This window comes from Papio anubis, chromosome 7, assembly GCF_008728515.1.
Source record: "Papio anubis isolate 15944 chromosome 7, Panubis1.0, whole genome shotgun sequence".
In the NCBI taxonomy this organism is placed as follows: Eukaryota; Metazoa; Chordata; class Mammalia; order Primates; family Cercopithecidae; genus Papio; species Papio anubis.
In genome coordinates, this window is record NC_044982.1 from 58298767 (window position 1) to 58370855 (window position 72089).

The 72089-nt window shown below is 35.4% G+C and overlaps 1 pseudogene; it reads left to right on the forward strand.

Moving 5' to 3' along the window:
* The first annotated feature begins 27955 nt into the window (after nt 1-27955).
* On the forward strand, nt 27956-29501 carry LOC101023399 (annotated as a pseudogene).
* Nucleotides 29502-72089: the final 42588 nt, after the last annotated feature.

The window sequence follows — 72089 nt, forward strand, 5'->3', positions numbered from 1 at the left end:
GAAAGTCTAATCTCCAGGAAAAAGGACTTTGCCCAGAGAACAGTTCTGAGAAAATTACTTAATACCGCAGCTCTTTCCAGCCTTGCTATCTCACCTATGGAGGTGAGGGGATGAATGTGGGGAGGAAAAGGAAGCAGAGGAGGAAAAGTATAATCAGCAGGAATCAGGGATTCCAGGAACTATATTTGGAATGCTGCAGCCAAAGTAGGGAGTAAGAGACAGGGAATGCACAAGCCACACCACTGGAGAAACAATTGTGAAAAGTTATGTTGCAGTCTTGCCAATACACCACAATGTTTCAATTTTGTTATCTGAAGTAGGACCCCAGTTGTCTCATCACAGAGAAAATTAAAGAGCATGGACACAGGGGTGAGGATGGAGTGAAAATTTAATGGGTGAAAGAAGAAAGCTCTCTGCAGTGAAGACGACAAAAGGGATGCCATTCTACAGTTGCATACAAGGGTTTTTATAAACAGGTTACTAGAAAGGAATGTTTCATTCACATAAGGTATAAAAAACTGGTTAGGGTTAAGTGTTTCATTTGCGTAAGGTGCGAATTCCTGAGAGCTCCTCCCTGTCCTTTTAGTGTGCATGCAGATTCTTAGCCTAAGTTACTCCATGTTGCTTAATTTCCCTTATTGTGCATGTGTTAGGGGGTGCAGTTCTCCACTGTGGATGGATGGATGTGCCTGGTTCTGTGCAACTCCCCTTGTCTGTGACCCTTGTTAGTTATACAAAAGGCATTTTTTTATGGTGGACCTAGCCCCTTTATCTTTGCTTGCAGCTTGGTCTTTCAAGCTGTTCCTTTGTTAAAACAGGAATTCGACCAAGGACTTGTTGTAGCTCTCTGCCTAACTGGTTCCTTTTTCTCTCTTCACTTAGTTGCAGCCCTGAGACACAAGCCAATCAAAGATTGAGACTGCATCAGAAGATTCTAGAAAGCCCCTCTTCCCTCACACCTTATCAGCATACCACCAAGAACCACACCAATAGCTGAACAGAGAATGATAGGGCTGCAAGATGCAGACACTCTCTGAAGAGGAGCACTCAGGGAGGGTCAAGATAAGGAGGGCAGATGGAAAGAAATACATTAGATGAATTTGAAACCTCTGGTATCTGTAGCTGGAATAAATATTAAATACAGCCCAAATCCTCATCAAAATAATATAAATTCTCACACTAAAGACCTATGTATCTCAGTTTCCTATTACCTCATATAACATACCCAACTTTCAACTAAAAATTACAAAGCATGACACAGGCAAGAAAAAACACAGCCTGAAGAGACAAGGCAATCATCAAAGCCAACTCTCATAGGACACTAATTTTGAAATTATCAGATAGAAAATTCAAAACACATACGATTAATATATTAAGGGATCTGTATTTATAAGGGATCTCCAGAGAAAAAGAACAAACAGGATATACATATATATGTATGTATGGGGAGAGACAGAAAAATTAAGGAATCAACTCATGCAACTGTGGAGGTGCAAGACCAAAACATGCAGTAATAGACAGCAGGCTGGACATCTACAGAAGAGTCAAGAGCAAACTCCAAAGGCCGCCTGGTATCAGGATTCATTCTTGTTCAGGGGAAGTCAGTCTTTGTTCTGTTAAGGCCTTTAGCTGATTGAATGAGGCCTACCCACGTTATGAAGGATAATCTGCTTTACTTAAAGTCTACTGACTTAAATGTTAATCTCATCCTAAAAATACTTTCACAGAACATCCAGAAAAAGGTTTGACCAAATATCTGAGCCACATAGACCAGGCTGGCTGATATAAAATTAACCATCACATGTCCGGCCCTTGTCAATGTGCCACCCATACTCATCTCCTTACATCATACTTAAGCTACAAATAAAAAAAGAGCAAATTCATACTTTCACCTAACATGATATAGCTACCCTGCCTACAAAAAAAGTGCTTTAGGTCCCCAGAAAATGATGCAAAGTCCATAACAACATTTACTCTTTTCCTTTATAGCCTATAACTTAAAAGCAATGTAAAGTTATATAGCCTATAACTTAAACGCAATGTAAATATATGTACAATATTCAAATACATGATGTACAGTCAATACATTTTATGTTACATAAGAGGATAAAGGAGGGTAGAAAATAAAGATATTGCTGCACACATATGCAATGGCATCCTTTTAATTAAATTTAAAAAATTCATGTAAGTTACAGCTCTAGTTTCTGTAATTGGTTGTGTGATTGTTAGCCTTTATTTATAAACTATCTCCTTCCACTACCCATTCCATATTTCCCTTTGCCCTCAGTATTCATCACAGTTTATTACCTGGTGAGGTGACCCAAACTAGGCAAATTCATAAAGGGTTTGGACCACAAGTAGTCCTGTCTGAATTGCATTATAGTATTTCATTAAATTTAATCACAGGGTGCTATGGTTTGAATGTCTCCTCCGAAACTCATGTTGAAATGTAATCACCACTGCAACAGTATTAAGAGGTGAGAACTTTAAGAGGTGATTAGGACATGGGGGCTCCACCTTCATGTTTGGATTTAATGCTTTAATAAAAGGACTTTCAGGTGTGGTCTCTGTCATCCTCTCTTTGTCCTTCTACCATGTGATGCCTTCTGCCATGTGAGAACAGAGCAAGAAAGCCCTCATAGATACCAGTACCTTGGTATTGAACTTCCCAGCCTCTAGAACTGTGAGAAATAAATTTCTATCCTTTACAAATTACCCAGTCTGTGATGTTCTGTTATAGCAGCACAAAACCTACTAAAACACAGAGACTGGAAATACTAAGAGATCCTCTAAGGGGGTGAAGCCTAACTTCCTATTTCATATTGTAGATGACAGGTAGTGACTTCCTGTAAAAGCATGTAGTATGGAAAGAGGAGAAAAAAAGGAGTAATTTTACACAGAGGAAACCTTACAAACACTACATCCACCAGGCAATCAAGTTTAACATCAACAGTGATACAATGAGAAAGGTACCTTATCTCTATGGTTTTCCTCCCCAAAACCCATAATCCCATTGTAATCATGAGGAAAACATCTAACAAATCCCAAGTAAAGGATCTCCTACAAGATACTACCCAGTATTCTTAAAATAGTCAAGGTGATTAAAATCAAAGAAAGTCTAACTGTCACAAACTGTAGGAGGATAATGAAATGTAACAACAAAATGTAATAAACTATCCTGAATGAGATTCTGAACAGAAAATGCCACGTAGGTAAATATCAAGGAAATCTGAGTAAAATGTAGACTTTAGTTGATAATACTTTTTCAAAATTATATTACAAGATTTTTCATGAAAAACAGAGAAAACCCAAGTTACCAAAAGATGAATGAAACAGATAGCATAACTAAAGATATTATAAATATTTAAAACATTATAAGAGGAATTGTTTATGATTATATGCCAATATATTTGCCATTTTTGATGAAATTAACAAATTTTGAAATGGTACAATTTACCAAACCTGACCAAAAGACATAAAAACTCTGATTAGGACAAACTTAATTGAATAAATTGAATCAGTTAATAAAATACGTTCTTAAAAAAATTTTCAGGATCTTACCATCCCCACATGGAAAGGTAGAAGGGCAGCCATGGAATATAGTTGTGTCAGGAATTTGGTTAAATATTTTCACTGGAAAGCTTTTTATATATTAAGGAGTTAAACCAACAGACTAATGCATCATGAGTTGCCTATTCATGTCTTATTGTTTGTTGCAAAGTAGAGGTAATAAAAGACAATTTTAACAAACGTCTATTCAAACTATTACTAGTAAGTAAAATTAAGCAGCTACTTAAAAATAGAGTAAGAAGAAAAGGTGAGGTAATATTTACTTCCTCAACTCTTACTGAGACTCTAACAGGCAGACCCACATCCCAATTTAAATACTTAAAAAAAATTATAATGAATTGAGCTAATCATCAGCATTCCCATTTGGAGAGAGCTCTTATATCCAGGTCACATCATCAGTCTTTAATTGGCCTGTCCTTAACCAATATGCCTATATCTCGATCCTACCTTGTTCAGTGATCTTGGTCATTGGCTGTATCTTACAACTAATGTACCCATGTCCACAGGGACTCACATTACAGAACACATTTGTTTAGCTTGTTCCATCAGAAAAGCAGGGCTACTGGCAGGAGAGTTTTTCATGAAGGAAATCCATGTGCAAGGAAGGCACTAAAATTGATAAATCCTACAAAAATTTACAACACATAAAAGGAAATGAAAAGTCCACATAATCAATAAGCTCACAATCTAGTGAGGGAAAAGACACAAGCATATTCTGTAAGAAAAGACAACCACCTAAAGTTGCAAGTTGCCTTATAGCTATTCATCACTTACAGTTCCGAAGAACTTCTTTTCCTTGAATTCTAATGCATGCAGTTTAAATAACTTTCAGAGACATTTATTTAGCATAATAATAAGATTTAGCAGAAGCATTTTTTGATAGCTCTAATTTTTAAATACTACTGGGAAAACAGAAGAAAAGCAAAAATCTCAGTACAATTTAAGTAGATAAAAATACCTACTTGTACTTATTATGTGACAAATGTCATTTTAAGTGCTTGATAAATATTGACTCAGGTAACTTTTATAAAAACCTATTAAATATGTTATATTATTCATGCCCAATTTTATAGATGTGTATACCCGGGGACATAGAGATTAAGCAATTTGGCCAATTTCTTTTTTTTTGAAGCGGAGTCTCACTCAGTTGGCCAGGCTGGAGTGCAGTGGCACGATCTCGGCTCACTGCAAGCTCCGCTTCCTTGGTTCACACCATTCTCCTGCCTCAGCCTCCCAAGTAGTTGGGACTACAGGTGCCCGCCACCTCGCCTGGCTAGTTTTTGTATTTTTTAGTAGAGACGGGATTTCACTGTGTTAGCCAAGATGGTCTCGATCTCCTGACCTCGTGATCCGCCCGTCTCGGCCTCCCAAAGTGCTGGGATTACAGGCTTGAGCCACCGCGCCAGCCTCTTAAGCTATTTTAAGCTTCTATTCATGCAACAAACGAAATGTAAAATAATTCAAGGCTTTCCATTATACAAGAGCCTATTGTATACGTATTAGTTGATCTTGGGCTAGTCACATTAATAACAGCCTTTCTCATTACAAAGAGTAACTGAAAGGCATAAAAAGCGATAGTCTTACAGAAACCAAAGGGTGCTAGTGAGAGTATCCCCCTGCAGAATCAAAGCAAGCAAGCACAAACATCAGAATGAGGTAAACACAGAACCTGGCGATGTTCAACCAAGGGCTTCCTTGGCTTAGTAGGGTGTTACTGCGCTATCGTGAAGCTCAAAATTAAAAGCCTGAATTACATCAAAGAAGTCAAGATGCATGCTTCATCCTCTGTGTAAAGCAGGCAGCTGGCTAAATAATTCATTTCAGAAATATTTACATTCCAAACATTTGAGAAGCTCTGATTCCAGAATAGTTCTAAAGTGAGATCCTACTAAAGGGAAGGGCACTGAGTAGGTAGGACTGATAGAACATGGCTTTACCAGAGGATTCTAAACACTCTACCCTTTGGGGAAATGCCAGGACCGTTCATAAACCTTTATCCTTTAGAAGTACCATAATAAGATTATAAAATAAACATTTTAAACGTTGTATTTTGCCCTTATTAATTGTTGTCTAAACACACATTCTTTTCTATAATTCAAGACAACACAGGATACTTAATAGGTATCTATACTAACGTTCATGAACAAAGCTTGAAAATACTGAAAGGTCAGTAGATATCGTTATATAAAACAACCCAAGACAAGTTGAATGGCAAGTCCACTATAAATGACTTTGTTATAAATACAAAGACAAAAAAAAAAAAACAAAAAAAAAAAAACAGAGAAGATGTATGTAATAAAAAATAATAGCTGAAATCATTCATTTTGTGCTCATCTTTATTAAAACTATTTCAAAAAGTTTCAGATATTTTAATTAAAAACAGTTCTACAAGGATGAAAGTTTATGCCATGTTACCAAATGAAATTTAGCAAGAAAAATATTTTGTTTTGTTTTTGATACAGGGTCTTACTCTGTTGCCCAGGCTGAAGGGCAGTGGCACGAACATGACTCACTGCAGCCTTGACCTCCTGGGTCCAGAACTTCCCCCACCTCAGCCTCCTGAGTAGTTGGGACCACAGTCTCACACCACCACACCCAGCTTGCTTTCTTTTCTTTTCTTTTCTTTTCTTTTCTTTCTTTCTTTCTTTCTTTCTTTCTTTCTTTCTTTCTTTCTTTCTTTCTTTCTTTCTTTCTCTCTCTCTCTCTCTCTCTCTTTCTTTCTTTCTTTCTTTCTTTCTTTCTTTTCAAAAGGTTCTTAAACAATTTCAACAAATTATTTCCTTCACTCTCTTCCACTCTGAGCCCTTCAGGGACAACTTGTTTTTAATCTTTCTAGCTGCATGATCATAAGCGATCGCAGCCTCTGAAGCTTACTTGTCATACCATCATACTCCTCTCATGAGTCTACAACCTAGAGCAATAGAGTGGATTGAATGTGCCCACCATGTTAAAACTTATTTTCTTGATTCCTAAAGGAACAGAATTTCCTTCTGGATTTATTATTTTATCTATTTTTAACTAACCACCTTATAATCTAGTGTTACAAAGGACACTCAAACCATGTTTGATGATTTATGCTAATTCTTCAAGGGTTTTTTGGTTTGCTTTTATTTGAGTTTTACAGTTGCTTGCTTGTTTGTTTGTTTGTTTTTTTTATTTCTTGTTTTTTAAACCTGTATAGTGAATTTGTAGAAGATTTTATGTTAAACCATTACCAGCATTAAAACATTTATATTTACTTTGTACACAGTTTTGGTAGAGATTTTATATTCATCCAGTGTTTGGTTAAAAGAGTAACACTAGAAAATAGTCTCATCTATTCTGTGAAAATTAAAATCTTTAGGTGGCATAGGCTGAGACGGATGCTTTTCAAATTTTATTCAAAGATAAGGAGACTAGAAAGAAGGAAGGAAAAAATTCTAGTGATTATTGGTTGAGATATTGGTTAACAAAAGGACTGAAAGACTTACAACCTAATTTTAATTTATTACATTATAGTCTTCATAGTGTTCTTAGGTACAAGTACTATATTTAGAAAAGCAGATTCTTCTTTGAAGGTATCATGGGCCAGCACTAATACACAGATATGTGGATAGCAAGAACCACAAAGTTTCAGACGTGAAAGGTTCTCTTAGAGAATATCCTAGTCCACACCTGATTTTACAGACAACAAAACTATAGTACAAATAACCTAGGTAATTTATAGAAAGTTACACATTATTTAGTGACATAATCAAAATGCTAGTTTCCTGAATTACTTCTGTCCTGCCCTTACATTACTCAGGGACAAGAAAGAGGGAAACAGGAGAAAAAGAAATCATTTAATTAAATGAAGCTAATTCTTCTTTCACAGATCTGTGCTGCTCTTGCAGAGTGATGGACATAGGGTAATCGGTATAAGAAGGCTTAAGAAGAAGTCAAGGGCTTTGTCATTTTTTTTTAAACAGCTATCGCTTTTTTCCAGTTTAACAGGTTTATTTTCTCTTCTGATGGGAAGCAAAGGTATAATATTCAGTTCTAGGAAAAAATCTTGCCCTCTTATGCTATTCTGTTATGTAACCCTCATCCCAATATAACCAAATGATTTTTTGTTTTGCACAATCTGTTGTTCATTGCTTGTCCGTCTCTCTCCTAGCGATCTATGTTCCCTGCACGTAGCCTGGATACACTTAGTTGGTCATATGGGGGCCATGGCTATTGAACCCCTAAAGGCTCACTGAAAAGTTACTGGCATCAGGTAGATTAAAAGGAGAGAGGGCAATCATATTTATTTAGTGTATATACACAGGAGTTTCAGAATAAAACTAGATACTCCCTTTCATTGATTCCAGGTCTTTAGACGAAGTCTTTCAACAAGTTCCCATCAGAAAATCTTTGAATTCATCTATATCCTGGAAGCCTCCACTTTGAGTTGTCCCACCTTTCCAGGTCAAACCAATGTACATCTTACATGTATTGATTGATGTCTTATGTCTCCCTAAAATGTATAACCAAGCTGTAGCCTGACCTCCTTGGTCCGTGTTGTCAGCACCTCCCGAGACTGTGCCATGGACATGTTCTTAACTTTAGCAAAATAAACTTCTAAATTGATTGAGACTTATCTCAGATACTTTTTGGTTTACAATACCATCCTGAGACCACAGTAAAGAATGCAGACTCAGAGCATGGCTCCAAACAGGTTATGTTGATAAATCAGGTTTATTGGCAAAATGGGTTATCACAGAAAGTAAGGGAGAAGCTTGACTATCAATGGTGGCCCTGTTATGTAGATGAAGCTTCCCTCAGAGAGAATAGATGGTAAATGTTTATTTTCAGACTTTTAAAGATGTCAGACTCTCAATCTCTCTGGATCCCAGAAAGAAATAGAAAGGAGAAGTGTGGCTATCTTAATGGAGATTCTCTAAAGATACAAATTTTCCCCACAAAGACAGATTTGCAAGGCCGCTTCAGTTTGCTGACTCTGCAGCGGCCATTTCAAAATATGTCAAAGAAACATATTTTGCAGTAAAATATTCTGATTTATTTCAGCCTCATATATTTTGAATTAACTAATTCATTTTTCCTTTAAGTTCCTTATTTTTTCCTGTAAGTTTTTCCATTTTCTTACTTAACTGCTCTTCCATCTTGTCCTAGGGCTTTATAAAGCTTTTCCATCTATCAGACACCTCTCTAACTGCAAAATTACCTCTTTTTTTTTCATCTAAAACCTTTGTCTCTTTGTGCATGATCTCAGAAGTTAGGAAATAGTTTAAATAGGTTCACACTTAAGCATAGGTTACTATTGAAGTAAAATTATTTTTAGGCTCATCACTGGGAACTTCCTCTGCCTTTTTAGATAAAAGTCACTATATTGGCACCCACTCTCATGCTTTCTTACAGAGAAAGAAATAGATTGTTCTTATCCTGCCAAATCTTGACCCCCACACCATCTTGTTTCCTTTGAAAACTCACTCCAAAGAACTTTCCACCCAGGTACTAGTCCCTTAGCTTAAGATGTTTCATCTTAGTTTGTACACACACACATATTCGCTGTCCAAGACCACCTTAAGGTTTCCCTCAGTCCAACTAAACTTGAGACATATCTCTTTCTGACTATTGGATCCCTACTTCTATTTTTGTAGAGCATTTGACTTAGAAAACTTGCCATTGTAAATCTTTCCTTTCTCCTTTGAGATGTAAATCCTATGTCACACAGAAATGTCTTTTTCAAGGATCTGGGAACCATTTCTTTGAAGTGTAAAAATCAAAAAAGATAATAACAGGGCCTCTATTTCCCAGTGTCTGGGGGAAAGTAGGAGCCTAATTTAAGGGCCAATTAGCAAATGTAGATGCCTTCATCTCATTGACCAACCTCCCCCTAATGCCTTCTGGTGTTTTTCCATTAGCTTACCCAAGTGTTTAAAAACTCTCCTGTCTTTTCTTTCAGTGTCTTTCTGTTCAATCTCTCTCCCTTATTGCAATAACCTTGACCCGTTATTGCAAGAGCCTTGAATAAAGTCTTCTTTGCCTATATAACTCTTTAGATGCAGTTTTTCTTTGACAACACACATACACACACACACACACACACACACACACACACACACACACAGGTTTTTACTATCTTAAATGGTCTTCTACTTGCTATTCCATTGTTATAGCTGTAATTAGTAGTTAATATTCATGGTCCAACAGTCTGTCTTTCCAGTTATTCCTTATTCCACTTCAGTATAGCATCTGTCAACTGCCTGCAATGAATAACAGACAAAAATTTTCTGGTTCTTAATCTTACCTAAAATGATCATCAGACTCAAAATTTAACACTGCTGACAACCTCCTTATGAAATGTTCTCAGCTCTTAATTTTTTTTTGTTTTTATGTCATTTTCACAGGGTATTGGACCCTCACATCAGACATGTTGGTAGTTCAGTCTTCAAACATTATTTTTTTTCATAGTCCCTAAATTATCTCTGGGTGATTTCATTTACATCCAGTTGTCATCTACCATATCCCTGTTGTTGATTCTTAAATCTGCCAGTCAACTGGATTTTTCCTCTGAGTCCCAAACACTTATATCACACTCTTCACTGGATACTTATATTTGAGTCTCAGAGGCAATTTAATTCTAGCATGTCTAAAGCTTTACTCATTATTGCCATTTCCCCATATTTTCCAACCTATAACTGGTCTTCTTATAACAATTCAGAATGCAGGCTGCCAACATATAGTCAGTTGCCCACAGAAGGCATCAGTCATCCTTGATGTCTGTTTTATCTTCACATCTTGGGACCGATCAGTCATCCAGTCTTACCTAAATTCCTAGCATCTCCAGAATATGAGTGTGTCTCCCATCTTCAGTCAAGTCATTTGTTCCAGCCTTACTGTTTTCTACTTGGATTGTTTAATATCTGCCTCACTGATCTTCCTGCCTCTTTTCTTTCTCTGTCTCAAACCATCCTCCAAACAGCACCCAGAATGACCTTTTTAAAACAGGAATTCATCTTTCATTTCCCATACCCTACAGAATAAAATACAATTTCATTATCATGACATACTGAGCCCTCAGATCAATCATTCCTCTTTACTAGGTGTAAGATCTTAGACAAGCCATTGACCATCTCCATTTCCCAATTTCCTCATCTGTAAAATAAAAATAATAGTATTGTCTTCTTTACAGTATTATTATTGAAATAGCTTAGTACAGAACCAGTAACATTGTTGTTGTCATTAATGTAACTGGAATGAAGTTTGTCTAAGAAATTATAATTTAAACTTAGTTAAAACATGTAGTGGATGAGAAAATAGCATCTTGAGACTCTCTGTGCCAGTTTTTACCAAGATTGTGAATAAAATTATTCTCAAGATTGTGAATTGAGATATATTTATGATTTCTTTCTTTTTTTTTTATTCTTAAACAGGCTTTTGGAATTCATAGCTCTACTCCACCTGGTGGCATATTAGGCATATTGTAGATGTGCTTTGCAAGGACTGGGAAGCAGAAAGGAGTAGGAAGAGACTTAAATATACTGTTCCTTTATAGTTTTCTCCTCTTTGAATGTGTTCTATTACATTTGTACAGATGGCTGACATTTAGATAATCAAGATGTATTAGGCTGTTGCTTTACAAAGTATGGCCCAAAAAACAAAATCACTGACATCACCTGGGAGATTATTAGAAGTAACTAATTTAAGGTCCCACTTCAAACCTACTGAAATATAATCTGTATTTTAAAAGATTCCAGATATGATTTATACTCACATTAAAATTTGACAAATTCTGCTCTACAGAAATTTCAGCCTTCCTATATTGTATTTTCAGGTAAAGTGAAAATGACAACCTCAACCTCTTTATTAAATATAATCATATTTAGTATTTTGAATTTAAGAGACACTTCCTACAACAGAGACATAAGCTGTCAAACAAATGTAAAGATACTAAGCTTTTGGTAACATGTTTGATTCTCACTATGAACAGTCTGGTCTCATCACTTCTACACAGTTACCAAGGCCTGGGCAAGAACATGTTCCAGAGGCTAATCTCTTTTGTGATGACATATGGAATTATATTTTATATAATGTTTAATTTGCTAGTTTAGACTTTAGAATACACCTCAAATCTTCTATTTGATAATTTGGCCCATGTGATACAAGATGGTTCTGGAATATATTAGCAATCACTTCCTTCTTCAACTTTGAAAATTATACAAGAATTTTTTTTACAAACAATATATGTCTTTGACGTTTAGTCATCTTATAAATTTGAAAGTCTTTAGAAAGTTCAAGAACAATTTCCAAATATCAAACTGTATGCATACTCTTGAAGTAGTATTCCAAGTGTATGAAAGATGTTTAAAAAACAACAACAAAAAGAAGAAAAAAATGCAGTGAATCCTAAACAACAAAAATCTAAAATTGTCACTGAAGAATCTTAGGATTTAAGTTAAATGGTATCAATGCCATACATTCATTTAATTTAATTTCTGTGCAATATAATCTCTTTCCAATTTGTGAAATTGAATAGATCTTTCTAAAACAAACAAACTAAACATTTTCATTTGTTGTCTCTCTGGCTAGCATTGTATTTCCACCATCTCTTTCATAGTAAAAATTTTATAAGCCTGTCTCCAACCCTTTAAGCCCACTCATTTCTTAAGCAGATTCAGTCACGTATTGGGCATCCCTAGTTAACGAAGCATGACCAAAGTCATCAGTATTCTATTTGCTAAAGCTAATATTCTTCTTTGCTTTTTTCTTCCTTGACCATTCACCATTTTCTGATACTATTTCTCTTCTATTTTTATTGAAATTCTGTTCTCCCTAATCTTCTAAGAGATTGGACTCTCCTTATACCTATTCTTTTTGTGTATTTTTTCATAACTATTATTATCCATGATACTTCTATTCACTTCCTGTCTTGACCTTCCAGTTCTGTAATTAATTCTGTTTTGGGTTTGCCATTTTCATGCACACAATCTCTTTTACCAATGTTACGATTTCAACTATACTTTTTAAACATAGAATTTGACAGCTTTGTCTCCAATACATGGCCCCATAGCAAACCATAGCTACATTTTCTGGCTAACTACTTGAACACACACTTTCCTAGAACTGTTCTGTTAAAAGCTTTATTTCCAATTTTATCCTTGCCACTGGAAAACAACATCATGCACCACATTAGAAACTTTACAACTTTATAATCCATATTCATTTAACTTCTCAGAGTTATTTCTTCATGGAAGAGTCTTCATTTGCAGATGAAGAAATTTAAGTTCAGAGTTATTAATCAATATCCTTAGAAAACCATCTAAATTGTGACAGACCATTTAAATCAAAGTTCATATTAGGGAATTATCGGAGACTTTCAAAATAGTACAAGCTGAGCTGTAGCTTGAAATATGAAGACGAGTTAGACAATAAAATAATGAAGAAAAAAGAAAACAGTTCTAGGAAGAGGATTAATTCAATATATAGGTGTAAAAGTCCAGTTTATGGTACAACAAAAAATGGGGTATAGTTCGGTATTCATATAGTATAAGCAAGCACAAGAAGTGAACCATCGGGTGCTGACGAGTTGATGGGTGCAGCACGCCAACATGGCACAGGTATACATATGTAACAAACCTGCACGTTATCCACATGTACTCTAGAACTTAAAGTATAATTTAAAAAATAAATAAATAAATAAATAAAAGAGGAAAAAGTCTACAAAAACAAAACAAAACAAAACAAAAAAAGAAGTGAACCATCAAAATGTGGACAGGAATTTTATCATAAAGGATATTTTATGTCACGACACAAATTGTATTTTGAAAAAGAATGTACTCTATTGAGAGATTTTAAAATTCAGAGTTGTAGGGTAGTATTTTATAATAATATAAACACACGCACATACACAAACACATTCTGGTATCTAGATAGAAGACTGAGTTACATGACTATGAAAGGTTACTAGAGGAAACAAGACTGGAGGCAGGTTACAAGTTCTACCGATATTTATAATAAATAAGTAAAACAATGAAGGTCTAAACTAGGAGGAGAGACACATGGAGAGAAGATAAACTTACAGCTTACATAAAAGTAATAAAATTAGGGAGAAGAACATGTGGAGCTGGCAGAAGTAAAAAAATATTCCTCTGCTTTTGTTTTGATATACTCTAATTTCAGCAGTGAGAAAATAGTAAAAGAAGAAGTTGAGAGCAGGGGTGATTGGACAAAGATTTAGAGTTACTGAGTTGAGATATAGGGATATCATGTTGTATTGCATTTAAGTTTTATTGTGCTTTGCAGATTACTTTTTAAAATATAAATTAGAGGCTTGTGGCAACCTTGCATCAAACAAGTCTAACTGGCATCATTTTTCCAACAGCAGGTGCTCATATTGTGTCTCTGTATCACATTTAGGAAATTTTTGCAATATTTAAACTCTTTCACCATCATTATATTTGCTATTGTGATCTATGATTAGTGTTATTCTATGTGAATATTGTAATTGTTTTGGGGTGCCATGAACTGCACCCTCGTAAGACTGTGAACCTAACTGATAAATGTTTTGTGTGTTCTGACTGTTCCACCAACCAGTCATTCTCCTGTCTTTCTCCCTCTCTACAAGCCTCTCTATTCTCCGAGACAGAGCAGTTTCAAAATTAAGCCAATTAATAACCCTGCAATGCCCCTGAAGTGTGTGCTAGCAATGATTAAGCTTAGTGATAAAGGCATGTTGAAAGCCAAGATAGGACAAAGCTAGGCCTCTTGTACCCAACAGTTAGCTAAGTTGTGAATGCAAAGGAAAAGTTATTGGAGAAAAGTTATTAACTCTCTTTAATACTTTGAAAGCTGGGAGGTGAGAAAGGTATAAAAGAAAAGTCAAAAGTTATGGTTGGTTCATGAGGTTTAAGAAAGGAAGCCAACTCCATAACATAAAAGCTCAAGTTGTAGCAGCAAGTGCTGATGTAGAAGCTGCAGCAAGTCTTCCGGAAGATCTGGCTAAAATCAGTGATGAAGGTAGCTACACTAAACAACAAATTCTCAATGTAAGCAAAACAGCCTTCTATTGGAAGAAGATGCCATCTAGGACTTTCATAGCTAAAAGAGAAGTCAATGTCTTAGTTCAAACTTCAAAGGATAGGCTGATTCTCTTGTTAGGGGCCATTGCAGCTGGTGACTTGAAGTGAAAGCCAATGCTTATTTACCATTCTGAAAATCCTAGAGCCTTTGAGAACTATACGAAATCTTCTCTGCCTGCATTCTAAAAATGGAACAACAAATTCTAGATGATAGCACATCTGTTAACAGCATGGTTTACAGGATAGTTTAAGCCCATTGTTGAGACCTACTGCTCAGAATAAAAGATTCACTTCAAAATATTGCTGCTCATTGGCAATGCTCCTGGTCACCCATGAGCTCTGATGGAGATGTACAAGGAGAATAATGTTGTTTTCATGCTTGATAGTATAACTTCGATTCAGCAGCCCATGGATCATGGAATAATTTGACTTTCAAATCTTATTATTAAGAAATACATTTCCTAAGGCTATAGCTGCTATAGATAGTGATTCCTTTGATGAATCTGAGCAAAGTTGATTGAAAACCTTCTGAAAATGATTCACTATTCTAGATTCCATTAGGAACATTCTTGATTCATTAGAGGTCAAAATATCAACATTAATGGAAGTTTGGAAGAAGTTGATTCCAACTCTCCTGGATGACTATCAGAGATTCAATGTTTCAGTGGAGAATGTAACTGCAGATGTTGTAGAAATCACAAAATAACTAGGATTTCTGAAATCTCATGATAAAACTTGTAATGAATGAGGAGTGACTTTTATGGATTAGCAAAGAAAGATGTTTCTTGACACTCTCCTGGTGAAGATAATGTGAACATTGTTGAAATTACAACCGAGGATTTAGAATATTATGTAAACTTCACTAATAAAGCAGCAGCAGGTTTTGAGAGGACTGACTCAAAACTTGAAGAAATTTTTACTGTGGATAAAATGCTGTCAGAAAGCATCTCATGCTATAGAGAAATCTTTTGTGGAGGGAAGAGTCAACTGATGTGCCAAATTTCACTCTTTCTTATTTTAATAAATTGCTACAGCCACCCCGACTTTCGTTAAGGTATGTATATTATATTTTATTTTAGACAAAATGCTATTACACACTGAAGAGACTATAGTATATTGTAAAAACTTTTATATACACTGGAAAAAATACATCACTCACTTTATTGAGACATTTACTTTAATGCTGTCTGGAAACAAATTTCTGATATCTCTGAGGTTTGTTGGTCACAGAGGAAAATGCTAACTCAGAAGTGATAAATCTGTAACTCTGATACTAAGAAGCACAATCTAGTTTGGAGATACAGGTTTTAAAATCATTTGCATACAACTGGTATTGCATTGAAAACTCTGTCAGTCTCACCAAATTATTCTGCCATACAACAAAACTTCTGTTCTCCAACTGCACCATATTCTCTTAGGATTTCTACTAGTGTATATGCTGTGCTGTGAAACCTCCAACTTAGTTCTTCCACATCAAAACTGCTGTGAATCTTTTATTTCATTTATCTTTCCATATAAACTTGGATATTTCTTTTTTTAAAAAAGTACTACAGGAATTTTATTGGTATTGCCTTAAATCTATAGATAAATTTGTGGATGATTGACCTGTAAACAATATTGAGTCTTTCAAACTGTAAACATGGTATGTATTGCCATTCTTTTTCTTGCTTGATTGAATTGGATAGGATCTCTAGTATGATGATGTATAGCAGTAATGAAAATGGATGTCACTACCTAGTTTCTGATTTTAGAGAAAGCATTCTGCCCTTTACCAATAAGTATGTTGTAATCAGGGCTTTATTTATTCTTCTCCTTGTTTTTCTCCATTTTCTTCTTCCTTTTCCTCCTTCTCTTTAAAATTCTCTTCTTGTCCTTCTTGATAGATTACTTTTATCTAGATGAACAAAACCTGTATACTTAGCATTGAATGAAATCCAACTCCTGACCTCAAGTGATCTGCCTGCCTTGGCCTCCCAAAGTTCTGGGATTACAGGCTTGAGTCACTGTGCCCAGCCCCAAAATATTTTATTTCTAATGGAAATTTAGTATTGGGAGAAATGTACTTGGAGCTCAATACTAAAGAAATTATTAGCTATTTTTTCTAAAGCCACCGTCTACAACAATTTCACCAGGGTCAGGTATTTGGAAGCAGTCGCAAGACTTCTCAGGGGGTACTAATGATAGGCTTGAATCAAGGTAATAAATATAGTATAGCAGGAGAAAGAAAGCACAGGCAGGCATCAGGAGCTGAGAGACGTCCCGGCACAGCTCCACAGGATTCTTTCTCGGTTACACAGGACGTACTTTGTCTCTGGAGTATAAACCACTAAGATGAGTGTGAGAAATTTTGGTTTCTCAAGAGCTTGAGCAAGATTTTTCAGTGAGGTCTTTTATGCCCCATTGATTATGCAGCAAAGTGGGACTTCGTAACTGGTTAAATCAGGTCTCTGTCATCAATTTACAAGTTAACTCTAAACAAGCTGGCCCTGGGGACGATCTTAGGGTTTTAAACTTGAGGCTATAAATAGCATTTTGTAAATTATTTGATAGCTCATTCTATCCTTATCCTAGACAAAATTCAATACCATGGCATTCTTGATGATAAGCACAGAACTGTCCCTATTAAGCTCTAGGATAATTCTATCTTATATACCATCAAAATGTACTTTCTATTACGTGTGCTTTTATTTAAACTGAGCAAATGCAATCAATGGCTTAATGCTCTATTTGTCTAAGGCATTAATAAGGAAAGTGATATCCTGAGAGACACTAATGAGGAAGATATTCCATTTAGTCAGCAACCTGAAACTTCAAATGGCATCTAGAACTTAATGAAAAAAGATAGGTGTTTAGCTAAAAGATCTCCATGACTTAATTCAATAAATAGTCACATCAAAAGAATTAATACCTGATATTATGGGCAATAGAAATTCACCTATGTAATTAGCTTTTATGGCTTCCTTAACACAATATGAAAATATACTCATGCATTGCTTAAACATGGGGATACATTCTGAGAAATGTGTCATTAGGTGATTTCATCATTGCGTGAACATCGCAAAGTGTACTTACACATAGATATAGCCTATTACACACCTATGCCATCTGGCATAGCCTAGTGATCCTAGGCTGCAGACCTGTACAGCATGTTACTGTGCTGAATATGGTAGACAATTGTGACATAATGGTAAGTGTTAATGTAGCTAAATATATCCAAACATAAATAAGATACAGTTAAAATATAGTGTAAAAGATGAAAATGGTACACCTGTGTAGGACACTTACCATGAATGGAGCTTACAGGACTAGAAGTTGCTCTGGAGTCTGAGTGGTGAGTGAATGTGATGACCTAGGACATTACTTTATACTACTGGAGACTTTATAAACATTGTACAATTAGGCTACACTCCATTTATCTAAAATAAAAATTAACTTTAGCTTACTATGACATTTTACTTTACAAACTTTTAATTTTTTAAACTTTCTGACTCTTTAATAATGACATCTAGCTTAAAACATAAACATAGCGTCCAGTTGTATCAACATTTTTTTATTTATATCCTATTTAATAAAATTTTTCTATTTTTACATTTTTACTTTTCTTAATTTTTACAATTTTGTTAAAAACAGAGACAATAACACATCAGCCTCGGCCTACACATGGTCAAAATTATCAATATCACTGTCTTTAACCTCCTCATCTTATCCCACTGGAAGGTCTTCAGAGGCAATAACATGCATGAAGCTGTCATCTCATGATAATAATGCCTTCTTCTGGAATGCCTCCAGAAAGACCTGCCTGATGCTGTTTCACAGTTAACTCTTTTTTATATATCTATAAGGAGTACACGCTAATGATAAAAGTATAAATAGTAAATATATAAACTAGTAATTTAGTATTGCATTATTATCATCAAGTATTATGTACTGTACATAATAATATGTGCGATACTTTTATATGACTGGCAGTGAAGTAGGTTTGTTTACAACAGCATTACCACAAACACAAGTAACACATTGCACTGTGACATTAAGATGGCTACATCAGTAGGTGATAGGAATTTTTCAGCTCCATTATAATCTTATGGGACCAAGTTCATAAGTGGAATCTGCCATTGACCAAAACATGTTACAGAGCACATGACCAAGTGTAATATTATAAGAGTTGCATTTATCATAGAACAGAAAGAAAAAGGTAAAGGAATTAGATGAACATATTGTAAACTAAAACTAAAAATAAAATCCTAACCCCCTCCCCACCGACTGGATGGACCCTCTCTTGGGCATAAACATCTTTAAAACTGAGTTCCTGCCTATGACAGGACAGGAGGCCCTTCCTTTTCCAGTTTAGACACAACAACTGACCAGCATTCATGTTCAAACAGAGGCCATAACAATGACAGAAGATACTTTTTGTGGCAGTAAGATGCCAAATTATATACAAGACCTGAGACCATGTCCAGGCAAGGGTTAATTCACACACTCCTAGACATAAATAAACTATTTTAACTGCTACGAGGCTTTTCCTTTTCTGTAGTAACCAAATAAGCACTGACCTCAAGATAAGCAATATTAAAACAATTACAGCTTAAGCAACTCATAGGTGTTAACTGAACCCCTGTTCCACCAGTCATAACTACAGCTATAATTGCACAAGAGAGTGATTTCAGTAACTTTCTCCTGATAAGAAGACCTCCAACCACGGACTACTTCTGGCCAGTTTACAGAGGCTGCATACTTATGTGCCTTCATGTCCTGAAAATACCTTCTTGGGCCTATTTGTAATATATCTGAATGTTAAGTCTCCACCCCAAGGTAAACATGGGTCGTATGTTACATGCATGTTTGTTCAATATGCATGTGTCAGGACCACCTTCATGAATATTCATAGCCTCTTCTATAACCTGTTGAATATGTATGTTGAACAAACTTTTTCAATATAAAACTCTTATCCTAACCGCTCCTCCTTTGAAGTGCCTTTCTCTGGTCTTTGCTGGAGGCTATACTCCCCACCTGCAGGATGGCTGCCTTGCAGGCTGTAACCCTTTATGGAAAATAAAGCCTCCTCTCCTTTCTCAATTTATTTTTTGAGTTAACAATACATATCTAAAGCAGCTCAAATCCTGGATTATTTCACTGAAATCTGAATAGGGATGTTTGTGACAAAGCCTGCATTTTGCATTTTTAATTCAGTAATGGATGCAGTATGTGTGCATTGACATAATTGCAAAACAGATATTTAGAGGTAAGAAAACAGTTTTCAAAGGTACAACTAATGCTTCCTTCCTTGCATTGTGGAGAGAATGAGACAGTTCTAAATACTGTTTATCTGAATTTGATATTTAGATAGGTAGAAGAATGAATTTTTAGGCAATTATTACTATTACTATTATTGATGCAAAGTCTTGCTCTGTCGTCCAGGTTGTAGTGCAGTGGTGCGATCTCAGCTCAGTGCAACCTCTGCCTCCCAGGTTCAAGGAATTCTCCTGACTCAGACTCCCAAGTAGCTGGGATTACAGGCACCCACCACCACATCCTGCTAATTTTTGTATTTTTAGTAGAGATGGGGTTTCACTATGTTGGCCAAGCTGGTCTTGAACTCCTGACCTCAGGTGATCTGCCCACCTCAGCCTCCCAAAGTGCTGGGATTACAGGTGTGAGCCACCGAGCCCAGCCTCTTTTTTTTTTTTTTTAACTATGATACATTACCATTCCAGTTAATTCACTCTAAGCTTTTTCATGAACAACCCATTTGTTTGAGGGGTGTTTTATATATAATGGCATAGATTACGTTATGATTTGTGTATTTGAATCCTACTTTATCAGAGGATTATCTTTATTGACTGATTTCTTAATAGACTTTTTTTTTTTAACAGCCTTTTTAGGTTCACAGCAAATTGCACACAAAGTACAGAGAGTTCCATGTATCTCCTCCCACATATGCACTGCCTTCTCCATTACTAATATCCCACAACACAGTGGCACATTTGTTACAACTGGTGAACTTATATTGACATATTATCACCCAAACTTTTATGTTAGAGTTCACTCTTAGTGTTTATAACATGTTTCTACCATATTTCCACCATTATAGTATCACACTGAATAGTTTGACTGCCAAAAATCCTCTGTGTTCCACGTCTTTATCCCTCTCCTGCCTCTAGCCCCTGGCAACCAATGATTCCTTTTTTTTTTTTTTTTTTTTTTTTTTTTGAGATGGCATCTCGCTTTGTTGCCCAGACTGGAGTGCAGTGGCACGATCTCGCTCACTGCAAGCTCCGCCTCCCAGGTTCATACCATTCTCTTGCTTCAGTCTCCCTAGTAGCTGGGACTACAGGCAACTGCCACCATGCTGGGCTCATTTTTTTGTATTTTTAGTAGAGACCGGGTTTCACCATGTTAGCCAGGATGGTCTCGATCTCCTGACCTCGTAATCCGCCCGCCTCGGCCTCCCAAAGTGCTGGGATTACAGGCGTGAGCCACCGTGCCTGGCCCAATGATCCTTTTACCATCTTCCTAGTTTTGCCTTTTCCAGAATATCATAGTTTTAATCATACAGTATGTAGCATTTTCAAATTGCCTTCTAATACAGTTTAGATACCTGTCCCCTCCAAATCCCATGTTAAAATGTGATCCCTAATGTTAAAGGGATCCTGGTGGGAGGTGTTTGGGTCATGGGGTCAGATCCCTCGTGAATGGCTTGCTGCCCTCCCTGCAGTAGTGAGTTCATGGGAGATCTCGTTATTTAAGAGGCTGGCATCTCTCTTGTCCTCGTTTCTTGCTCCATCTCTTGCCATCCAACACACTTACTCCCATTTCACCTGTCACCACAAGTAAAAGCTTCCCGAAATCCTGAGCAGAGGCAGATGCTGGCGCCATGCTTCTTGTACAGTCTGCGGAACTGCTAGTCAAATAAACTTTTCTTCATAAATTACCCAGTTTCAGGTATTCCTTTTAGCCATGTACAATGGACTAATATGCTTTCTTTCACTTGGTAATACACATTTAAGTTTAATCCATCTTTTCATTGCTTGATAGCCATTTGTTTTTAATGCTGAATAATATTCCATTGTTTTGATGTACCCTAATTTATTTATCTATTCACCTACTGAAAGGCATTTAGGTCCTAACATGTTTTAGCAATTATGAATAAAGCCTCTATAAATATCTTTGTGTGTTTTTTCGTGTGTGGACGTACGTTTTCAACTTATTTAAGTAAATAGGAAGAAATTCAATTGCTGGATGATATGATAAGATACTTAGTTCCGGAAGAAACTGCCAAACTTTCTTCCAAAGTGGCTGTGCCTATTTAAATTTCCATTAGTAATGAATGAGAGTGCATGGTTCTTCACATCCCTGCCAACATTTTGTGTTGTCAGTGTTCCGAATATTGGCCATTGTAATAGGTGTGTGATGATACCTCATATTGTTTTATCTTGCATTTTCCTAGTAACGTACAATGTGGAGCATCAAACCATATGCTTATTTGTCATCTGTATATCTTCTTTGATGAGGTGTCTGTTCAGATCTTTTTGCCCATTTTTAATTGAGTTGTTAGGTTTCTTAGTATTGAGTTTTAAGGGTTCTGTCTATTTTTTATAACAGTCTTTTATCAGATATCTTTTGCAAATATTTCCTGTGGAAATTACATTTTGTTTCACAAAGTTTATTTTTCCATGCCTATCTTATTTTTGACCCCCATGATTTCTTTTTAGCTTCAAAAAAAGCAATTTTTACATAAAAGGACACAATAAAATGTACTTTTGTGAGGATGTATTATATATCAACTGTTTGACATATTTGCTTTAGGTTCCGTGACATTCTTACAAAAAATACATTTGTAAAATTACACATTTCCTAAATTAATATTCTAATACATTATTTGGCAATAAATGATATAGCATCTTTTGACTGTCATGACAGATTTCACGTATACACCTACTGAAGATCATTTTGGCAAATTTAGTTACTTTTTTAGGATAAAACTGTAATTTCATTACTCTTCTACTGCTTGAAAGCTATATTTAAATATAGTAATATAAACATGGTTTATTTAGTGACAAATTTAGAGATTGAATATTATCAAAAGTATATGCCTACTCTGACATACAACATATGCCCAATGTTAAAACTCAATGACATCATATTCTTTAGAATCTATAGTGTTCTTATCTCTAATAGTGTTTTGAAAATTGATATCCTTGTTAGCTTGAATCCTCCAAGAAGCTGACATCAAGACAGGATTAGCAAATTCTATGTTGAAATGGAATGATTTATAATTTCAATAATATTTAGTAGATGGAGTCTTAACAGTAATGCATTGACAACAATGTTATTTGAATTTATTTTGAAGTTAAGGCTTATATTCTTAGAGAACTTTGTTTCTTCCAGTGACCAATAAGCATTTATGTCATCCTCTCATAGTTATTGTACCCATGCAGATGCCAGCTCCTACAGAAGATAGTCACACTTTACTTCATAACAAACAGCAGGACTTCCTTCACAGAATGCAGACAATTTGTCATAAATACAAACCTGCCAAGACATCATCAAGAAATAATCTACACTGACTCTACTCCATCTCTTATGGATCAATGACCACTGTAGTAACACCCCTTCCTCTCATTTATATTCCAGTCTAGTGCAACCCTTTAAATGATTTGGTCTTTCTTGCTCTGTATCCAATTGCTACTTCCTCATCTCCTGGCTAAATCTTTCTTTATGTCTTTCAGAATTCCTACTGGAAATATTTTTTGAAGTTCTCTTTCCTCTCCATCTCTGAATTTTACTTCCACCTCTGAAATGCAAATGATGACCGTCTTATACCATTTACCTGTGTTGCTTCAAGTGCATTCTTTCACATCATATGTACATCAAGGTCTAGATCCCAAAGTCATTCTAATTACATTACTTATCTACCCCATACTTCACTGAGACTCCAGGTTATAAAATTATATTTGTCTTCTTATTTCTGATACATAGTTTCTTGCCATCTCTCATTATTTAAAAACTTCAATCACTCAGTCATAATCTTTTCTCTCTACCACAGTTTTTCTGTCATCATCCTAGATGTCTTCAAATTCCATACTGATGATGTGTCCAATTCTAACCTCTCATATCCTTGGACACTTTATTTTCAATGAAGTTATCCTTTCTTAAATCTTTCCAAATGTCAATATTCAAAACTTATCACTCACAAAATCAGTAAGTCAAACATCCCATTTTCTGAACAAAATCTCTAACCCTCCAAATTTTCTTACTCAGAAACCCACCTGTCATTTTCTCCTTTATCTCCTTCTGTAACAGCCTCTTCCTACTTACCTTAAATTTCACTTTTTGTCAATGTAACCACTTCTCTGAAAATTATTTTAAATCCTTTTCTCTTTGTCCTCAGAATTCCTGGAAAATTCAAAATGTCGAATGGATCAATTACCCATTTTCTTTTTGACTTAAAACAAATGATTAGAATTTCTCTGAGAAAACTAACATAAAAATGTAAATTAACACCATTGAAATTAATTATGTTTTTAAATTTTCTGTGTTTTATGTTTTTGACATCTAAAAGAACTTGCTATCAGTTGATAGACTACCACTCTCAGGTCTAGCCAATTCCAGATGGCAAATGGGTTGGCCAAGTAGGAGCATGTCTTTTATATGCAAACCAACCAATCCCAATCTTATAGTCCAAACCGCTTCCTTAACTCTCACCACCCAAGATTTCCCCTACCCTAAATCACTGCAGGACTAGGTTCCAGTAGAGATTACCCCTACTGCCCATGGAAATTATTCAAGCCAGCCAATCCTTAACAGTTTACTTTGCCACGCTTTATCTTTCCTGCAGAAACCCCAATAAAGGATTGGGTGTAGGCTTCTCCCTTGCTCCTGCTTCTGGCTGACCAAACCTGGAATTTCCTTTGCAGTCCTATATGGCATGGCATGTCCCCTTCTTTTGGGAAATGTGAGTAATAAAATCTTCTTTCAATGGCATTGACCTCTTCATGTTGGCACTCGGTTGTCTCCATTAAAATTCCCCAGATATACTTTTAACACATCATTATAGTCAGTATGTACAAAATATTAGTGTGGTAAGCAAATCTTTCTATTTCTATATGGAAATTCTAGGTAACTAAAATGTTATTGCCTAAGAAAAAGCCACACTTGAACTTTAGTTGCATTTATCCCTGTGTATTTATGTGTTGTAAAAATGTAAAGAAATTCACTGAAGAATTCAAACATATCCTCAATTCTACAAGGTAATCTGTCATTAGCTCACTCCCCCATCTCCCTGGAGCTATCACCAACTGTACTATGTTCACTCTCTAACCGTACACTATGAAGGTGACCTTGTAATGTGCTTCATTTAGAAAATAAAAGTAATCCATTTAAAACTTCTAAAATTTTGGCTTCAAATCAATACATTTGCCTTAATCTCTACTGATCATTATTATCTCCTCTAATAAAAATGAAAAAAAAATGCCAATCTCCAGTCTCATATGTTACCTTTCTTCTGAATCTTAGCCCCTTGTTTTCTTTCAACAAGGTTAAACCTTTATCTATCTCTTGCTATCCTGTATCTGTAATCCTCTTACTTTGTACTGGATAATTTCCATCAGCATTTAAATATCCAGACTTAAGAATTATAGGCTTCCCTGTATATGACATACCCTTGCAGCTACTATACTTGAAATCATCAATAACTTCCAATTTCCTAAATGTAATGCACACTTTTCAGTCTTCATTAATTCTGTATTTTTATTAGACCTCATTGATTTGGTCATTTTCTCCTTATTGAAAGCTGAGATTTAAATTGTTTTTCTCTCATCATTATGGCTGCTGCCTAATTAGTCTCTCTTTATGGCCTAAAGTTAAAAAGGTAAAAGTCCCCCAGATCTAAATTTAGGTGTTTTTCTTTGTTCATTGTTATATTCTAACCCTAGACACACTCAACACACACATTATCCCTATCTTGTCAATTACCACATACATCAGTCTTTCCAGGTTAATAACTGAACTATAATTTTCTCTGAGATCCAGTTCCTTATGTGTCTCCGTATAATCTCAGGAACAAAAAGTTCAATAAGTGAAAAAATCCTCTCCCCTAATCTACTACATATCACCAAGCCTTATCTTTCTTCACTGAAATTACTCTTCAGAACAGTTGTTGAGGCAAAAAAAGTTGAATCATACTTATTTTCCCTCACTTTCTTTGTCAACTTTTTACATGAAATAAATTAACTTTTTCAAAATTTTTGTTTACTGAAGCAGAATTTACATACCAAGATGTACATAGTTTAATTGTACAGTTTGAGTTTGACAAATGTATGCTCCAATAAAATTACCAATCCGATCAAGGCACACAATATTTCATCACAACAAAAAGCTTCTTCATGCTCCTTTCCAATCAATTTCCTCTGGCCAGAGATCAATTGCTGCCATTATTTCCCAAGCCAACATCTATGTATCTATGTATCTAGCTTTCTAGCTATTTAGCTATCTATCAATCTATAATTTTAATTTTTTAAAGTAATTACTTTACTTTTCTAAGTAGGCTTATCTTCTCTTCTGTAGCTCTTCTGAAATAATATTTAAACCTGATGTCTGTGAAATATCTTTAAACACATTGTGAAACTATATGGAAATATATTCTGAAACTACCTTGCATACTGAACTAAATACCTTCATGGAGACCTGCTTCTTCATCTTCCATGTCAATTTCTTGGTGACTTAGTGTCATTGCTCTCTGCAAATCTTTCTTTCTTCATTGAGTGCTCTTGATTCATCGATTCTTACTACGATTCACTCAATCTCTGATTTTTTTAGCTGTGATAATTCTTCTCTGATAAGTTTAGATCAGCGCTTCTGTTGGACCCTGATTATCTGGAGGAGTTCATCAACTTCACAATCTGGAAGATCGCCCTGAACAATAAATACAGAATAGCTCCCTATTGTAAGCAAACCAAGCAAAGTGCAAGGTATTTGTTTCATGGTAATTCTGTACTAAATCAGGAACTAAATCATGTCATTATCATCATCAAATATTTCTCTTGGATTTTGACATATCCAATATATATTTTTTCAGTCTTTCATTATATAGGAGCTTCAGATAGAAATAATATATTTTATTAATCTCTAACTATAAACCAATGTTCTTTATAATTGCCTATAAATGGCCTTTCATTTATAAGATCAAGCCTGAGCCTCTGATCAAGACAGTGTTTGATACTTTAGATTTGAGTAGGATTAGTTCAAATTCTAAACTTTCAAGGCATTGCTTATAACTCTTTAAGGAATTTTCTAGCACAAGAAGAAATCTTAACTTCTAAAGAAATTTCAGTTGTTCAGCTTTCATTAAAGTCTGTACTCTACCATAGAGGTCTTTTTACTGGGCCTCAATTCTGGTTGCTAGAAATCCTAGTGCAGCGTCAGGCTTAATTGATTTTAGGACTCAATGACATTATACAGGACTTAGGTCCTTTCTTTCTTTCTTTTTGCTTGCTCATCCTTTGTGTGGCTTCATCCTCAGCCGATTGCAGGATGGCTGCAGCTGTTTCAGGCATTACATCCAGATACACATAGGAAAAAGAAAGATCATCACTATCTGCACTCTAAGGAACAATTTATCATTTTTTTAATGGAAGTATTGCAATAATCTACTAACAAGTTTCTACCTGTATAATCCTGTCTTCTCTTCCAAACCAATAACTGTCACTGAAATAGTTATAATTAAATTGCTAACATGTAGATATTTCAATCTCATTCAAATGCTTATAGCGTTAAATATCTTCCTGTTACATGTTCCAAATTTTTAAAAAGTGTAGAGATAACTTTACAACATGCCTCCTGTCAATCACCCAGAGTTCTCAGGAAACACCCTTTCTCCTTGATCACTATTTCCAGGAGCCTAGTTTGTTTGTTTGCCGCAAACTCCTTCCTGTTTTATTGTGTTCTTACATGCTAAGCTTAATTGTTGCAATATTTTTTTCTCCTTCCCCTTAATATTTTTCTTCTAATTAGCAACTTTTTTCCATCAATTTTCAGGAAATTACCCCAGGTTAAGTCAGTCATCTATATTTCATGCTCTCACTGTACACTCTGCTTTTGCTTTGAGGAACTTATATATAAGTTATATATAAATATATATATTATATATAAATGAATAATTATTTTTATAATTTCTATCCTTTAAAAGTACCTCTGTTTCCTCATAGATTCTAAGCTTCTTGAGGGTAAATGCTATTTGTCTCTCTTGTTCTGCTGTGTTCTCAGAAAATCTGAGAACATACCTCATTGAAAATAGAAGTAATAACAGTCAAAGGTAATTTACATTTTATATAGAAATAAAACGTAACTGCTTTTTCGCAACGGGTTTGCCGCCAGAACACAGGTGTCGTGAAAACTACCCCTAAATGCCAAAATGGGAAAGGAAAACACTTATATCAACATTGTCGTCATTGGACACGTAGATTCAGGCAAGTCCACCACTACTGGCCATCTGATCTACAAATGCGGTGGCATCGACAAAAGAACCACTGAAAAATTTGAGAAGGAGGCTGCTGAGATGGGAAAGGCCCTTCAAGCGCCTGGGTCTTGATAAACTGAAAGCTGAGCGGAACGCGGTATCACCATTGATAGCTCCTTGTGGAAATTTGAGACCAGCAAGTATTATGTGACTATCATTGATGCCCCAGGACACAGAGACTTCATCAAAAACATGATTACAGGGACATCTCAGGCTGACTGTGCGCTGTCCTGATTGTTGCTGGTGTTGGTGAATTTGCTGGTATCTCCAAGAATGGGCAGACCTCGAGCATGCTCTTCTGGCTTACACACTGGGTGCAAACAACTAACCATTATAGCACAAAATGGATTCCACTGAGCCACCCTAGCCAGAAGAGATAAGGAGAAATTGTTAAGGAAGTCAGCACTTACATTAAGAAAATTGGCTACAACCAGTAGCCAGTAGCATTTGTGCCAATTCTCTGGTTGGAATGGTGACAACATGCTGGAGCCAAGTGCTAACATGCCTTGGTTCAAGGATGAAAGGTCACTTTAAGGATGGTAAATGCCAGTGGAACGTTGCTTGGAGGCTCTGGACTGCATCCTACCACCAACTCGCCCAACTGACAAGCCTGCTCTCGCCTCCAGGATGTCTACAAAATTGGTGGTAATGTACTGTTCCTGCTGGCTGAGTGGGAGACTGGTGTTCTCAAACCCGTATGGTGGTCACCTTTGCTCCAGTCAACGCTACAACTGAAGTAAAAATCTGTCGAAATGCACCATGAAGCTTTGAGGAAGCTCCTTCCTGGGGACAATGGGCTTCAATGTCAAGAATGTGTCTGTCAAGGATGTTCGTTATGGCAGCTGCTGCTGGTGACAGCATAAACGCACTCCACCAATGGAAGCAGCTGGCTTCACTGCTCAGGTGATTATCCCGGAACCATCCACGCCAAATAAGTGCTGGCTATGCCCTGTGTTGATCGCCACATGGCCTACATTGCATGCAAGTTTGTTGGAGTCAAGGGAAAGATTGATCGCCGCTCTGGTAAAACTGGAAGATGTCTCTAAATTCTTGAAGTCTGGTGATGCTGCCATTGTTGGATATGGTGCCTGGCAAGCCTATGTGTTGGAGAGCTTCAGACTATCCACCTTTGGGTCGCCAGTTTCTCGTTCACGATATGAGGCAGACAGCTGCTGTGGGTGTCATCAAAGCAGTGGACAAGATGCCGTTGAGCTGGCAAGGTCACCAAGTCTGCCCAGAAAGCCTAGAAGGCTAAATTGAATATTATTCCATTACCCGCCACCCCACCCCCACCCAGTGGTAGGAAGAACGTCCCAGAACTGTTTGTTTCAATTGGCCATTTAAGTTTAGTAGTAAAAGACTGCCACTGATAAACAATGCATCGTAAAACCTTCAGAAGGAAAGGAGAATGTTTTAGACCACTTTGTTTTCTTTTTATGTGGTGGCAGTTTTAAGATATTAGTTTTTAAAATCAGTACTTTTTAATGGAAATAACTTGACCAAAAAATGTGTCACAGAATTTTCAGACCCATTAAAAAAGTTTAATGAGAAAAAAAAAAAAAGAAAACGTAACTGAGAAAACTAATGTACTTTCTTGTTTTTGATAGCAAGGTTGTTTTTACATTTCTTCATTATTTTATCATTTAGATTAAAATTATATTTCTTAAAACCTTGAATATATATATACTTTGTAATTTCCTCTTGATGCATTTATCATTTATGTGTAAAAAACACATATGATGAAACTTGAATCAATTGGGAATGAGATTCTTTCTGGTAAAATAATGGACCACCAGAGTTAAGGAGAACAAGTATTAGCAAAACAGCCATTGGACTGATGGTACATTGGGGTTTTGTGCGGATTATGAAAAAAAAAAAGAGTCCAGTTCTAGGGTATGGGAATAATACAAGTATAATTAGAATGAGGTTCAGACCGATAGACAGTGAAATGGCCAGGGAGGGGGAAGAATAGTTTTAGAGGTGAATTTTAGTGATGAAACAATTCTAGATGATAATAGGATGATAGGGTCTATTATTCTATCATAGATATGTAGACTGGAAGGAAATGAAGTTCATTGGCCAAATGGCCTGTACATACACACACATGCACATCTATATACACAATGTGTGTGTAACTTAAAGTGTATGTGTGTGTGTGTGCATGTGTGTATACCATATGGGATAGACTAAGAACATACAAAAAAAGCCAGTTCCTTAAAAGAATATTGGTGATTGACCAATCTAACTATCTTGGATCATTTGGAATTCTGTTCTACTGTTAGGGCAACAGTCTCTTCCACAACTACCAAAGTGTTCATTGTATGTAAAAAGAACAACTCTCTGGAAATCTCTCTTTCACCATTTAAAAGTAAGAAAAAAAGTATACTTCAGTGTTTTGGGATTTGTAGTTGAGAATACTACTTTTGTGTTAGAATACTCTTCCTCTCCAGTGACATATTTCTCCAGAAAGCACCAAGCAAGTGAGTTTGTATGTTCAAGTGGAATGGTCTTACCCAGCTAATTGTCACTGTTTTGACCTTGCTGTGTTAAGATGTGAGCTGTCACCATAGCAGAAAAGAAAATTGGAAAAATATATTGCACTTTAGAGGTCAGAGTAGAAAGGTTTGGCATAGCAGAAAGTGAAGTTTACTAGGACCAGATTAAATAATATAAAAGGAGTAGGGTAATAAACATCTTTGTGGTAATGAATCATCTGGAAATTTTGGGATTCTGGTTATAAAAAAGTAAACAGGAATGTGAAGAATCAGCGTTTTAAATCTCAAAGGTAGAAGTTTTTAATTAGTAAAAATGAAAGTCTCAGCTTTTAATACAAATTTTATTTATGTATTTGTTTGTTTTAAGGATGGGGTCTTGTCTTATTTTGTCACCCAGGCTGGAGTGCCGGGCGAGCTCATAGCTCACTGCAGTCTTGAACTCCTGGGCCCCAGGTTTCATAAACACTTCAGGTTTCAGATCACCTCTTGAGAAGGACGACTATCCTTAAAATCCGGTGCTTTAAGTACTCAGACATAATCAATGAGCTCTAATTAAATACATTTCTCACTTTAAACTGGTGCCTTGTATCATTTTGATAAATAAACCCAAATTAAGTAGCTCCAATTATGAATCTCTCTAGTCCTCTCTCTCTCTCTGTCTCTCTCCCTGTCACACACACACACACACACACACCCCACAGTTACCACTCTTACAATCTTAAACTTTTACTTTTGTTCATGAACTGTCATATATGCTTCTGTAAAAGTAGAATAGAAAGGGTTGTAGCTGAAGAATTGTCACTAATACCGTATTGAGCTCATGGAAAGGGTTTTTTACTGTAGAAAGCAAATCAGATCTAGAGAACCAGATGTCTTTGATTCAAATTTTACCTCTGTTACTAAATAGTTACAAATCAGTTATCATACACAAAACTTCACTGATAGATTAAGGTTCCTCTTTTGTGAAATATTGATGTTATTTTCAAACTGTTAGTACTGTTGCTAGGACTGAATGATAAAACATGTAAAACTGAACAGTGCCTTGCATATGTTCATATTCAATGAATATTAACTCGTGTTTTGTTGTCCTTGTGTGCTGAAAAAATGGAGATCTACTTTCATTATTTTCAATGACATGAAGGGAGGTTACATAAAAATTAGAGAGGTTAAAGAGTGAAGAAATTACTTTAGCTATTTTCAGCTTGATTTTCATAGCCATATAAGGGACAGAGACAGATGTTGTCTTCCAGTTCTAAGATTCTATTATTCCATAAATAAGTTTACCTATAAGTAAGATTAAAAAATCATAATAGACATATTTCTAATCAATAATTAGAAATTATTGATTAAATTAATCAGTAATTTAATCTATTGTCCAGGATACGATACACTCATTCAAAACAAAACAAAACCCAACACAAAACCTAAAGCAAAACAGACACACATGTCATTTCCAGAATCATGTGGATAACTATTTTAATCATCATTTTTATCTTTTACAGGTATAATAAATCCCATAGTATTATAGCAAGTTGTAACACTTGGGAAAATACAGAGTTTTTAAATGTAGTTCCCAGACATGAGAACACCTTACTTTTATACCTTGCATGTTAAGGAAGTCCCGAGGCATGCTCAAATCTTTCATCAACAATTAAGGTCAAGTAGGTTAATATTTTCCCAGTACTATTTTAGATTCCTTCTCTCCAAGCTATGTACCAACAGCCATTAATCAATATGTTTTTCTTTTTCTTTTTATACATAATAGTTAAACATTCATCACCAATTTGTCGGTAAGATGACTGTTATTGCCCTTAAGCTATGTCTCTGGTTTGCTCTTTTAAAGCTATTTTAAAATACATTCTTGGCAATATTTTCATTTCCTTGGGATATAGTTTAGGTATGCCTTTATTAAACATTAATGAGTCATAATCATACACACAAATACACACACATATATATATAATTTTAAATGTGTGCTGTGAAAAAATCTTATCTAATAAATGACTATCTAATAATAAATTTTAATAAATACATATTTTAAATAATCACTATTTGATAAATATAAACAAATAAAGTAATTGTGCATCCATTTATACTGTCTTTCATATAGTAATTGATTTTTTCAGATCCCCTACAGCAGTGCTGCTCACACTTTTATAGATTATGGCATGCAGAGAAAATCACTACAATTCTTTATCCTGGCTGCAGAAATTGTCTACATGTGGTTTCTCTGCTCACCACAACCTACACACATGCACAACACTGGGGCAGTCTAAGGACAGAATCACCCAGCTTGGCACTGCCTCCATTCAGTGGCTAAGCAGTCCCCCGGGAGATCGGGGCATTGCCCTGCCATTATGGTAACCCCAAGCATGAGTGTGCAATACCAGGGCCCTAACAACTGGCCCAGAACACCTGCTACCAGTGCCTAGGTATGCTGTCAAGAAGCCTGGGGATCTTCACACCCAGCCACCACTGCTGGCATCTGTGAACTTCTCCTGGGTGCCTGAGGATGGGGCAACCAGCCTGCAACTACCACTACTGCCAGCATCTACCTGCATGCACCAACTGGGGGCCTGGGACTCACTCACCATTCCCATTTTAGTTGTAATTAATATAAGTATGTGCCTCTTGGAAGCCCAAGGGTAATACAATTGAGAGATCCAACAATGAACTATATCAAACAGAAGAAAAATCTCAGAATGTAAACATGTCTTTTGAAATAACCCAGCCATACCAAAATAAATAAATAGAAAAGACAAAAGAAAAAAACCCTATATGACATAAGGGACAATATAAAGTCACCAAATATTCAATATTTTCATGTTCTAGAAGGTGAAGAGAAGACCAAAGGCATATAAAACCTATCTAATGAAATATTAGCAAAAAAACTTGCCAAGTCTAGAATACAGTTACACATTCAGATACAGGAAGACCAAGAATCCTAAGTGTATATAATCCAAAAACTTATCCTCCAAGGCACGTGTATTAGTCAGGGTTCTCTAGAAGAACAGAATTAATGGACTCTATATAGGACAGTTTATTAAGTATTAACTCACATGGTCACAAGGTCCCACAATAGGCCACCTGCAGGCTGGGGAACAAAAGAGCCAGTCTGAGTTCCAAAACTGAAGAACTTGGAGTCCATTATTCAAGGGCAGGAAGCATCCAGCACAGGAGAAAGATATAGGCTGGGAGGCTAGACCAGTCTCACTTTTCACATTTTTCTGCCTGCTTATATTCTAGCAGTGCTGGCAACTATGATTAGATTGTGCCTAACTATGTTAAGGGTTGGTCTGTCTTTCCCAGCCCACTGACTCAAATGTTAATCTCCTTTGGCAACACCCTCACAGATACACCTAAGATCAATATTTTGTATCCTTCAATCCAATCAAGTTGACACTCAGCATTAACCATCACAGCACATTAGACTAAAATTGTCAAAAGTCATAGAAAAAAAGAATAATAAAATCAGCAAGAGAAAAAGGTCTAGTCACATGTAAGATAATTTAATCAAACTAAAAGTAGATTTCTTAGCCGCAAAATTATAGACTAGGGGAGAATGGAATGATATATCCGAAGTGCTGAAAGAAAAAAAAAACCTGCCAGTCAAAAATACTATACCCAACAAAGTTATCCTTCACAAATGAAGAAGAAAAAGTTTTTCCCAGACCAGAAAAAAACTGAAGGATTTCACCCAATAGATCAACCCTACAAGATATACTTAAGGGAGTCCTACACCTGGAAGCAAAAGAAAGCTATCACTATCTACCATTATGAAAACACACAAAAGCATAAAACTTAGTGGTAGAACAAATACACAAATGAGAAAGAGGAAAGACTAAAAATGTTACCCCTACAGGAAACCACCAAACTTCAATGCAAATAGTAAGAGAGAAAGATACGAACATGAGATACACAAAACAATCAGAAAACAATTAACAAAAAGACAAAAATGAATCATCATGTATCAGTAATAACTTTGAGTGTAAATGAATTAAATTTTCCACTTAAAGATTAGACTGGCTGAATGGGTTAAAAAAATATGAACTAACTCTGTGCTACCTACTAGAGGCTCCCACCACTTGTAAAAACACATATAGTAGTAAAGTAAAAAGATGTAAAAAGAGATTTCATTCAAAAAGAAACTGAAAGTAAGCAGAAATAGCTATACTTACATTAGATAAACAGTCTTTAAGTAGAAAACAATAAATGGGCACAAAGATATATCTTATCTTATATAATGAAAATATATTCTTCACTAGAATAATTGTTGGGGACATTCATACCCCACTCTCAGCATTATACTGATTATCTAGATAGAAAAATTAACAAAGAAACATTGAATTTAAGCTGGACTTTAGACCAAATGGACCAAACAGACATTCACAAAATATTGTATGCAACAGCTGCAGAATACACATCCCTTTCATCAGCACAGTAAAAATTATCCAAAATAGCCCACATATTAAGCCACAAAATCAATCTCATCAAAATTTTAAATACTGACTTCATATCAATTATCTTCTCAGACCACAATAGAATAAAACCAGAAATCAACAACAAATGGAATTTTGAAAACTGTACAAATACATGGAAATTACACAACATACTCCTAAATAACCAGTAGGTCAAGAAAGAAATTTTTAAAATTCTTGAAATGAATGAACGTCAAAACACAACATGCCAAAACCCATGGGATTCAGTAAAGTTAGTAATAAAAGGGAGGCTTATAACAATAAACATCTACATCACAAAAGTAGAAAGATTCCAAATAAGCTAGTTGTTCTTTTCAAGGAACTAGAAAAGCAGAACAAAGCAAACCCAAAATTGGTAGACGAAAATAAATAATACAAATCAGAGCAGAACATAAAAAATATATATTTAGAATAAAAAACAATAAAAAGGATCAATAAAACAGAAACTTGGTTTGTTGAAAATATAAAGAAAATCAATAAACCACTAACTAGTCTAACAAAAAAAAAGAGAGAGAGAAGAACCAAAACAAAATCAGAAACAAACAAACTAAAACAACGAGACATTACAACGAATAGTACAGAAATACAAAGATCATCAGAAACTCCTGGAGAAAAATGAATAAATTCCTGGACACATACAATCAATCAAATTTGAATCAGGGAGAAATAGAAAACTTGAAAAGGGTAATAAGTTTAATAAGTTTGATGAAACTGAATCAAAGGTCTCCCAAGGAAGAAAAGTCTAGGACTGAATAGCTTCACTGCTGAATTCCACCAAATTTTCAATGAAGAACTATCACCAATTTTCCTGAAATAATTCCAAAAAAAATTGAAGAGGAGGGAATTCTCCCTAACAAATTCTGCACAATCAGTATCAAAACCAGACACACACACACACACACACACACACACACACACACACACTATAGACCAATATCCCTGACAAACATAGAGGGGAAAATCCTCAACAAAAATAGCAAACCTAATCTAATGGCACATTAAAAAAAAAAAAATCATGATCAAGTGAGATGTATCTTGGGAATGCAAGAATGGTTCAATATACACAAATCACTAATGTAATATGTTACAGCAACAGAATGAAGAACAAAAACAATCTGATCATCATAACAGATGCAGAGAAAGCATTTGATAAAATTTAACATGGCTTCATTTTTAAAACTCTCAACAAACTAAGCGTAGAAGGAGAGTACTTCAACATAATAAAGGCCCTATGTGACAAACCCACAAATAACATCACATTGTATGGAGAAAAACTGAAAGCCAGGTGGAGGCAGGGTCAACTAGAAGCAGAGGTGATGGAGGCTCCCATAGAAAAGAACCAAAACAGCGTGTGAATCCTGCGCAGGCAACCGAGGTATCCAAATTTTGTCATCAAGACTGACTAGGCAGCTGGCGTGACCCACAGAGAGGAAGGAAGAGCACTGTGGTGTGGCAGTCCACCTGAGAGCCACATGGGGCCGGGGAGCCTCCACCCCAACCAAGGGAGGTAGTGACTGAGCATGCTTCCCAGTCTGGGAAACTGTGCTTTTCTCACGGAAATGTGCAACCCATGGATCGGAACATCCCACTCATGATCCTAGGCCACTGGGGCCTTGGGTCCCAACCATGGAGCTGCACAGATTCTCAACAGCTTCTCAGCTGGAATCTGCCTAAGCCTGCCAAGTTCCCGAGAGAGGGGCAGCCATCACCACTGCTTCTGCTTGTGGTTTAAGCTGTCTCAGCTCCTTGTGGGAGGGGCGGCAGCCATCACTTATAGCTCCAGGCCGCGCTTTTCTCCTGCTGGAGCCCAGGGAAGTTAGTCGGCTTGGTCCTAAAGAGGTATTCGCCACAGCCTAGCACACTGGCTGTGGCAGATGGCAGCCAGACTGCCCCTTCAGGACAGATCCTGAATCATCCCTCCTCATTGGGTGGGGCCTCCCTGCAGGAACTCCAACAACTCCAACCAGGGCTCAGGGACAGAACTCTGATCTTCCTGGCCCTGAGCCCCTAGGGGTGGGGGGCCATACTCTCTGAAGACTAGCAAACTCTTTCCTCCTGCTGGCTCTGAGGAATCTGGGCAGCACAGCAAAGTGGATTTTCCCCCAGTTCAGCACACCCCCTCCACCAAGGAACAGGCAAAATGCTTCATTAAACAGATCCTGCTTCCGGTACCACCCAACTGGGTGAGAGCCCCCAACAGGGGTCGTCAGACACCCAAAGAGGAGCATTCCTACTGGCATCAGGTCAGTGCCCCTTGAGGTCAGAGATCCTAGAGGAAGGAATAGGCACCCATCTTTGCTGTTCTGCAGTCTCCTGGAGTGACATCTCCAGGCATGGGAGAGAACCAGATGAATAGGACTTGAAGTGAACTCTCAACAAACCACAGCAGCCTTACAGAAGAGAGACCTAACTATTGAAAGAAAAACAAACAAACAGAAAGCAACAACAACAGAATCAACAAAAACAGTTCCTACGAAAACCTCACTCAAGGGTCACCAACCTCAAAGATCAAAACTAGACAAACTCATGAAGATGAGAAAGAACCAACAACAACAACAACAAAACTGAAAACCCAAAAGACCAGAGTGACTCTTCTCCTCCAAAAGATCACAACACCTCTCCAGCAACAGCACAGAACTGGATGGAGTATGAGATGGACAAATTGACAGAAGTAGACTTCAGAAGATGGGTAATAACAAACTTCACTGAGGTAAAGGAGCATGTTCTAACCTGATGAAAAGATTCATAATAAAAGGCTACAGGAGCTGATAACTAGAATAATTCATTTAGACAGGAACATAAATAACCTGATGGAGCTGAGAAACACAGCACGAGAACTTCGTGAAGCATACACAAGTATCAATAGCCAAATCGATCAAGTGAAAAAAAAAGGATATTAGAGTGAAGACTATCTTGCTGAAATAAGGCAGACAGACAAATTAGAGGGAAAAAGCATTAAAATAAATGAACAAAACATCTGAGAACTATGGGACCATGTAAAAATACAGAACTTATGACTGACTGGAGTACCCGAAAGTGACGGGGAGAATGGAACCAAGCTGGAAAACACAATTCATAATATTATCCAGGAAAACTTCCCAAACCTAGCAGGACAGTCCAGCATTCAAATTCAGGAAATACAGAGAACACCAATGAGATACTCCAAAAGAAGATAAACCCTAAGACACATAATCTTTAGATTCTCCAAGGTCAAAATGAAGGAAGAAATGCTAAGGGTAGCCAGAGAGAAGGGTCATGTCACCTACAAAGAGAAGTTCATCAGACTAACAGCAGATCTCTCAGAAGGAACCCTATGAGCCAGAATAGAGTGACAGTCAATATTCAACATTCTTAAATAAAAGAATGTTCAACTGAGAATTTCATATTTGGTCAAACTGAGCTTCATAAATGAAGGATAAATAAATTTTTTTTCAAAAAAGCAAATGCTGAGGGAATTCATCATCACCAGGTCTGCCTTGCAAGAGCTCCTGAAGGGAGCACTAAATGTGGAAAGGAAAAACCAGTACCAAAATATCAAGACCAATAACATAATGAAGAAACTACATCAACTAGTGTGCAAAACAACCAGCTAGCATCATGATGACAGGATCAAATATATACACAAAACAATATTAACCTTAAATGTAAATGGGCTAAATGCCCCCAAAAAAAGACACAGACAGGAAAATTGGATAGGGTCAAGACCCATCAGTGTGCTATATTCAAGAGACTCATCTTATATGCAAAACCACATATAGGTGCAAAATAAAGAGACAAAGGAAAATTTACCAAACAAATGGACAGCAGAAAAAACCAGGGGTTTCAATCCTAGTCTCTGACAAAACAGACTTTAAACCATAAAAGATAAAAAAAAAGACAAAGAGGGACATTACATAATGATAAAGGGTTCAATTCAACAAGAAGAGCTAACTTTTCTAAATATATATGCACCCAATACAGGAGCACCCAGATTCATAAAACAAGTTCTTAGAGACCTACAGAGACTTAAACTCCCACACAATAATACTGGGAGACTTTAACATCCCACTGTCAATATTAGACAGATCAATGAGATAGAAAATTAACACAAATATTCAGGACTTGAACACAGCTCTGAATCAAGTGAATCTAATAGATATCTACAGAACTCAACACCCCAAATCAACAAAATACATATTCTTCTCAGTGCCAATGACACCTAAAATTACCCACATAATTGGAAGTGAAACACTCCTCAGCAAATGCAAAAGAGCTGAAATCATAACAGTCTCTCAGATCACAGTGCATCAAATTACAACTCAAGATTAAGAAATTCTCTCAAAACCACAGAACTACATGGAAATTGAACAACTTGCTCCTGAGTGACTCCTGGGTAAATAACAAAATTAAAGCAGAAATCAAGATGTTCTTTGAAACCAAGAAGAACAAAGAGACAATGTACCAAAATCTCTAGGATGCAGCTAAAGCAGTGTTAAGAGGGACATTTATAGCACTAAGTGCCCACCTCAGAAAGCTAGAAAGATCTCAAATCAACATCCTAACATCACAATTAAAAGAACTAGAGAAGCAAGAGCAAACAAATCCAAAAGCTAGCAGAAGACAAGAAATAACTAAGATCAGAGCAGAACTGAAGGAGATGGAGACACATAAACCCTCCAAAAAATTAATGAACCTAGGAGAAGGTTTATTGAAAAAATTAACAAAATAGATAGACCACTAGCTAGACTAATAAAGTAGAAAAGAGAGAAGAATCAAATGGACACAATAAAAAATGATAAAGGGGATATTACCACTGACCCCACAGAAATATAATCTACCATCAGAGAATACTATAAACACCTCTCTGCAAATAAATTAGGAAATATAGAAGAAATGGATAAATTCCTGGACACATACAGCCTCCCAAGACTAAGCCAGGAAGAAGTTGAATCCCTGAATAGACCAATACTAGGTTCTGAAATTGAGGCAGTAATAAATAGGCTACCAACAAAAAAAGTCCAGGACCAAACATATTCACAGCTGAATTCTACCAGCGAAACAAAAAGGAGCTGGTAGCACTCCTTATAAAAGCATTGCAAACAACTGAAAAGAAGGGACTTCTCCGTAACTCATTTTATGAGGCCTGCATCATTCTGATACCAAAACCTGGCAGAGACACAACCAAAAAAGAAAACTTCAGGCCAATATCCCTGATGTACATTGATGTGAAAATCCTCGATAAAATACTGGTGAACTGAATCCAGCAACACACCCAAAAGTTTATCCACCACAAAATAGTCAACTTTATACCTGGGATGCAAGCCTGGTTCAACATATGCAAATCAATAAATGTAATCCATCACATAAAAAGAACCAGTGACAAAAACCACAAGACTATCTCAATAGATGCAGAAAGGGCATTCAATCAAATTCAACATCACTTCATGTTAAAAACTCTCAATAAACTAGGTATTGATGAAACATATCTCGAAATAATAAGAGCTATTTATGACAAGCCCACAACCAATACAATACTGAGTGATCAAAAGCTGGGAGCATTCCCTTTGAAAACTGACACAAGACAAGGATGCCCTCTCTCTCCACTTCTATTCAACATTGTATTGGAAGTTCTGGCCAGGGTGATCAGGCAAAAGAAAAAAATAAAGTGTATTCAAGTAGGAAGAGAGTAAGTCAAATTGTTTCTGTTTCCAGATGACATGGTCCTATATTTAGAAAACCGTATTGTCCCAGCCCCAAAACTCTTTAAGCTGATAAGCAGCTCAGCAAAGTCTCAGGATACAAAATCAATGTGCAAAAATCACAAGCATTCCTATACGCCCACAACAGACAAGCAGAGAGTCAAATTGTGAATGAACTCCCACTTGCAATTGCTACAAAGAGAATAAAATACATAGGAATACAGCTAACAAGGGATGAGAAGGACCTCTTCAAGGCGTACTACAAACCACTGCTCAAGGAAAAAGAGAGGACACAAACAAATGGAAAAACATTTCATCCACATGGATAGGAAGAATCAATATTGTGAAAATGGCCATACTGGCCAAAGTAATTTATAGAGTCAATGCTATTCCATTGAGTTACCATTGACATTCTTCACCAAATTAGAAAAAAAAAAAAAGAAGAAAAAAAAAATTAGTTTAAAATTCATGTGGAACCAAAAAAAAAAAAAAAAAAAAAAAAGCCTAAACAGCCAAGACAATCCTAAGAAAAAAGGACAAAGCTGGAGGAATCACACTACCTGACTTCAAACTATACCACAAGTCTACAGTAATGAAAACAGCATGGTAAAGGTACCAAAACATATATAGAGAAAAATGGAATAGAATAGAGACCTCAGAAATATCACCACACATCTACTATCATCTGATTTCAATAAATCTGACAAAAACAAGCAATGGGGAAAGGATTCCCTACTTAATAAACAGTGCTGGAAAAACTGGCTAGCCATATGCAGCATAGCCATATGTTAAAACTGGACCCCTTTCTTACACCTTATACAAAAATAAACTCATGATGGATTAAAGACTTAAACGTAAAACCCCAAACTATAAAAACAATAGAAGAAAACCTAGGCAAGACCATTCAGGACATAGGCATGGGCAAAGATTTTATTATGAAATCGCCAAAAGCAATTAGAATAAAAACTAACATTGACAAATGGGACCTAATTAAACTAAAGAGCAAAAGAAACTACTCTCAGAGTGAACAGGCAACCTACAAAATGAGAGAATATTTTTGCTATTTACCCATCTGACAAAGGTCTAATATCCAGAATCTACAAGGAACTTAAACAAATTTACAAGAAAAAAAACAACCCCACCAATAAGTGGGCAAAGGACATGAACAGGCACTTCTCAAAAGAAGACATTTATGCAGCCAACACACATATGAAAAAAGAAAAAAAAACTCAACATCACTGATCATTAGAGAAATGCAAATCAAAACCATGGTAAGATATCATCTCATGCCACTTCAGAATGGTGATTATTAAAAAGTCAAGAAACAACAGATGCCTGTGAGGCTGTGGGAAAATAGGAAGGTTTTTACACTGTTGGAGGAAATGTAAATTAGTTCAACCACTGTGGAAGACAGTGTGGCAATTCCTCAAGGATCTAGAACCAGAACTACGATTTGACCTGGCAAAGGACATGAACATAAAACACACAGAGAATGCCCAGATTTCCCATATATAAAGGATGTGAATTGGTACCAAATACAATTGCTACGAAACTTCATACACATTAGATTGGCAATTATTTAAGTCTTACAATACAAAATTTTGACAAGTTGTAGAACAATGGGAATTTTTATACAATATTCTAGTAAGTATAAATTTGTATAACCACTTATAAGTGTAATTTTGAATGTGATAGTAAAACGAACATTTACATATCCCATGACCCAATAATTATATTTTCATTTTCTAATCTGAAGGAATTTTGCCCATGTGCCCAAGGAGACAAATTTTGTTGTAGTGTAATCCATATAATAAAACCTTTGAAAAAATATGTATCCCTAATAAAAATGGTTAAAATTATACATATGTAGATACAAATATAATTAACAAATATAAAAGTTAAATATGGAGTGTAAATTAAGTAAAGCTACATGCATTAGCATACATAAATCTGAAAATGATTGTGTAAGGGAAAACAAATCATAACCTGTTACAGAAGACCACTGTTTATATAACAAATTTTAAAATAATACCTAATGTTTGTGGATACGTCCACATGAAGTAAAAGGGTAAAACATGCACTGAGATGATTATTACCTATTTCATGAAAATAGTTGTACCTGGAAAAGCTAAATTATGGCACAGACAAAGAAAATTGATGCAAACAAAAGGCACAATGGTGCCAGAGAAATCAATTTGGGGAGACATTTTTTAAAGTAAATTTAAAAACATTTCCAACTCAGTAGTTACATATCAGATGATAGAGACTGTTGATTTGTTCCAATTAGGATAACATATCTGAAACACAGATGAAATTGGATTCATCACATGATTCAGTTTTCAATTATCAATACCATTCTCCATGCATCATGTTTCCTTTGAGTATTAATATGGTAGCTAATTATGGATGTAATAACAATTACTATGCTTGTGAGTTTCAAGGCTTTGGTCATGATCCCAGTCTCTCTGATTCTCTAACAAAACATGCCTTATCTTCAGAGTAATTCTTACAAGGAGGGAATGATCTAGAGGTTTCCACTTGAATCTTTTTATCCTGATCACACTCTTAGAAAAGAGTCATGGAAGCAGGGTGAATATGTCATTTATTCTAAATGTATACCAACTATAATGGTTATTAAGGCAATAACCACAGGATAGGTTCATTGCCTCTTCTATCCCACTGAAACCAACGTGAGACAAGGTTGTACCACAACTATATTTACTACCCAAATTTCATAAGCCCCCCTCTCATGAGTACATCACCATGGCAGTTTCTGTAAGCATCCCCTAAATTTTGCTTATTTCTTTTATATTGCATAGTTACTGTGATAAAGAGCACAGCTCCCTTTGCGCATAAAAAGAAGAAACATTTACAGAGTAGCCGGTATGATGTTAGTAAGGTCATTTCTCAATTGTGACTTGCCTCCCCTTCCTTCAAAGGGATCTTAATACTGAAAGAGCTCACGACATTCTTTTGTTCAAGTTGAAATCAGTAAACCCATTACAGTGGTAACATCTCCTACCCTCATTCCCAGACTAATAAGGGTGGATGAACCTGCTTTCCTGTCATGGAAGATTCTTTCAGGGATGCTTGTACTCTCTTTTCCAGTGTATTTTCTAGGGTTTATTAAAGAAAATTTTCTCTCAGCTTTCCAGAGAAAACACTGAAATCACAGATAACAGAGTATTCATAGTAAATTCAGTGTAACATTCTCATGTTCAAAAGTTTGCAAATGCATTTTTTCAATTGAGGCTTCCTAAGGCTTCCAACATTGTGGTGGCCCATATAAAAAATGATAATACTGGCTGCCATGCTGGACTTCCAGCCACCCTGTCTCACCTTCACACTTTTACACTGTGGTCTGAGTGGATGAATATCACCACACAAGTGGATTCTAATAGGAGAAAATGTGTTCTACACTAAACAACAACCAAATAACTTTTTCCTCTGAAATTTATTTTCATTATAGGCCACCCTGGGTGTAGATTTGGCCAATCAGCCAAACACATAATGAGATCACACATAGATTAATTAGTAGTCCCTGGGAAGCATATGAGTAGTAATAAATTCAGTCTGAACTACTACTTTATATCATCCACTTTTGTCTAGTAAACTCTACATTCATTTCCTGTATATACTCTTCAGCTCGAGAGTGACTTAAGTTAGGAAAATCTGTTTCTCCTCTTCAGAATTAATTATGCTTCATAGTTTGTCCCTGGGCCGTGCACGGATCTGACTCCAAGTTATAGATCTGGAGTTAGTGATAGGTGGTAGTGGTGGGGCATTAAGGAAGTTGGTATCCTCTTACAAGATTATTGACTTAGATGGTTGTTATATGGTCTTCTAGGAAGACAAGACTGGCATCCTCAGACAGGTGAGAAAAGGCCACTTTTGTCCCTAATGGAAGCTCAAGGGAGTCTGGGAATATGGAATACCTTGAGGTTTTCCAGTTCTTCCAAGCATCATGGTTTTAGTTCTGTGGGTTCCAATGTTTCTTATTCATTTTCCACTTGTCACATAATGAAATAGAAGATGCTGAAAATTAAACTCCATGCAGAGAGACACAAATTCTCCTAATTATAGTTTCAGTATCTCTAAAAGAAGTAATGAATTACATCCCAGAATATTAAAAAAATAAATAAATAAAAAATAAAGCCCCTCCATTGTTCTACAACCACATTAAGCTAAAAGACTAAAACCCTGAGGACAGGCCAGGTGCTATGGGTCATGTCTGTAACCCCAGCACTTTGGGAGGCTGAGGCTGGTTGATCACCTGAGGTCAGGAGTTCAAGACTAGCTTGGCTAACATAGCGAGACCCCATCTCTACTAAAAATACAAAAAAAAAAAAAAAATTAGCTGGGTGGGGTGGTGTGCTCCTGTAATCCCAGCTAGTTGGGTGACTGAGGCAGGAGAATTGCTTGAACCCGGGAGGCAGAGGTTGCAGTGAGCCGAGATCACACCACTGCACTCCAGCCTGAGTAACAGAGTGAGACTCTGTCTCAAAAAAAAAAAAAAAAATCATGAAGCCAGTAATTTCCTCATATAATTTGTCCATTGTAGATAGCAGTGCAAACACCCCCACCATGGCCCATTTTAACCCACCAATATGACAAGGTAGAGATGAGATATGCAAAATAAGCCCTCATCAGCTGATGTGAGCTGGCTTTCAGCACACCACTGAGTGATTTCCAAAACCACACTGCTCAACTGGCAAGGTCAGAGAGCCACAGTCAAGAACCTTAAGAATCACAAGGGTTCTGCCAAAGCTACCACTCCAAAAGCTTACTGTCTCCACCTCAAAACATGCCAGCAAAATGACTGCCTTGTGTTCAGCTTCTTTCCTACATCAGAACACTAGCTACAGAGAAGTCAGGAAAACACGGTGTCAGCTGTTTCACTGCTTCATTACAAGAAGTCATGCTTGAAAGGATTTAGAATGATGGTGGAACTAACCAATACAAATTATATGTCGCACCCATGTGACCCATATAGAAAATTAGACTGTTTTAAATAAGATATTACACAGTGAAGAAAAAAACTCTGTGCATGTTTCTAGAAGTATAGATTGAATGTGTTGGAAAGTACTACAGAATATACACTGAATTGTTAACTAAGGTTAATTGGCTTTAAAAAGGCTTGAGCAGATGAAAGAAGAGAGGAACTCTTTAAAAAAAGTAAAAAAAAAAAAACAGAGAAAAGAAAACTAAATGCATTAACATGTGTGAAACCATGTGATACTATGTATACCTATTTATGTGCACAGGGGACTAGAAAATATTGAGTTATGTCTCTATCTACTAACCTATAGAGATATCCATTAAAAATGGATAAGATTAAAAGGTAGGATACTATATATAGTATAATTCCACTTAGGAAATAAATCAACAGCAAAACTCCCACTTAAGTGTATATAGGTTGAGTATGTTTGTATGAGCAATGGAGAAGGCGTGACCTTTAACGAGACCTTTATCATTAGCTGAATTGTGTGTTTTATTTATTCTACAGTAATATATTGTTATAGTTCAAAATTATTAGATATAGATAATTTGAAATTCAAAAGTTTCTGTTATGTTATTCCATCTCCATGATCAATTGAACTACATAAATAAAAGTTATTAGTTGTTTTCAAAAATTAACATTGCTTGACTATTTTGCAAATAAAATTTTAATAGTACACACATTTTTTAAAAAATCTCTTCTTTGAGCCACCATATAAAAGAAATAAATTATAAATTCTAGGAAGAAACAAATGTAAGAAATTGCATAGAGGGTTTTGATTAGGTAGTGAGTGAACATTATTGGGGTAAGAGAGGTCAACAGCTTCTATTTAAATGCGTAAAATATGTTCAGCAAATGGCACAATTGTAAAAAAAAAAAGTTACTTTGTAGGAAAAAATAGTTACATCAGGGATCTTTTCTTTAACTTATTATTTATTGTATTACACTGTATCGTCACTCTATTCAGTATTCTAAGTATTGATGAGAGTGTTTTATTCTGGAAGAATGTGATCCTGCTGAGATTTTTGAATAAGGAGATAAATAAAATGTTTATAAAATATATCAGATCCTCATTTCCATTATTTAGAGGAGCTGTAGTTGTTAACAAGGGAGTCCATTGTGTTCTTATCTGCCCTTCCTACCACGGTATGGGCAAGATGTCAACTTTTTCCCTAAACCCTTTCTTCTCACCTCTTTATTGCAACTATTTGAAGTTCAAAGCCTTAGATATGCTGAAGAAAGGGTATATTATAATGAATACACTATATCCTAATGTGAAAGCTTCTGTGCTCTTTAAATGTAGGAGATATCCTCACCTCTATGGCATTGATTTAATGAATCCCTAAGTTTCACAATTCCCATAGTAAAAGGTAAGCACATTTTATAAGAAATATTTGGAATTTTTTTAGAATAGATGCCCATATCACACTCTCCTGTTTGATTTAAAATCTTTAACAAAGCATATATTATTTATTTACTTTTTATTCTCCTTTTATACTTTTAAACTGAGTCTGGCTCAATAGAAATGCTCTCTCTGTGATGCATCAAAATTTTGAGGTAAATATGTAATAATAACAAGAAGAATTGACAGGCATTATAATGATAAACATAAGTACTGTAAAAGATTGTGTTTGGGAATGATAAAGGCAGGCATCTGTCTTGTAAATCTTGGGGAAATATATATACACACCATAGCTCATTATTTTTCAGCAAATAAGAAAAATAGCACAATCATGCAGAAAGCCCTTCTCCAAATGCTTTAAGACAGAGACCAAAATGTCATTTATTATAGCTCAGGGTACTTGAAAGCTCATATAAGAATTAAAATTATAAAGGGTGCTCTGTTAGTAGTCACATTTGTCAGGTGGAAAATAGCTATTTATGTATTTAAGCCTTCCTCTGTGAGGCAAAATTAGATGATGAAGCTTTTTAATTTAAATGTGGTTAAGAGCTTTGTATTCCTTCATTCTCTTCTAGTGTTCTTGGAATCTTGTGTGTTTAAAGTGCATGTTTAGATTAGATAAGTATTTTTCTACGTGAATAGCATTTTCTTCTTATGTGTTCATTTATGAGGTTTTGAGGGACCTCTTTCTTGCATACTATAAATAAAAGTTTAAATTAACTTCTGTCAGGGATGTGCCAGACAGAGTTCCTGCCTTGACAGAAAAGATTGGACCAAATAACTTTTAAATCCCACCCCTACCTCAAGTTCTATGATTATAACATATATGCAGATTAAGCTATCATGAATTCAAAATTTATTATTATAAGTTCCATGGGCCAAAAATTATGTGAGTAATACATGCAACGTGATGTGTTGTACATAACAACGCAGTGTTAGGCCACAGAAAAATAGCCCTAGATTCTAGACTTAGATCTTTAGATTTCCCTCCACCAACAATTCTATAAGCTTCGACAAATTTATTCAGTATTAGAAGCTTACTTTAACATATGCACACATATACACATATAGAGATACATATGCAAACATGTCATATGTGTATATATGTACATATTTATTCTAAGTTAGCCTTGGTAGATTTGTTTGGAGAGCAAGCAAGGAAACCCCAAACTGAGACAACAGGCATATATCAATTACCCAAGATAAAAGACTGGAGTGATAAAAGGTATAGAAAATTAGAAATATGGATCCAGATAATAAATCCAGGCAGCCCCAGCAGAATGTAGGCTGATAATGAGCAGTCCCTTCACTGAAGTGGTTTTCTCATGTTGCCCAACCAGGACCGTAATTGTTCTCAGCAATAGTTGCGCCCAAATTGTCAGATGAAGACAAGGAAGGAAGTGAAAGAGCATTCCTAAGGGTGTGAACTACTCAGTTTCTTGCCAAGTAACAGAAGCAGTTTTCACTCTAAGGGTACATTTTGCCCTAATTACAATCCAGCAATTTCAATAACCTTCTTTCTAGTGCCCAATATTTAATCAGAGATTTTGGTGTGATCTAAGACCCTAGTGGTCAGTAACTGGAAAAGCCAGCAAGAAACAGCTTCATAACTTATAATTAGTCTGCAAATGGAATTATCTTGAACATGGATTATGTTATTTATTTAGAGATGGGCATTTGTTACAGATGATAGGTGAAAATTATCTTGACATTTGAAAACAGAACAAATAAGGATATATGTAAATGGGTTAAATTCAAACTACAGGTATGGTAAATAATACCTATATAACCGTTGATAAGATATGTAACTGTTGATAAGATTACTGAGTGTGTATAATGTGCTAAATCCTAATCAATGTGTTTTAGATGGACATTTAAAAATATTAATAACATATGATATAGAAAACATTATTTTCCTCATCTTACAGACGGAAAAAAAATGAGATTTTGAGAGGAAACTCAGTAAGGTTATAAATGGCAGAGATTTGTCTCAAAGGACGGATATCTAATATCTATACATATCTAATATTAAGTTCATAATTTTAATGGCTATATGAGTTAATAGACTCATAGTAATATACTTCATAAAATCAAAAATAAACTAAGAAATATTAAAACTTCAATGTATTGCATAAACCACACAGGGAAATCATGCTTTATTCACTGAAAGTATGAATAATGTCAGAAAATGTGTGGCTAAGGAATAATACAAAAATATTTTAAAAGATGTTTATTTTATTTTGCTTGCAACATTAAAATTTTATTGATTTCTTACGTAGTTCATTGTCCTTCAACTAAAAGCCATATTTGCTAAATGCATAGAGACCTATGATTGATTGCTCACAATTCCTTTTCTGTTTCTGAAAATAAAAGCATTTCCAGCATATAAGATGACTTAGACTGAGACACTTAAGGATAGCCACAGTGCTGTATTATGATATTTTCATGGTGGGATGATAAAGCAAATTACTCATAGATGTGTTTCCTAACACTGAAATTTTTTTCAACTATTAAAAAAAAAGTTAAACCTACAGAAAATGTGAAAGAACAATATAACTGACAACTGCGCAAATCTTATCTAGACCCAGTAAATGTTAACATTTTGTTCATTCTCTTCTCTTTCTCAATCTCTGTATGTACATGTGCACAAACAATACACACACATATACATCATGCATGTGTGTGTGCCTTTTTGCTGAATTATTTAAAATAAGTCCAAAACACTATGGAGCTTCTTCCCTTGATGCTTCAACATGTATTTCCCAAGAACAGGATACCACTCCACATGATTATATGTTCTATGCAATCAAATCAGAAACAAAAAAATTAACATTGGCATAACATTATCTAATATGCAATATATATAAAATTTTTCAGGTTCTCCCAAATATAGCTTATATATTTGAGAAAACATTCTTTATATTCCCTAAATACATCACATATATGTAACGTATATGTTATATATATACATATATATACACATATGTATAATCTAATACATTGATGATACTGACTTTTTTGAAAGTCTTGTCCAGGCATCTTGTAAAAGTCCCACAGTCTGGATTTGATAGACTTCTAATAGTGAACTTCAGATTAAATCTTTTGACAAGAATGCCATTTATGTGACATGTTGTACTTGACATTATATTCCACCAGGAGATACACAATATCAGTTTGTCCCATGTCGATAATGTTAAATTAGATGATTTAGTTTAGGTAGTGCACATTTTCAATTTTGCAATTAATACATGAGTAACCCATAGGTTATAGTTGAGACCATGTGAATATATTTGTCCTCCCAAACATTTCACTGAATGGCTTAAGAATCTATTGATTATCCTTACTGGTGTCTTACCAGTATCATTAATTACATTGGTGGATATGAAATGGTGATATTTTTAAATTCCCTTATACTATACATTTATTGCTGATATTCTTCCGAAAATAGGATTTCTCTCAACTTTAATTTTGAATATTGTCATGGACTCATTAATAATTCTCTTGTACTAAATTAATTAATTACCATCTTTTTTTATTTTAATGCTTTACTTATAGAAATCTGGCAGGTAGGAGGCCTTAAGAAGGTTCACTTGAACTTTTGACATGCCTCTGTCAGTTTTTGGAATATGCCCTTGCTTTTGCTCCTAAGATTATTTCAGACTCACCCTGCTCTTTCTTTGTCTTAGGACTGATAGCCATTTCTCTAAATCCCTGGTTCTTTTCAGTAGAAAGCTGAATTTAGAAAGAAAACATGAATGTTAGATGTGGCTGTTGATATCATGGTGTTAATGCTGGTAGGTTTTTAGTTTCTTTAATGAAACAGGCTAGGACTATACACACACACACACACACACACACACACACACATACAGAGAGAGTCATGTGGCACATAACAATGTGCCCCTAAATATCCATCATTTAGTCCATGACGGACCACATATGGTTCCATGAAATTATAATACAATATTTTTACTGTACCTTTTCTAAGTTTAGTTATGTTTAGATATACTAATACGTACCATTGTGTTACAATTGCCTACAGTATTCAGTACAGTAACAAGCTTTACAGAAGCATGTTGTAGCCTAGGAGTAGGCTATACCACATAGCCATGGTGTGGAGTAGGCTATACCATCTGGGTTTGTGTAAGTACACCTACATGTTTATCTATTCTTTAAATTTCTGAACAATTTTTCTTAGATCTTTCTATTATACACAGAATGGAGTCTGGCTTTTCTTTTTTAGAGCCATTCTGAGAATCTCTTTCATGATATATGAGGTAAAACCTATTTACATTAACAGAGAGGACTGAAATGTTTGCTCAAAACTTTACCATATTATTCATATTTGCTCATTCTTTTTTCGTGTGGTTCAATTTCTTTTTTGCATTGAAAGGTTTTCTAGTTTTTTCCTAGTTGCTATTTCTAATTCCTTTTCTTTCTTTCTTTGGCTCCTACAATTTGGCTTGCCGTATTCAAATGATACACTTTAGCTCCCACCTATTACCTAGTTGTGTTATTTTATTTTCTTCAGGATGTACAATATTTACTTACTATTTTCACCTTTGTTCCCATTTAATGTTAGTCTTGATTCTCCAATCAAATATATTTAATTCTCACTAGCTATTTTTTGTTGTTGTTAAAGTTTTCCCAGTTCTTTCTTTGTTGGGTGAAATTCATCCTATAAAATATTCTTCAAAAAGAGCTCAAAAGTACAGTGTTCTCTGAGTTATTACATTAAACTTTTTTTAAATTTCTTTGGCATTAAGAAAGAGTCTAGCCTCATGTACATTAACTTACTTTTTATTTCAGCCACATATCCAATGCATAGTTGCTGGCAAACTCACACTTACCTTGCACCAAGAATTCAGTCCCAAAGTGCAGACCATTCATACATTTTCGTTTTCTCCTCCAGAGTTTCCTTGATGCTTCATTCAACATGTAAGTACAGACCAGAAGGCAAAAGCTCAAACAAATGGCAATGGGAGTTGTGGATAAATATTTAAGTGTCCCCCCCTTCAAGCAGACACCTCTGGTGGGCATTCTGAAGATGCTTCAGGTAGTATGGTAAATTAGAGCTCCACTGCTCATGGTAGTAGCTCAGTAATGCACTCTTTGGCTTTACTGCTTCCCTAATTACTTTTCCTCTTCTCCACTCTAACTTCCTGGAGTCACAGCCCAAATAATTTGAACTCCACTTAAGCACTTATCTTAAGTGGAGTTCTGCTTTCAGGAACACCCAAACTAAGTGAGTGTGTACAATAAATTATTAAAAGCAGTTTCTGTGATGGCATTCTAGAAATGAATCACTCACCAGTTATGTAACAATAAGTGCCACCTCATTTCTTTTAAGTGGTAAGTCCTAGTGTATTGTAAAGACATCTAAAGGCTCAGTCTGATGGGCATGTTAAAATTGCGTTTTTATTTGAGATAAAAGAGAATACACTTTCTTCATTAAGACAATAAGGAGTGAACAAATGTGGCAGCATAGTTGACGAGCTTTGTGGTGCTGCCTCCTAAACCCCAGGATTGATAGAATGAGATGATGTCTTAGAACTGACCTCATTAGTTCAATATGAGATATAGAATTCTGGATTTAGAAAAGCAAAGGCACTATACTACTCACATTTCAGAGGCAAGGTGGATATAATTACTGTCATAAGAAGCAAGGTTGAAATGGAAACTAGGAGTCCATTAATAAACTTGGTATAGGATAGCTAGGTGGCAACAATGGCTAACTTTAATTGTAGAACCAGGAAAAAACAACAACAAAAACCCTAGTGAGTGGCAGTTCCATCTAATTTCCAACATTGGGTCAGTTCTGAGTCAGAGACCATCAAATTAAAATGGAAATTTTAAAAAGAACCCTACAATGCCACCACAAGTGAATATTCTCCCAACCTTTCTCCAAATGTACCCAGTGTCATTATCAGACTAAATGTATACTCTGGGGGAAGAGAGAATACCCAGATCTTTTGAAGGTCCTTGCATACAACGTGCGAATAGTTTCTAATACTAGATTATATGAAATGCTGCCATGACCCCCAAGTTAAGTTGGCAGACTGTGAAGTACAGTTGATATATGTACTGTTGCCAAAATATGTCTCGCAGATTGTCCAATGAATCTCTAGTCCCAACCTATGTTATTTGTCTGCATTTTGAGTACCAAATAGGCATGGTTATGCTTTGAAGTTAAGATAATTCTGATTTTAATTCGCTAATCTGTAGGAATCACACATTAAGAATAGTGAAATGGAAACTCCTGAAACTGCTTTCTCTTCCTACCCAAGAGAAGCTACACTACATGTAGGGTGGCATTGCAGAGATTAGAGCCACGTTTAAAATCTTACATACAAAGTGGTGATTCCCAACATATCTCTATTCATTTTACCTGCATGACCTGTGCCAAAATAGATGGATCATGATAGATTCAAATGGACTAGTATGATGTTAATTAAGTGGTAATTATAGTACTGGACGTTATGCTGATTGTGATTTCTTAATTGAAACAGACGAGCACAACTTCAGGCTCTTTTAATGTGGCCATCTGACCTACGTGAGAAAACATTCATCCAGTAGCCTAGATAACTTTTAAGTACTTGGAATGAAAAGTGAGGCATCATCTCTTTAGAATATTAGTGAGGCAAAAATAAAGTTTCCACATGACGTATTTTGGCTAGATGAAAACAACTTTGGATATTGAACCTAGATGGGAGAATGACGGAACACGGATATATGTGTGGCACCTATCTGGTTTATTGCCAAGATTCAATAAATAGGTTGAATGCTAAGCAAATAAGTTAAAAGCTATTATAAATAATATTAAAAATACAAATCGAAGTTATGGAAAAATGTGACTTTTTACACATGTATATAAAAATAAAACTAACCAAATAATGCTGTTGGATCAAAATCAGCCTACTTTTCAGCATCTATGAAAATCTCCTACTATAATAAAAGCAAGCAGAGCCCAAAGGAAGTTGTAACACACAGTATAAATTAAGAAATTTGTCTCTGTGTTGAACATGGAGCTTTCTGTTCAACAAACAGCCATCATTCATTAAATAGTGAAGTACATCAGCCTGCATGGGAAAGGCAGCATTATTCATGAAGGATTCCCAAACCATGTGAACTGTCATTTTACACATAACCTTGTTAGTAAGGAAGTCCATTTATATTATCTGCTTGACTAAATTAAGCCAGACACTTGGAGAGTAAGTTTGGTACATATCCAGAATCATAAGATAATCTTCTGAGCCCCAACCAAAAAAAATAACAACTGTTTGCCAAAGAGTAACATCTGGAGTGTCTCATAATACAATCCCCATAGCAGTGAAAATGGGTACAACTTCCAATTTTCATCTTTTATATGTGCTAATTCTGCAAATACATGTGGCCTCACTTGCTACTTCAAATAAAAGTACCAGAGCATCTGTTCAGGTAAATCTCTCTTCCAGCAAAGATAAATGTGCCCTTGGAGTCAGATTTTATGTTCTTTAAACAAATATAGTTTCTGCTTTTTCTTATCAGCAGGATTTGAATATTTTGCTTGGCTAAGAAGTTCATTATAACAATTGTTTCCTATGGAATTATTTAACACTGATAATATAAGGTCTATCAAAGTGATATTTTTATTGTCTATAAATAAAGAGCTATACTTTTATAATGTTTTCCCACATGAACAAAGATAATTTGGGGAAGTTCAATTCTCCTCTATATGCTCTAATTCCTGTTCTTGTTCTTAGGCTTTAACAACTCTCAGGTCTCTCAATATAACCACATTTGCTTTCTTTTTTTCAATTTCATTGAGGTATAATTGACAAATAGAAATTGCATATATTTAAAGCATACAACTTGATCATTTAATATATGTATACATTGTGAAATGATCACTACAACCAAGCTAATTAACGTATCCATCACTTTACATAGTTTTCTTTCTTTCCTTCCTTCCTTCTTTCTTTCTCTTTTCTTCTTTTTCTTTCTTTCTTTTTCTTTCTTCTTTCTTTCTTCTTTCTTTCTCTCTTCTTTCCCCTTCCTTCCTTCCTTCCTTTCTTTCTTTCCTACTTCTCTTTCTTTCTTCTTTCTTTCTTTCTTTTTCTTTCTTTCTTTCTTTCTTCTTTGTGATGAGAACATTTAAGATCTGTTTTCTTAGCAAACTGCAAGTGATCAATACAGTATTTTTAACTGTAGTAGCCATGATGTACATTAGGTTTCCAGAACATATTTATCTTGCATAACTGAAACCTTGTACCACATGACCAGCATCTCAGCATTTCCTCTTTCCTATCAGTGGCAACCATCATTCTACTCTCTGCTTCTATAAATTGAACTAATTTAGATTACACGTATCCCTGATATCAAGCAGCATTTGTCTTTCTGTGTATGGCTTATTTCACTTAGCATAATGTCCTCCGGGTTTACCCATATTGTTGCAAAAGGCAGAATCTCCTTTTTTATGGCTGAGTAATATTCAGTTACACACACACAAATACACACACCTTACATTGTGTTTATCCAGTTCATCTATTGATGAATATTTAGGTATTTGGGTTGTTTCCATATCATGGCTACTGTGAATAATGCTGCAATGAGCATAAAAATGCACCTATCTCTTTAAGATTCAGATTTAATTTCCTCTTGATATATACCCAGAAGTGGAATTGCTATATCATATGACAGTTTCATTTTTTAATTTTTTTATTTCTTCTTTTTTTTTTTTTTTTTTTTTTTTGAGATGGAGTCTCGCTCTGTCACCCAGGCTGGAGTGCAGTGGGGCAATCTCGGCTCACTGCAAGCTCAGCCTCCCAAGTTCACGCCATTCTCCCGCCTCAGCCTCCCAAATAGCTGGGACTACAGGTGCCCGCCACCACGCCCGGCTATATTTTTAGTAGAGACGGGGTTTCACAGTGTTCGCCAGGATGGTCTCGATCTCCTGACCTCGTGTTTCATTTTTAATTTTTTGAGAACTCTCCAAACTGTTTTCCAAAATGGTTGTACCAATTTACATTTCCATGTACAGTGCTCAAGTGTTTCAGTTTCTCTGCATCCCTTCTAACATTTGTTAGCTTTTGTCTTTTTTATTATAGTTATGCTAGATATGACACCAAAAGCACAAGCAACATAACAAAAAATAGGCGAGTTGGATTGCATCAAACTAAAAACCTGCACAGCAAGAGAGACAATTAGCAGAATGAAAAGGCAATCTATGTAAAGGGAGAAAATATTGCCAAACTACAAATTTGATAAAATATTAATATTCAAAATATACAACGAATTCAAAATGCTCAATTGCAAAAAACACATATGGTAACCTTTACTTTTGTCATGAATCATGCCACAGTAATGTCATTAAAAGCATCCTTCCAACAGTTCTGCTTGTCAGTTACTAGACCTACTCACTACCAATGATCTTGTATCTATCCCCATCTTAACTGATATACACTGTAAAATCACATCATAACCATAGCACTTCAGTCTTAATGAAGGTGCTTCCTAGGATTCTTCAAAAATAGTTTTGATTATTATAGCTCATCTTGTAGTTTATAAGTTTGTCACACCAAAACCCCAAATACCCTGCAGATCTGAAGATATTTTCTAACTGTTTGTGTGAAATGGATAAAAAGAGCCCAAATGGAGTATATTAGTGACAATTCATTTGGTAGTTAATATCAAGTTCTGCATGTTAAATGCAGAAAAATACAAGTACAGTACAGTGTTTTCATATACCATTTTTAATTTTTTGTTTGGTTTTATATTTAGCTTTATTCCTTTTCTTCTTCCTTTTTTTTTTTTTTGAGACAGGGTCTCACCTTATGGCCCAGGCTGGAGTGCAGAGGCAGAATCTCAGTTCACTACAACCACCTCCTACCTAACTGAAGAGATCCTCTCATCTCAAGAGTCCTGAGTGGCTGGAACTACAGGTGCTGGCCACTACACTGGGCTATATTTTTTTAATTTTTTGTAAAGATGAAGTCTCAGTATACTGCCCAGGCTGATCTCCAGCTCCTGGGCTCAAATGATCCTTCTGCCTCGGCCTCCAAAAGTGTTTGGATTAGAGGTATGACCCACTCCATGTGGCCCAAAACATTGTTTTCTAATTTTACTTAGGTCACCTACTTTCTTCCCCATTCACTTCAGTGTGACTATGTGAGTAATTTGTAACACGGTTAGACACATTTCTTGTAAGTCCACATCCTATGTGTTTTATTTTTGCTGTTGTTTTTGTTGTTGTTCACATATACTAAAAAGCACTCTTTGCAGTGTACAGTTTCATGAGTTTTGACAAATGTGAGGAATCGGGTATCATCATCATGGTCTCTTTGATAACAGTCCCATAGTAAGGGCTATGTCTTCATATATAACCTCATCTTCCACTCCTAACCTTTCTTCACTATTTTGAAGATATTTCATTACCTTTTTCTTGCATGCATGTTTGAGATGAGAAATTCTCTCATCCACATCGTAGCTTCTCTGTGTAAAACATGTGCTTTATCTTCAGCTGCTTTAAGCTTTTCTTTTTGTCTCTGGTTTTGAATAATCTGATTATGACATAATTAAATGATATAAACAATTTTTGTCATATTTCTTTTGCTTAAGGCTTATTAAGGGTTTGGGATTATATGAGTTCATAATTTCCCTCATGTTGGGAAAAGATTAGCCATTATTATTCCTTCTTTTTTTATATATATATATATTCTGTCCCTCCCCAGTCAGAGTCTAGAGTTACACATATACTGGTCTGCTTGAAGTTGACCTAGAAGTTACTTTTTGAGGAAACCAGCTCCACAGCACCTGGCGGGTACTCAGAGTCCAGCGGAAACAAAGGAGTTAGAAAGAGACAGAATAAGCGTTTAAAAAGCGGATCCAGGGGACCAGAGATTCGGAGGTTTGCTCACGGTCCAGAGCTCTTAGGCTCCACCTAATTTATTGGTTTACAAGCTCTTTGTTCTTAGGGCAGATGGGGGTGGGGGGGAAGGGATGAGGAAAAGGATTAATCAGTGAAGGAGAACTCGTGAGTCATTCAATAACATGCATAGCAGTGGCGGTTTCTGTGAATTTCCTTGAGCAAAGGCGTGTATCTAAACTACTTAAGATCTTTAACTCATCGGGACTGAAATGGGTGGGAGTGGGTTTCCGGAGGCGCCAAGATGTTTGATTATACTCCACTGCTTCAAGGGAGTGTTATCTCCCTGAGCCACCTGTGGAATGCCACTGAGCGGTTATGCTCTCAGGGCATAAAGACTTGAAGGCAAGAAGGAGACTTTTCTCCTCAGAAGCCGCCCATGCCTCCCCTTGGATGTCTCACACAGGGGAGACCACTCATTTGGCACCCCAGAAACTCTCTTTCCCACATTACTGATGCTCTTTTTATTTCTTAAAAAAATTTATTCTCTCTGTATTTCATTTTGAATAGTTTCTATTGCTGTGTCTCATAATCATTAATATTTTATTTTACAACATTAAATATACCATTAACTCATTCAGAACTTTTTCTTCTCAAGTATCATTGTTTTCCTCTTTAGAAAACTATTTTTTATATTTAAAAAATATCTTCCATAGCTCTACATGTTACTACGATTTTCATAACTGTTTAATAATTTTTGTTTCCTGAGGATTCAAACATCAGTGTCAATTCTGGGTCTTGATTGATTGATTTATCCTCCCTTTATGGGTTCCTTTTTTACCTTTTTGCAAGCCTGGTAATCTTTGAAGGAGTTCTGATACTGTGAATTTTACCTTGTTCTAAGAGGAGTAATTTTTTCTTCTTAAAATGTTTCTTGAGCTATGTTTTGAGTGCAACGAAGTGACTTGGACATGGTGTGCTCTTTGGGAGCTTGCCCTTATGACTTGCTCTGTGGGTCTGGCGTGGTGCTTAGTCTAGCACTCATTCCTCCCCACTACTGAATCAAGATCATTCCGGACACTCTGTTCAATGTTCCCTAAATGAAGATGTTTTTCAGATTACCTGATGGCAGAAGACACTGTCTATGGTCTCGTTTGAGTGTTCTTATCTTATTTTTTAAAATAGATTGTTTTTACCCTGCCTTTGGGTTCTTTTTTCACATGCATGTTCTGATTAGAACTTTCTAAATATTTTAGGAGGACCCTCTGTAAGTCTCCTGGACTCCTTCTCTGTTATGCTCTCCTCTTTCTGTTACCCTGTCCTGTGAATTTTAGCTGTCTAGGTCTCTCCAGACTCTCAGCCTTGTCCCTTCAACTTAGGAAATATGCTGGACTCTGCACTGTGGCCTGGAACCTCCTTAAAAGCAGTAGATTGGGCAACTTAGGGCTCACCTTATTTGTTTCCCATTATTTTCCTTAATTGCCTAATGTCCAGTGTTTTGAAAATATTACATCTTTTTCAGCATTCTTTTGCTACTGTTGTTATTATTTCAGGCAGGGTGTACTCAGCCTCTAATACCTATTATTGGTCAAAAGAGGAATTTTCTGGTCACAATTTGAGATGAAAAATAAAAGAAGGAATTCATTTTGGACTAGCTATCTCCTATGGTTTATTGTATGATAAATACAGGAAACTATGGTCTTTTCAGGAAGTTGGCCTCAGGAAGAAAGCAACAGAAGCTCCTATGGGGTTTTAAGCATATCCTCAGTTACTTATACATGGCTAAGTCGTAAAGGTTTAAGAATTTTAAAAACTAGAGAATATTAGTCCTACTTTCTTATTACTTTTCATGTGGAGGACTTGTCATTAGAATAGCATTCCTTACCAGTTTCCCCAGTTCTGTCTTCTCTTCAAGGCAGGAGGGATCATTTATTTGATTGAACAGTTTAGCTGCCATAACTAAACTTGTTTTCTCTCATATTTTTTTCCTGCTAGCTTATCTTCAGAGCGTACTCACACTTGTATTCTTCACGATGTAAGCTTTATAAGAGAAGTCACTCCATTCCTATATTTCACTTAAATCTTCACTTCACTGATGTATCATGAAAATCTCAGGAGCAAATGTCCTTAAAGGAAAACCCATCTACCAACTGAATGTGGCAAGGGAAAATAGAAATCTTTTAATAACAAATATTACAGAATAGACATCACTAAGGCATTAGTTCTCATTTTAATTGCCTTAAAGGACACAGTAGTTGTTACATATGAAGGGAAATTTCCCTAGGATTAAAATAGCCAACAGTAACAAACTTAGCTGAGTTTATATTTTCTATCATTATAAGTACATTGAAAAAAATAAAGACAATATTATTTCATCTTCTCCAGCTCCATCTTCACCTGTATTCTCATCCCTTGCTAACTTCTTCTTAATAGTTAACTAAAAGTCTTACCTAAGTACAGAGAACTAATAGTGTGAACCGTGATATTTGGCTTTCATTTTCTTCCCACTCTGGCTCATTGAAACGAAATCTATGGAATTCGCTAGAATTAAGGCAATCATCTGTCTAATACGGTTGCTGTGGAGGTCAATTCACAGGGCAAAAGACAGAGGCCCATAGCACCAGTGTTTGCTACCAAAGCCTTGAGAAGTGGTGATATTATTCGCCTGCTACATTACTTCCCACTGCCCTTGTAGCTGATGCGACTGACAGCTCTACCAAATGGCAATCCTGGATTCTGTTTTGTTTTTAACATCCTGTGAAATTGTAGATAAGTACTTTAGTTCATCCCTTAGGGGTTTTAGTTGGTCTACACATTACTATTGTGATTCCCTTACTATAGTACATAGTTGTGGGCTTATTTAATTAAGCAGGCAAATAATCTGAATAATATGCACTAATAATACTGAATCCAAATTACTCTTCCCTGAACCCTGATCCCAACTTATATACCTCAATTATTTTTTTCCTTTTAATCAGTTCTTTTCCAGAAGGTCACTGATTTCTTTGTACACATAGAACTACGTACGCTGACCCTATTAACTTGTCAGATGTATCAGGCTTCCCTCTGGCTTTAATGACCATAGTTGGGGCATAAATTTGTTCACCTGCTATATCACACATTAAAAGTGAGTAATTATGTAAATAGATTACAAAGAGAGAGATAAAAAACATCGACAGAGTTCCAAAACCATCTCTATTAAAATCTCCATATCAATATTTAAGTTTCTACATAACATTTAGCCAAGCTGGAAAATGGTTTGCCCTTTTATCAGTGGCATGCCTAACACTTCTGACACTTGAGTGGATTTTGGTTTCTATACTCCCTCCTTTTGGATGACAAAATCGTCTTTAATAATAACCATGAAATAATCAGTATAATGATTACCCATTCCTTAGTTTCAAAAAAGAGCATTTTAAAGAGATATTTTACTTTCGAAGCTTATATTCCACTTTAGTAAAAGTTTCCATATAAACTAAAATTTGTGCATATCAAACAAAATGTTATATCCATCAGTTTGCACTCAGGTTCAGTTTTTAATTTCAAATGCAAATAAGCTCTCCGGGTGATTGTATTGTATGATAGAATTAAAGTTAGTCTGCTTTCTTTGTTTTGAAAACCACTATGCTATCTACTTAGACTGCCAATTACCTGGTTATCTCAGGAGTTTCTTTAGCTCATAGCCTGTGATTTGAGACTTCACTTGACAGTCATTCACCCTATAAGAAGGAGCTACTAACTAAACCTAAGGACACTGGTAAGCTCTACAGGATCACTGTGTACTTACGCTTAAGTTACTTTGCAGGAGCAGGAACCTACCTGGTACACGTTCGTGTACCTTGTGCCGACTGCTACAAAACAAGTCCTTTCTTGGGAGAGTCATCTTTATGCTTCTTTAGAAAATGTTTGAACTAAATAAAATCAGGATATTTAATCTATCCTTCCTTCACATGCTGAAAATTTGCCAGAATCATGCATTTTATGCACATCAGACTAATATACAACAGAGTAAAAGGAATATGCATCAGACTGTCTTTTTCCTTTTAGTCTGATGATCAATTCTAACTCTATCTTAAGAGAATTATATTTTTACTGGAAATGTGATATGATTCACGGCAGAAACTTCAAAATAGGACATTAACTTCTTTGGGAGTGGGTTTATCTAACATACCAGAAGAAAGCCTTAGTTTAACCAAACGTGATTTGGGGTGCATGATAGGTTTTCAATAAATAAAACAGACCATGAAAAAAGAATTTGAGCTAAATCAGACAGGATTTAGAGCACACCAGGTACAGGCAACACTTGAACAAAGGCAAGAAGGAAGCAAAGCATGTTTGTGAAATCAGGAGTTCCAATTTTTCTGACTGCGACAATAACAGGTTTCTATTTGCTTTCATATAATCATGACATTTTAGTGTCTTTCTAATAGATCTAAAATCTTTATAATGGGACTTTTAATTAGACCCATCTTAGGCATATAACTTTTATCAAAATATATGCATTTAACTAGAAAATAAATCACTTTGAATTTGTCTGATCAAGTGCTTTATAATTTTTATAGTCTCATGAAATATTGTATTAGAGTGACATTATTATTTGTTTTGTAGAAGAGAAAAATAGCATTAAAATATAGAGATTTATAAATGTTATTCTATATAATTCTAGTTTGATTATTCTTATTGTTGTATAGAATTCCATTAAGAACTGTGCATTAATACTTTTATCTGTTCTGTTAATAAGCATATGGACAGTTTGGGGCAATTACAAATAGCACTGATATCAATATGTTCATACTTGGATCCTAGTGTACAATATTACAGAAGAATGGAATCAGTGGGTCTTAACTTTATGTAAACATGTCACAACTTAAAGTGTTTAGAAGGAAAATAAAAGAAAAAACCTTTTATAGTTTCAAAACTGAGCCAGAAATTTATAGCAGGGAGTCAGTGAGTTGAAATTTCCCTAATGATTTAAGAAAGTGAGGTTAAACTTTCCTAAGCTACATAACTAGCAACTTTCAAAGATAATACTCCATACTTTTTCTTCCAAGTTCAGTGGTAACATTGGGCCCAATTCTTCTTTAATCAATAAACTATTCTTATGAATGAAAACAATATCTGATAAAATGAAAGCTGAAATTTACCTAAATATTCAGAGTGGTTATTGAGCCAGTTACAATTCATTTGAATCAATTTTCAACCTAAATAAAGAGGTACATTGCTTGGGAAAATAGTATCTTAACTATTAAATTAGTTCATTTATCTTTGTAATCATAGTTCATAGGATAGTAGCACACTTAAGAACAATAATGAGTCGTTATGTTGTAAAAAGCATTTTCCATCAATTATTTACCATGGTATAAAAATAAGCCTACTAGAAGATTGTAAAAGCTAATTTGCTTTTGATAATTGCTATTTAGAGCCACAAACCTTATGAAATCACAGGGAAAAAATAAGGATATTCTATGTACAACTGAATTACTGTATAGTGGAATATCAGAGAAAAATAAAGCACATTTTAGGTAGGTAAATCAATGAAATATAGACTTTTTTATCAGAGTATATCATTTCAGTAATACAACATTTGGCTATCAAATCAGGTGAATTTAAGAATTTCAAAGTAATGCATTTTAATTTAAAATCAGGAAATAAAACACTGTGGATTTTGATCTGGAAAATACATATCATTAGCTTTTACATTTAAAAGGCATATTTTATTCCTACTCTTTGTCTTATTTTACTTTTGCAGAAGATTGACTTTCTGGAGAGCTGGAAAGCTAACATAGATATATTGCTTAAGAAGGGTGGAGACCTGACGATGCTTTATCCCAAAGAGGAAATCTTTGGGATTTTGTAGAGATGTTTGTAAACATCTCTATAAATGGAAAAGTATAGAATTATAATTATTTATATACCCTTGGATAAGTATTTGAGGGATATAATCTAATTTTACCATGGATAGATATCTATAGTGTCTTCCCACCAACCTGTAATCCATTCAAAATGCTATTTTCTCTTTTAAATTTTCAAGTTTTTTTTTTTTAATTTCTTAACTTTCCTCATAAAACATGCAGATTATAAATGCTTGCGAAATATTCACAAAGCCTATTAGGGGAGAAATATACATATGAATTTTAGTGGATGTAGGCATTTGACTCAAATTTAATCAAGTTTCTCCGCAATGTTCTGAAAATTTCCAAATTCTCATTAACAGTTTTCTTCAGTTCTTGCTCTCAATTAACCTTTATAGTTTTTTTATATACAAAAACACTGCACTTTCTACCATTTGCATTTTTATCTTACTAATAACATTTTTCATCTTCATCTTTTGATTTCAAATTTACCTATTTTGTGATTACTATCACCTCATTATTTTAAAACCACTGTTATCTATAACTTCTTTTATGAAAGAAATAAAATTTACCTTATCATAGTTCATTGTTTAACATCCTGTTGTACATAGTGACCCTAGTTGGCTTTAAAAACATGCTTGTTATATCCAAATTCTTAGCCCATGATTCTGTAAATGTGTCCTGATGTCAGTAAGTTAGTCTTTGATTTAATCAAACTGAAGAGTTTCACACCCAGTAATATGCATACAAAATTTAATTCTTTTCCATTTAAATGTGACTATAAATATATAGGCCAAAAATAACAGAAGCACTCTATATAATGCTACTGCTTAATGCTGGCATTTAAAGAAGAATAATAGTACCAGCAAATTATTTGGGAGGAATTGTGCTAAGGTCTTTGAGATAAAGATTACCTCATTTAGTCTTCACCAAAATGCCATGCCATAAGCTACATGACTATTTTCAATTTACAAATAAAAGGACTTTATATTAGTTGTGTTTACCACCCCCCACCAGTTACTTCTCTAAATTTGTCTCATTCTACTCTCCTTCTCTTCTCTTGCCACCACCTTCACCCCTAGATTTCCCTCCACCCCCACCCTCCAAGCAGCATACCCAGTTCCTCAAACTATCCAGGATGTTCCCACCTCAGGGTCCTTGCACACTTGTTCTATTATTTCACAGTTTTAGAATCTAGAACAAAATTCACTACCCAAGTGTCTCTTAATGACTGGATATGTTCATCATTTCACAATTTGAGAAGGGTATGCCATCATCAGCATATTATTTTCAAAGTGCTATAAAGAGGATCTCAAGTTTATGTCCCTACAGGAATAAAGGCATTTACCATCCAAAAATCAAGCAAAGAAGAAATCTCAAACAGAATAGAGTCATTCTGTTTAAATAGGATTTTATTTTCTAATAGTTGCTGGGACTTGAACTGATAGATTCAAATTTAATTTTACTATCCAGAGAATGGACTTCTTATTGGTATTTTGTTATAAAAAGGATAATTAAATTGACAATGCAAATTATTGATCTACATATGACTTAGCTGTATTATAAAAATTAAAATAATTTAAAAATGCACCAACAATGGTATGTTAGAAATCAATTATATACAATTTGATTTAATATATTACTGAGCCTACATTTTAAAGAAATCATTATTGTTTATATAATTCCTACATTATTTTTATGGCAAAATTAGACAGTAAAGAAACTCCTTTGTCAAAATCATGGAAGGTTTCTTATGTTGTGCTTCACTGATGTCTTCAAGGAAGTTTTAAAAAACAAGTTGGTTTATCCAACGACAATTTTAGAAACAGTTCTACAGTTTTCTGTTGATTTCTTTTTAATTTTGTGCATTTCTCCTATGACTGACAGAGAACAGAATTTAACTTATTGGTTATTGTAATGACTGGTGCAGAAGTAAACATATATTTTCTTCTTGAGACGCCATCTTACAGTGGTAAAGGATAAAGAGCTCATTTGCTGTTATAACACAATGGCAAATTCTTACTTTCCTTAATGGCCTGTAAGATTTACATCTAATCTTACATAAAATTATTTTATGGTCAAAATGTCTCATATTTATTTTGAATGCTCACTAAATAATTTCAGATTTCAAATTCCTATTTTGTCTGAAAATCAGCTAAATTTGATCTTGCAATCTCAAGCAGAGGTACCTTTAAAACATATTAAAAGACATATGTGATCCTGTATTAAAATAACCTATTTATTTTTATGACACCATTTTCATTCTTGTGATATGAAATAAATTTAATGCTTGAATTAGACTTTCTTTTTTTCAGAATAATATCAAAATATAACCCTCTACTTCACAATCATCCTTTATAGAATTACTCAGAAAAGTGGAAATCTTATTCAAATAATATTGCTGAATCTTAAAACATTTCAGAAATGCTCTATTGGAATTATAACCACAACTATAAAGTTATGCACAAGAAACAAAATTAATTCTCTATTTTATATTAAGGATTGTTCTTTTTTATTTACTCCTTTCTTCCTACCGCTATATTATTTATCTTGATTCCATTTACACCATTCTTTCAGGACTTTCCAGCCTCTGCCCTAAGTTACATTGTGAAGTTTTATGAATTACATAAAATAGAATAACGGAAGAAAGTTAATAAATATATGGTACTTCTATGATAAATGTAGTTAGTTGATAGCATGAATGTAAATAATAAGTAATATAATTAAATTTCCAGAAGTCAGTTCTGCTTTTGTAGTCTATACAAGGGGCAGTGCAATGTAGGCAATGAATCAATGCATTTATCTGAAATTATTTTTAATAACTTTCGAAATGGTATTTAGATGTAAAATTAGAAAACATAAACTAAAGTGTTCTGCAAAGTATAAAAGTCAGTAATTATCTAAGGTAAAACTGATCAAAAGCTGGCAGTGAATCTGAGAACTATATATGAAAGTTGTGATCTCACTCTGAAATATTTTACATGTCAGCAAAACTTTTACCTTTAAAGTTTAGCAGATTTTGAGGAAAACAAATGTAAAATATCATTTAGATGAACAATATTCTACAGGGTCAGTCACAAAATTTCAAAATTTAGAAATAACAAAACAGATTATTCAGAATTAAGAATTCAGTAGACTTAATGACAGTAGGGAAACAAAGTGGACATGTCTGTTTGTAACATATGAACCACTTATGCATCTTTGTAGGATTTTGATTTTTTGAATGAGTGGAATTTTAAAATAATTATCCTTCTCATCTTGGTCAGTTTCTTCTTCATTTTAGGAATTTTCTTCTGTTCAAAGAAAATGTCCCACTTTTCTAATAATTTTTTGCGATGGTTGGTTTATGTTCTTCATCTTACATTTGCTGGCTATCATACCCCTTCTTGTTCTATTCCAGGCCAACTCAAACAATTCACTTATTTTTTCAGTTTGTCAAACTGGCTTGTTATCTAAATAGCATAGACAAATTTAAGAATGAGGAGATTGTTTTTGTTTCTGAGTTCTTGAATAAAATGAAAGTCTATTCATCCATTCCCTGCTGTTTAACCTGATTGTAACGAGATTTCAGCAGCACATTTTGCTTTGCTCTTACTTGCAAAACAGCCATGTAGATTCAACTCAGTTTTGGTTTAAGATATAAGTAAACATTAAGAAAAATAGACATATTATGTTTCAACTTAGGTTTCTTCACCATCAGGAAAACTTTCCTGCCTTCACCAAAATTTGTACACAATCTTCTCTCTGCTTCAGTAATGTTTTCTGCATAATCAGAGCTTTGCAATTACTCTAGTAAATTACATTATCTCATTATTTTCATTCTCATTAGTAGGCTTTGAGCTACTTTAATATGGAGACTCTTTGATTCATCTCTGTATCCCCAGTGCTTGACATGGTGCATGGTACATAGGGGATGTTCTACTCATGCTTAGTAATTATTAAGTAAATTAAAGATAGACATCTCTGAAAAGAAATTTTTTTATAGTTCATGTATTTGTGATATAAATGAGATTAATACTGAGAATTAAACTGAAGGGAACTCACACAGAAAAAAATGTGGTATATGAATGAATAGATTTCAAAGAAAAATTAATGAAATATTATTATGACAAAAACAGACAACAAGGCTTGGACTATTTCTCAAACACTTAAAAAGATAACAATAAATTAAAATTAAAAGTAGGGAACTATTCCCTTCAAGTAGCAAACATCCATGAACTAGCTATTTTAAAACAGTGAAAAAATCTGAAAAGGTATTAATAGATACGAAACAGTTCATGTCATTACAGAGCTTTGTTTCCACTGAAGGAGAACACAAGCAAACACACAAAGATAATTTCAGTACCGATATATAAGATAAAATAAGATATTGCTGATTATATAAAATATACTTGCTTATTATATGAAATAGAACAAGAAAATTAACAAAGACTTTGAAATGCTTTGCTACCACAGGAAATATAGTATTTACACATTTTTAGCAGACCTTTCACTTCCACCCAAAAACTGGTTACGAGGAGCTGACAAGAGATTCCTTGGAGATCAGAAGGCAACACACAGCCCCCAAAATGTCATCTTTGAGCATTTGTTTAGTTCAGAGGGCACTGACGCCAGATTATCTTGATGTTATCTATCAGGAAGGAACTATCCTGCTTCCATACCTCTTATCTCTATATGTTTCCATCTTCAAGAAGTCACAGTGGAAACACTAGATAAAGAAAATTTAAAAATTAGCCATGCCATGCTCCCATCTAGAGTCTCAGGACCTATGATCATCCCATATTGGGTGTTGAGAGAGGTCTCCTTAAATCAAGAAATAACCTGTAGTATATATGGCCTGATGGAAAAGCAATACTCTAAGTAAAAAAGTATCTCCCCATGCTTCAGACAGTCACGGCGTCACCTAGGCAGGCTTAGATAATCAGGTCCAGAAGAACGAACACCAACAATGGCAAAAGTGAGATCAGTATTTCTAGTTTTATATTACAAAGCCAAATTCAGCCATGTAACTAAGCTACATAAACTTTAATGAGAAGAATGCTTCACTCTGATCCAATTTTGGCATTTTACAGTCTCAGTCATATATGTTCATATGTACCATAAAAACCAAACACCTCCTTAAGTGAGTAAAAGAAACAGGACCCAGTTTTTGTTGTTGTTGTTGTTTTTAGAATGCTGTAGGAGAGAAAACTCAGTGGTAGAATTTACAGAATTTCTTCATGCTCTTGCCTGCTATGGTTTCTTCTTTCTGCATTGACTCCGTCACTTATTATGAATAAGCGGAATAACATAATTATTTACAAATGTTAGTGATATAACTGTGGGTGCAAATTCTATTTGTTAAAGCAACAACCTTCAGAGCTATCTATTTTAAAGATGACAAAGTGAGCAGAATCAAATTTCTGAACGTAATGACAATGTCAGTGTAGCTTTATGAAACCATAACAAAGTAAGAAGAGACATCTGGTGAGTGCACCATGCATGTAATGTATGGTTAGCTCCAGTGATTCTTCTGAGTTCTTCTCGTCCCATAATTTATGGGTGGCAGAGTGCCACTCAAACTAAGAGGCATCACTCAACTATCTTGAATGTAAAGTAAGGAATACAATGCTTCACTAGGTCGGCTAGCTGCACATGAATTTTGATGCAGATGCCCAGTAAAAATGTTTCTGATAACTTAGAGTAGAAAACAACCTAAAGAATCAATAAAGAGAGGTTTGTTTCTAGAGAACATACAACTGTGTTTATAGTGCGATAGTTCCAAACGCAAGCAGAGAATTCTTATTCCATTCTATGAGTGCACCGAGGCTGATGGCTACAAGGGGCGTTGTTAACAATAAAACAAAATAAAGTGACGAATATGTATAGATGATCATAAACATCAATTATGCCTGTGCATATACATGTTTTTGCGCATGTTTTGAAATAGTATGAGCTTGTTTATTCAGTCCCTGAAGAGAAAAAAGGCAAATTGTCTATATGTGAGTAAAATGCTATTATTTTAAAAATATTTACTTGATTATAACCTGTCATTTTTGCTAGCTCTTGTTTTTCTACTTAATCAGTGGAATTGCAGATGAGAATTTTTGTGACACTGGTGAAACTGAATTCTTCTCAGCCCCCTCCCTCTGAATCTGTATTTCTCTCCAGAGCCTGGAATCTACTGAGTCTGCTGAGCCTGGCTGATAATAAGGTGTGGGACAGTACAGAGTTGCCAGTAAGAAGAGCTACTATAGCACTTTCTTCTCTCTAGGTCAGCAGATAATGGCCTACAGATCATTCTATTACTAGGGGTGTATTTGGTAAAGATTAGAACACAGGGATTCCAGAGAGTCCGTCCTTTACAATCATTATGCTTTGTTGAAATTTGGCACCACCCAACATGAATGGGTCTAGTCTCACAGGCCACCAAGAACCTAAGGAAGGACTGAGAGATGGGGTTAGATCCTTGCTATTCCTGGGCTGACAAAGTCCTAGAAGACGACAGAGTGGGATGACTTCCTGTTGGTGCTTTCATGGAGGAATTGTAGCCCACCTATGGATTCTCGTTATCTGAGGTCATTAACTAAACCTGAGCCCCAGCGAGGTGACAGAGGAAAGTAACAATAGTTTCTGCAAAGCCAATCTACCCAAGAAAGAGAAGACAGAAGAAAATGAAGTATGCTCTAAAATAGGAAAGATAGAGGAAGCAAAAAACACCACAAATAAGAATAACAATATTCATAAAAATACAAATTGCAAAAATGTGTGGTTTCCAACTAAAACTGTAAGTCATTTGAATGAGTTAACTGTCACTGTTGACATAAAGTTATGGCCAGGAAGATCAAGGAGAAGATTTTTTTTTTTCTAGGGCACAGTAGCTCATGTCTATAATCCCAGCACTTTGGGAGGCCAAGGTGGGCAGATCACCTGAGGTCAGGAATTCAAGACCTGCCTTGCCAACATGGTGAAACCTCATCTCTACTAAAAATATTAAAAAAAAAAAAAAATAGCCAGGCGTGATGGTGAGCGCCTGTAATCTCAGCTACCCAGGAGGCTAAGACAGGAGAATTGTTGGAACCCGGGAGGTGGAGGTTGCAATGAGCCAAGATCACGCCACTGCACTCCAGCCTGGGCAACAGAGCAAGAAACCATCTCAAAAATAAATAAATAAATAAGAGAGAAAGAAAAAAAGAAAAGTTAATAAAATCTAAAATGCAATCAATATAATTTCAGAATATGAAAAAACTGACAAAAGGAAGAGGAGATATACGGAATTTATTTATTTATTTATTTATCTTTTTTTTTTTAGAGACAGGGTCTTTGTCACACAGGCTGGAGCGCAGCAATGAGATCATAGCTCACTGCGGCCGCCAATTACTGGGCTCCAGTGATACTCCCACCTTACCCTCCCAAGTAGCTAGGACGACAGGCATGTGTTACCATATCCAGCTAATTAAAAAAAACCATTGTAGAGGCAGAGTCTTGCTATGTTGCCTTGGCTGATCTCGCACTCCTGGCTTCAAGCCATCTTGCCTTAGTTTCTCATGGCACTGGAATTACAGGCATGAATCACTGAACCCAGGCATTAAATTTATTGTAAAACATTTCTGAGATGAAGAAACATACAATGCAGAAGATTGAAAGGTCGTGTTAAATTTTTGAAAGGTTTTAAGTGGACATAGACATATGGACACATCATCTACAAACATTCTTTAATATCTGAATAAAGAAAACTTCTATAAGACTCCAGAAATAAAGGAAAATTAATGTACTGAGGAAAAATATTACAACAGTATCTCACATTTCATCTTCTACACTAGAAACTAGAAGACGGTGGAATAACATTTACTAGTTACCGTGAATATTAAGTTATTCAACAATCCTGTAATTAGCCAAGATGGCATTCACTCATCAGGGCAAAGAGAATCACTGGGACTTGCAAAATTTTGGGTTTTATTATCAATGATCTGCACATAAGAAAATTATCAAGGAAGAAATGTAATGAAATAAGAAATGAATGAGAAAAATGACCCAAAGAAAAGAGGAGCTGAAAGTAGAGAGAACACCTTAAACTGTTCAATATACATGCTAAATGCTGGTCATAGAATGCTGCCACAGAAACTCCAATAATAATAAGGAAATAAGCATACAGTTATTTCTCATCTGAACTTAGCCTGTGTGTGCTTGGTGGTGGGGAAGGAGGTAATGTTTCACTGTTTTCGTGAAAGG